The sequence below is a fragment of the Nerophis ophidion genome, linkage group LG03 (genome assembly GCF_033978795.1).
Source record: "Nerophis ophidion isolate RoL-2023_Sa linkage group LG03, RoL_Noph_v1.0, whole genome shotgun sequence".
NCBI classification, from domain to species: domain Eukaryota; kingdom Metazoa; phylum Chordata; class Actinopteri; order Syngnathiformes; family Syngnathidae; genus Nerophis; species Nerophis ophidion.
Window position 1 is genome coordinate 28,745,139 of NC_084613.1, and position 72,089 is coordinate 28,817,227.

At 39.7% G+C, this 72,089-nt stretch overlaps 3 protein-coding genes and 1 long non-coding RNA gene across 9 annotated transcripts in view; 1 reads left to right on the forward strand and 3 right to left on the reverse strand.

Moving 5' to 3' along the window:
• Positions 1-1,076: 1,076 nt before the first annotated feature.
• Positions 1,077-11,113, forward strand: fam174b (family with sequence similarity 174 member B). 2 transcript variants are annotated; one of them, XM_061894794.1, is made up of 3 exons: positions 1,088-1,679; positions 6,227-6,358; positions 9,122-11,113. In XM_061894794.1, the coding sequence occupies exons 1-3, from the start codon at positions 1,393-1,395 to the stop codon at positions 9,123-9,125; spliced, it is 423 nt and encodes a 140-aa protein (XP_061750778.1). In that variant the 5' UTR covers positions 1,088-1,392; the 3' UTR covers positions 9,126-11,113. The 2 variants fall into 2 exon arrangements, with proteins under 2 accessions (XP_061750777.1, XP_061750778.1); XM_061894793.1 differs by lacking the exon at positions 9,122-11,113 and having other exon boundaries at positions 1,077-1,679; positions 6,227-6,377.
• Positions 6,228-7,790, reverse strand: LOC133549411 (uncharacterized). The gene is made up of 2 exons (XR_009806080.1): positions 7,193-7,790; positions 6,228-7,074 (listed from the first exon to the last, which is right to left on the reverse strand). It is a non-coding gene; the product is annotated as an uncharacterized LOC133549411 (long non-coding RNA).
• On the reverse strand, positions 10,046-52,645 carry st8sia2 (ST8 alpha-N-acetyl-neuraminide alpha-2,8-sialyltransferase 2). 4 transcript variants are annotated; one of them, XM_061894792.1, is made up of 8 exons: positions 52,144-52,644; positions 48,514-48,567; positions 39,522-39,575; positions 36,539-36,673; positions 36,206-36,463; positions 26,707-27,000; positions 16,334-16,469; positions 10,046-11,083 (listed from the first exon to the last, which is right to left on the reverse strand). In XM_061894792.1, the coding sequence occupies exons 1-8, from the start codon at positions 52,239-52,241 to the stop codon at positions 11,069-11,071; spliced, it is 1,044 nt and encodes a 347-aa protein (XP_061750776.1). In that variant the 5' UTR covers positions 52,242-52,644; the 3' UTR covers positions 10,046-11,068. The 4 variants fall into 4 exon arrangements, with proteins under 4 accessions (XP_061750776.1, XP_061750773.1, XP_061750775.1 ...); XM_061894789.1 differs by having other exon boundaries at positions 10,046-16,469; XM_061894791.1 differs by lacking the exon at positions 39,522-39,575 and having other exon boundaries at positions 10,046-16,469; positions 52,144-52,645.
• A 10,861-nt stretch (positions 52,646-63,506) lies between these two features.
• Positions 63,507-72,089, reverse strand: part of slco3a1a (solute carrier organic anion transporter family member 3A1a) — a 94,830-nt gene continuing 86,247 nt past the window's right edge. The window contains exon 10 of one of the 2 annotated variants that reach the window (XM_061894795.1): positions 63,507-66,759. In XM_061894795.1, coding sequence (XP_061750779.1) covers positions 66,407-66,759 — 353 coding nt within the window. In that variant the 3' untranslated portion in view covers positions 63,507-66,406. Of the gene's footprint in view, positions 66,760-68,762; positions 69,313-72,089 lie in introns of those variants that run through there. The other variant, XM_061894796.1, reaches the window with a different exon arrangement.

Consider the following 72,089-nt stretch of genomic DNA (forward strand, 5'->3'; position numbering starts at 1 on the left):
AAACCTTGTTGAAAAATAAACAAGTGATTCAATTATAAATAAAGATTTCTACACATAAAAGTAATCATCAACTTAATGTGCCCTCTTTGGGGATCATAATAGAGATCCATCTGGATTAATCAATGTAGTTCTAAACATTTCTTCACAAAAAAAGAAATATTTAACATCAATATTTATAGAACATGTCCACAAAAAATCCAGCTGTCAACACTGAATATTGCATTGTTGCATTTCTTTTCACAGTTTATGAACTTACGTTCACATTTAGTTTAAGTATTATTCAATAAATATATTTATAAAGGATTCGCCTTCCGCCCGATTGTAGCTGAGATAGGCGCCAGTGCCCCCCGCGACCCCGAAAGGGAATAAGCGGTAGAAAATGGATGGATGGGTGGATTTTTGAATTGTTGCTATTTTTAGAATATTTTTAAAAAATCTCACGTACCCCTTGGCATACCTTAAAGCAGTGGTCCCCAACCTTTTTGTAGCTGCGGACCGGTCAACGCTTGATAATTTGTCCCGCGGCCCGGCGGGGGACCTTTTTTTTTTTTCTCTCTTTCCCCTTGTCATGAAAAAGGGAGGTTTTTGTCATAAAAAAATATAATTTTTTTTTGGGTGGGTGCACTAATTGTAAGTGTATCTTGTGTTTTTTTTTGTTGTTTAAATAAAAATTTAAAAACATGTTTTTTGTTTGTTTGTTTTTTTATTAAAAAATAATTAAAATTAATTAAAAATTCTTCTGTGGCCCGGTGCCAATCGAGCCATGGCCCAGGAACGGGCCGCGGCCCGGTGGTTGGGGACCACTGCCTTAAAGTACCCCCAGGGGTACTCGTACCCCCATTTGAAAACCACCGTGCTATGGCATATCGTTACATGTCTACCTTTTAAACTGTGAATAATTATCTTTGCAAACTGTTGGTGGCAGTTGTACTAATTGAATAAAAAAATGTTAGCAATGAATTTAACGCGGTCACACAACAACCATTATCTTTTCTCTCAGATGGTGACGTCAAACTGATGACAGCGGTGAGGAGATCGTGACAATTCCGAGGTTTCGTGGAGGCGCCAGTCACCAACCAGGAAAAGTGGGCGGTCCTAAGGCTGAGCTCTACCGGCGGAGGAGGCGTAGGTGGGTGTTGGATTATCCCAAATAATCACTCATGCAATCACGAAGGTACAACTTCAGCGAACCTCAAGAGGACAACATATTGGAATCCAACGGTATTTACAATCGGGACGTTAATTTTCATGTCGTACGAGTCCGGATGACTATGGTCGTGCAGTTTCTTTCAAGTTGAATAGGAAATTCCCTGTCTATAATGTGACAGCTGTCGTCGCGTTTGCGTTACTTCGCCGAAATAGTCGCCTCAATCACGTCGGCGAACACATGACATGGCGACTTTTTACTTTGCTTTAACTTTTATTCTGGTGGCGGCGTTTTGGAGTGTCGGCGGCGAACCCCGGACATTGTCTTCTCCCGCCACGCCGTTAAACGCAACATCATCAGCAGCCGTCATCCGCAAGGACGACCAGAGCGACAACGACAATGCCACCCACGCAGCCGTCGGAACCCGAATGTCGACACTCATGACGCATCTGCCCACTCTCAAAGTGGTCGTCATTCTCACCTGCGTGTTGACAGCTGCTCTCATCACCTGCCTGCTCGTCAAAGTGGTCAGGTAAGCTAGAACACATGGTCAATAATCGATGTCTCTTTTCTTCTCATTATTATTATTATTATTATTATGTTGTTCCTCCTTTCTCGTTTGTGTGAAGCCCCAGATTCATAGCAGATGAATCAATTACAAGCATGTGATAGTGTTGACTCCATGTGATCTTATTGGGGCGAAGATGAAATGTCAGGGTCTATTCATAATATGTCATCAAGCTTAATGAATCATAACATGACTTAGCATATTTCTGCTATTTTTATCTACCGCAGTGGTTCGCAACCTTTTTTCAGTGATGTACCCCCTGTGAACATTTTTATAATTCAAGTACCCCCTAATCAGAGCAAAGCATTTTTGGTTGAAAAAAAGAGATAATGTAAAATACAGCACTGTGTCATCAGTTTCTGATTTATTTAATTGTATAGCAGTGCAAAATATTACTCATTTGTAGTGGTCTTTCTTGAACTATTTTGAAAAAAAGATATGAAAATAACTAAAAACTTGTTGAAAAATAAACAAGTGATTCAATTATATATAAAGATTTCTACACATAGAAGTAATCAACTTAAAGTGCCCTCTTTGGGGATTGTAATAGGGATCCATCTGGATTCATGAACTTAATTCTAAACATTTTCACAAAAAAAGAAATGTTTAACATCAATATGTATGGAACATGTCCTCAAAAAAATCTAGCTGTCAACACTGAAAATTGCATTGTTGCATTTCTTTTCACAGTTTATGAACTTACGTTCATATTTTAAGTATTATTAAAAAAATATATTTATAAAGGATTTTTTTAATTGTTGCTATTTTTAGAATATTTTTTAAAAATCGCACGTACCTCTTGGCATACCTTCAAGTACCCCCAGGGGTACGCGTACCCCCATTTGAGAACCACTGGTCTACCGTATTTCCTTGAATTGCCGCTGGGGCGCTAATTCATTTAAAACCTCTTCTCACTCCTGCGCTTAACAAAGGCATGTGGTAAAAGTAAGCATGCGCTAATTATTTGAAAACCTCTTCTCACTCCGGCACTTACCAAAGGTATGCAGTAAAAATTAAAGTGTGATGTAAGCTTGGACCTTAAATCCTACTGAATAGCTCTTAATCGTCTTCCCTTTATGCGATTTCAAATTACCGGTATTGAAATCAGCCTCCTCCATTTTGAAAATGATGACAGGGGAAGTGTCACTCGTGACGTCACGAGTTTGACCATGCGGTAATACTAAGCAGGGTTTCCCACACATTCATTTATTTGTGGCGGCCCGCCACGAAAGAATTACGGCCGCCACAAATAAAAAAAATAGGAAAAAAAAATAAATATATATATATATATTTTTTTTTTTTTCCCCAGCTTTTGACTCGCTCGACCGCTCATAAAAGCAATGGGACTCTGTCTGTGAATGGAGCTTGTAGTTACATATTATATAAATATGTAAATATTATATAAATATGCACATAAAGTGTTGTAATTATATTCCAACTCCGCGTTCTTCTTGGTCATCGCCGCCGCCGCCTCCCCCCCAACCCCCCGCCCCCCGACTACACCACCACAAATCGATGCCTGACCTGTGGGAAACCCTGTACTAAGCATGCGCTAATTATTTTGGGAAGCGAGTTTGACCCGGCAGTAATTCAAGGCAGGTGCATACTATATGCCCTGCGGCAATTCAAGGCAATACGGTATGCATCTTTTTACTGAACATTGTAATCTTTTGCATGTAGTATTCAAAGCAGAACTGCCCTTTTTTTTGGAATGTTGCCTATCATTCACAATCTTTATGCACACATCTTTTTTAATGCATTCTAACTTATGAATAAATGCTAGCAAAAGTCAGCTAAAAAGGGAGCCAATGGGAGCCGCTCTGTTCCACCTATAAAGAGCTTTAAAAATGTCCAAAAAAGCCTCCATCCATGTTTTATATACAGTCAAGAAAATAAGTATTTGAACACCCTGCTATTTTGCAAGTTCTCCCACTTAGAAATCATGCAGGGGTCTGAAATTTTCACATTAGGTGCATGTCCACTGTATGAGAAATAACCTAAAAAGAAAAATCCAATAATCACAATCTATGATTTTTTTTAACAATTATTTTGTGTGATACAGCTGAAAATAAGTGTTTGAACACCAACATTAATATTTGGTAGAGTAGCCTTTGTTTGCAATTACAGAGGTCAAACGTTTCCTGTAGTTCTTCACCAGGTTTGCACAGACTGCAGGAGGGATTTTGGCCCACTCCTCCACACAGATCTTCTCTAGATCAGTCAGCTTTCTGGGCTGTCGCTTAGTAACAAAGACTTTCAGCTCCATCCAAAGATTTTCATTTGGATTTAGGTCTGGAGAGCGGCTAGGCCACTCCAGAACCTTGATATGGTTCTTACAAAGCCACTTCTCGGTTTTCCTGGCTGTGTGCTTTGGGTCATTGTCATGTTGGAAGATCCAGCCACGACTCATCTTCAATGATCTGTCTGAGGGAAGAAGGTTTTTGGCCAAAATCTCACAATACGTGGCTGCAGTCATCCTCTCCTTAATACAGTACAGTCGTCCTGTCCCATGAGCAGAAAAACACCCCCAAAGCATGATGCTACCACTCCCATGCTTCACAGTAGGATGGTGTTCTTGGGATGGTACACATCATTCTTCTTCCTCCAAACACGCATAGTGGAAAAAGGTCTATTTTGGTCTAATCTGTCCACAAAACTTTCTCCCATGACTCCTCTGGATCATCCAAATGATCATTGGCAAACTTAAGACGGGCCTTAACATGTGCTGGTTTAAGCAGGGGAACCTTCCGTGCCATGCATGATTTCAAACCATGACGTCTTAGTGTATTACCAACAGTGACCATGGAAACAGTCGTTCCAGCTCTTTTCAGGTCAATGACCAAGTCCTGCCGTGTAGTCCTGGGCTGATTCCTCACCTTTCTTAGCATCATTGAGACCCCACAAGGGGATATCTTGCATGGGGCTTCACTCCAATTGAGATTGACCGTCATGTTTAGCTACTTCCATTTTCTTATGATTGCTCCAACAGTGGACCTTTTTTCACTAAGCTGCTTGGAAATTTCTACGTAGCCCTTTCCATCCTCGTGGAGTTGTACAATTTTGTCTCTGGTGTCTTTGGACAGCTCTTTGCTCTTAGCCATGCTGAATGTTTGGGTCTAATTGTATGGGGTGGACAGGTGTCTTTATGCAGCTAACGACTTTACACAGGTGCATCTGATTCAGGATAATACAGTGGAGTGGAGAAGGACTTTTAAAGGCGGACTAACAGGTCATTGAGGGTCAGAATTCTAGCTGATAGACTGGTATTCAAATACTTATTTTCAGCTGTATCACACAAATTAATTGTTAAAAAATCCTTGATTGTGATTTCTGGATTTTTCTTTTGAGTTTATCTCATGGAGTAGATAGACATGCACCTACCGTGAAAATTTCAGACCCCTCCATGATTTCTAAGTGGAAGAACTTGCAAAATAGCAGGGTGTTCGAATACTTATCTTGACTGTATGTGCTGTAAGTATTTGTCGTAACAGGCACAGTCATGATAACGTGATATTTACGTATTTTGCTCATTTTAAGTGTGTGGCGATGTATTATTTCACGGACACATCACAGCATTTGCTTTTCTTTCAACAATAACATCTATTAATCATGACAAGACTTCATTAGAGACAAAATAGACTACTTTGGGACCAATGATGATCCAGAACCATATATTTTTTAGCCCGAATATAAGGATGATGATTCACATGTTTTAGAAGTTGTTTGCTAAACCGATCCAGCTTCAGTGAACCACTAGCAATGGTAATATCGCTAAGTGCTAAACAAGAAATACAAACTATGAACTTAATAAAACAATAACTTTCTGCACAATGTCTGCTCTCACCAGGATGCCGACTGATGGAATGTTCATAGCTTCCCATTTAGATGAAGACTTAATCATAATCCTCACGCCAAAAAAAAGTGCCGCAAACAAGTGTTTTTTTGTGTCTGTCTCGCAATCTCAGAGTCAAAGTAGAATGTCAAAATTGACCAACTGCTCTTTTTATGACAATAATGTACTATGCAAGTGAGAGGCATTATTTATATTCTAAAATTAACTTTCACCAACTCATAGGCGATGCAGCTGCTCACCAGCTCAATATGTCAACATAGCAGTATTAGCTAGTGAGTGCTCTGTGATTACGGCACCACTAAAAGTTGTTTGTCTGCGTTAGCACTTGTAATGATGATATTGCAAATACTTGGTTAATATTCAGGTCACGAGATGTAAATGGTGCATTAACAGTTTTTGGATGTTTTTTTAATTTAAGGTTTTATGGGTGTAATAGTGTACTCCCTCAGCTGCATTGTTAGCCTCCTTGTACTTGCAGTATATTACAAATTAGAATGCCTTAAAAAAAGGAAAGTGTGTTCTTGTCCTACTAAAAATTGTAAACGATAGGTAAAATTCCCCCCAAAAAGTACAATTCCGCTTTCTAGTAGTCATGAGGTAGTTTTTGTTCCGCGCAATCATTTGTAACTAACCCTGTTTGTTTGTTTTTTGTGGTGAGATCTGGGAGAAGAATCCGGAAAACCCGAAAGTATGACATTATCACGACACCAGCTGAGAGAGTAGAGATGGCCCCGCTCAACGACGAGAATGACGACGAAGACGATTCCACTCTATTTGATGTCAATTACAGGTTTGTTCTGAACAAATGAGCACATTATTTACATCAAATAATTAATCAGCAATGTAAAAATCCCCGAAACATACAATTAATTACAAGTGTTGTTGGCGTTGTTCGTTGGTATTGCTATACATACGTCCTTGTATAGATAATCTGTTTCAGTTGTCAAACATCGCTGGAAAAAAACACAATTAAATATTTTAAGAAATTGTGATTGCCACACAAGCATAAAACTAAGTTAAATTGCTGTGAAACCTAAAAACAACAACCATGGTTAAGGATGGTCCTACTGAAGGCGAAGCTAATCTGTACAGACTCTTTTCCGTATTGTCTGTTTCCTTATTTTCCCCCATACTGGTTTAAATGTAAAGCGCTTTGTGTCTTTAGAGAAAAGTGCTATATAAATATAATTCACTTTACAATTCATTTCTCTCTCTACCCTCTGCCTCATACACTGCCAGTCTGTTGTTTCCCTTGCCTCTGTAGCCAAAGCGCTTGCTCATCGTAGACCTTCTTGGTATGGGTAGTGCCTTGAGATATAGGACAGGATGGATTGTATTTATCCCACAATAGGAAAATATTTTGTTGCAGTGCAGAAACAAAAAGTCCACCAAAATTAATTAAAGAAAAAAAAAAAACACAGAGGAAAACAGAAAAGGACATACAATAAAAGAGCACAGACCTGATGCAACCAGCTACCACTTCAGCGACACCATTTCTACATTCAGCTACAAAAATAAAACAACAAAACAAAAAATTAGCAATAAATAACATGTTGCCTACACACGATTGCACCGTGCATAAACAACAAAACTAAAAACATAATTTCCACATCCACATACATACCGTGGCCTTTGCAGTGCTCCACACCATCGTCTGCTGGGGAAAGGAGCAGCACGGCTAGGGACCGCTACGGACTCAAAAAAGCGACCAAGAGAGCCGACTCAGTTCTAGGTTGCCCACTAGCTCTTGGCCAATGTCCAGGCCTCGCGAATGAGCGACAATTTGCCAAGGGATACCGAAGTGGAGACTGTCGTTGCCTCCGCATCTCTTCCGGTCTCTCCACATGCGCAGAGATCCAGCAGCTGGTCTCCGGTGCAAACAAGGCCATTGCCAAAAGGCTACCCCGGCAGATCCAAAACGTCACAAAAAAGCATCGCAGAAGTCACGTCATGCAACTGCCACCTTTTGTTGTGCAGTCCCAAAAGTCAAAAATCACATTAAAACTAGGGGGAAACCTCAAGAAGACAAAATGAGGATACACAAGAGCTCAGAGCTCTCCAACCAGCAGCCTTCATAGTGACGCCATCTTGGAAAAATAAATGCACTTGTATCCTCCGCTGTTGCAGAGGTGTAGTGTACAGTTTGAACATCTGTCACTAGGACCACAATAGCAGCACAAAACATAAACATAAAACAAAGATGATGGGGAGAAGACGCAGTCGAAGTGGGGGCGCGTAAATAAGACCGCCCACAAAATGCCGCATGCTGATGAGACTATCAGTAAGCAGTTTGAAGATGGTCTGTAAAACATAATCAATGCAAAATGTCAAACAAAGACTGCCATTTTGTTTTGTAAACCAAAAGGGCGTGTTTTAAATGTGGGGGGGAAAAAATCATAATATGACCCCCTTGAGCTACTGGTTAAACCAGGGGTGGGGACCCTTTGCTGATTGGGCCATACACAGTGCTGTACAGCAGTGGTTCTCAACCTTTTTTCAGTGATGTACCCCCTGTGAATATTTTTTTTATTCAAGTACCCCCTAATCAGAGCAACACATTTTTGGTTTAAAATCAAAGATAAAGAAGGAAAATAAAGCTCTATGTCATCAGTTTCTGATTTATTAAATTGTATAACAGTGTAAATTATTGCTCGTTTGTAGTGGTCTTTCTTGAACTATTTGGGGAAGAAAAGATATAAAAATAACTAAAAACTTGTTGAAAAATAAACAAGTGATTCAGTTATACATAAAGATTTCTACACATAGAAGTAATCATCAACTTAAAGTGCCCTCTTTGGGGATTGTAATAGAGATCCATCTGGATTCATGAACTTAATTATAAACATTTCTCCACAAAAAAGAAACCTTTATCATCAATATTTATGGAACATGTCCATAAAAATATCTAGCTGTCAACACTGAATATTGCATTGTTGTATTTTTTTGTTCACAGTTTATGAACTTACATTCATATTTTGTTAAAGCATTATTCAATAAATATATTTATAAAGGATTTTTGAATTGTTGCTATTTTTAGAATATATAAAAAAAATCTCACGTACCCCTTGGCATACCTTCAAGTACCCCCAGGGGTACACGTACCCCCAGTTGAGAAGCACTGCTGTACAGCATCCTATCTAGCCAGCCATACTATTAAAATGAACAAACAGAGAAAAACATTTTATTTTTGTACATTAAGTATGGCCCTTTTAATTTATTTACTATGGATTTCCTTCCTTCCAGGTTGCAAGAAGTTTTATTAACCTCAATTTGCTAAAGTGACGACTGACTTTGTTTTGACCGCGAGAGTGGACGCACTTAAGTGGATATTTTCAAACCCAGTAAATGTCTAGATAGACAATAGTACATGTTGTAAAGAAACAGCGATGTTGACACAAGGTTTCACCCTTCCGTCCTTTCAATTGTTCGCTTCCTTGAGGGGAGCTACGGCGTCCTGTTATTTACCTGCCATCCACTAAGCTACTGTAGCACTTGCATGCTTCTACCTTAAGGTATATAAATAAAGCCAGTAACAGCCGTTTTGTCTTTGCAGGTGAATCCACCATGGACCAATATTTGTCCACCTGGATCAACTAAATGGACGTCAGCTTATTTTATGTCCACCGAGTCTTCCAGGGACATTAACCAGCATCAACCACAGTAGTTTCCTAAGTAGCTTCCTCAAATGCCACTCGCCTGTCAGGCTAGTTGGGGATGAATCACAACAAAATGTTGAACTTCTTGTTGTCGACTTGTACTCGATGGGTGTTCTTTTTAATAGAGCCACTGCATGGCATCACATGCAAGAATTGTGCAAGCCCTTAATTTGAACTTTCATACCAAATGTCTATTAACAAGTATTTTGTGAATATATACTGTCTAAGGCTCTCTGTTACAACAGATGGGGTCGGCCTATATTTTTTTACTATGCGTTATATATTTCTAATTTTCTGTCACGTCGACTGCAGCTTACATGTGTAAAAAAAAAAAAAAAAAAGCTATAATCTGTTTGCTATGAACGTGATTTATCTTATTTAAGGAATGTTATGACAACTCAAAGACGTCATGTCTTGTTTGATTTTAAACACTGAACATTGTCACAACAGTTGGTCGTTTTAATGTAAGGGTGGTTCAAGTAAGGATAGGATAGGATACTTTATTTATTGCAGAGGGACAAGCGGTAGAAAATGGATGGACAGCGCAGATAAAAAAAGTCCACAAAAAAAAGAGGGAAACAAAAAAGGACATACAAGACATTAAAAGCCCAGAGCTGATGCAACCAGCAGCCTCTTCAGCGGCGCCCTTTATACATACAGCTACAAAAGTAAAACGCAAGGTTAAGTTATGTGCTTGTTTTGAGCATTAATGAGGCCCATTGTCTCAATCATAAAGCACACAACAGATGTGTTTCCCACAAAAACCAACCAAAACTAAGAGTTACGTTAAAAAAAAAAGGAGGGACAATAAACCAAAAGCGTAGGTTTTGCAAAGATCTTTTAATAATGAATATTTGTTTTCATTCAAACTATCACTCGCATTGTTCCTGTATACATCCAACTCCAAATGCATCATTTTATGTTTAGTTTTGAATATACATACAGGATAGAATGTGTAAGTTTGTGAATGGTGTTTAACATTCTTTGTTGGTATATGTTATGATGCATTTGATAACAGCGTACACAGTTCCTGTTTATTCCAGTATTGTATCATTGTGAAATGTATAATTTATTGTACATGCAGATAACCCTGTTCTGGTGAAACTGGAAAAAAACCCTGTTCATCTAGTGAAATCTATACTGTATTTCCATTTGAACAAAATCACCTGTATGCCTATGTTTAATTCCTCTAGTAAAATATTTTCCTTGTAATTATGTGAGTTATTTGAATAGCGCAGCCAATTTACTTAAGCCTCTTCATGATAAAATTATGGAAGTTAACTCGCAAAAGCTTTTTTGGACACTGATTTTATATAACTGAAAATATTTGCGTTTGAATTTTGCAATCTGAATTTTTTACATCAAATGACGCCGACAATTGCATTGAATAAAAAGCTAAGTAAAGTTTGTGTGTTTAGAAAATCTGTAAAATTTTGTGTGTAAAATAAAACAATTGCGCGCTAAAATTCAGTGCAACTCAAGACCCACCTCTGATAAATTAAGACAGAAGCGATCGATCTTGTCTTAGAGCCAGCCAATGAAACCTTAAGTTTGAAGTCACATGAAATGGGTCTCAATTTTTATACTAAATTTTAAAACATTGTATTTTGACAAATTGCATTTTTGAACACAAATTTGTATTTATTGAAACGGTCATCATAAATTGTCAAAAAAATTCACTCCACAAAATTCAAACGCAAAAAATTAAGTTACATGAAGCCAGTGTAAAAAAAAAAAAAAAGGCTTTTGTAAGGAAGACACAAACTAACCTCCATACAGAAGACTTTGAAATGTATTTCTGCTTGATTTCCAATTGTTTCCAGCGTGCAGCCACAAAGGTCTCTTCAGTTTCCATGTTTCTGAAAATAATAAAAAGCTTTTTGCTCCAAGACCTTGTTTTTTTGGCTCACAAAATACATTCATCTTGTCGTAACAGCACAATTTAAAAGTCAATTAACAAGATACATTCATTATCAAGCATTGTGTTTTAAGAAAAGCAAAGCATGCATAATGTTTTGCTGTAATTAGGACAAAGCGATAGAAGATGGATGGAATTAGGACAATATGGAGAGAAAAAAAGCAACAGTAAGTCACTAAGAGTACTGTAGTTTTCCACAAAGAGTCATTCATCAGCCTCAGACTGTTGACGTCCTTTGAACAAGGTTCATGTCTATTCCTAACTTAATAGGCGGCGCTTTGAGGCAATGTGGGACTCAACAGGCCCACCCTGTGACAACACTTCCATACTACGTACTCGTCACATGACAGGAGGTTCGCCAGAGGCTTCAGCATTAATTGAATATTTTACTAACATTTATGCACACATATTACCTTGCAAAATGAGCTAAGAAAGTGCTTTACTTGAAGAGAACCTACAAATGAAAGCTAACCCTAAGATAATAAAAAATCGATACAACTCAATTATATCCATCCATCATGGATGGATGGAACTTCATTATAATTAAGCTTAATTCTTACAGTGACAGCTACATACAAGAAGTTTATGTTCTTCCACGTCCTTTTTTGGACTGCAAGTTTCAAGTAAGAATCAGAAATACTAATTTCTAAACATATAAAAGCAGTGTTAGAACGACACTGAAAAGGGGAAATAAATGTCAGGAGTCGTAATTTTACGTCATAGTGTAGCAAAACAAATTTTAAAAATGTACTTTTGGGAATTTATTCTTGTAATATTGACTTATTGCTCACTAAAAAATACACATTTATTCTTGTCATATTTTGACTATATTGTAATATTAACACGTTTGTATTTAATTTAAAAAAGAAATCTCACAAACATTTTTCTTTAATATGATATTTTCAAAAATAGATGCGTATATTTTTAGGAGTTTGTTAGTCGGATTTGAGTTTTTAGGTTTCCTTTCATTTTGGAAAATCAAAACATTTTGCTTTTTTTTCTACTGTACCAAAAATAAAGCGTAATTGGGGCATACTATATAATATTCTGACTTATCTTCGATGAAAACAAATGTAAGATTAAAAAAAACATTTTTGCAAAATCACACCTTTATTACCATAATACTATGACTTTTTCCTCATAATATATTACATTATTTTAAAACAACTTTATTCTATTAAAACAAACTATTTTCCTCAAAGCTCATTCCTATTAGAGCTACACAATATGATATGAGGAATGATAACGCCATACATATATCGGCATTAAAAAATTGTACAAATTACTAAAGAGGTGAGATTATTTGTACTGTGCTATAAAGTGGGTCATGGTGAGCAAGTGAAGCGCTACTTTTTTTTACTATTTGCATTGCTGTAATCGGCCAGTCGTACACTCCCCCTGAGCTCATTGTAAACAAACATGGCGTCGATTGTGTGGGACATCTTCACTCTTTTTGAGAAAAACTCTCCGCGTGCTATTTGAATCAAATGTTCCGCAAACATTCCGCCACGAGGGAAAAAAACATTTAGCTTCAACACATCAAACCTTATCAGCCATCTGAAACACCAGTATCGCTTTTGAAAGCTGGCGTTTGAAAAGTGCAAAAAGTTTGAGACGACCCGCGGGCTCAAGAGATCTGTGAGAACGTTGGACAACCAGCCCTTTGCCATCGTTTGAGATACTAACTTTTGTCAGGACAAATCATAAGTCTTTCGCACCTTCAGGTGTGCACAAATTACACTTAAATCTGAATTAAAAGAAATTATAGATATAAATGAGTTATCGGTCTTAAGAAGTAGTAAGTATCAGTATCGGTGTGAAGAAAAAAACATGCATCCCTAAAAACTATGTTTTCATGTAATATTTCAAAAGTATTACTGTATGATTATTTACCCCAAAGAAATGCAAAAAAAAAGTATAAAAAAAAAAAAAATTCTAGTAATGATTTATTAATGTACAATATATTAGTATTTGTGTAAAATTGCTACTTTTTTCTTGCTCAATTATTGTATTCTTTTTTTAACCTTATCACTATGGTTCCCTTTATAGATTACTTGTATAAATATTGTATATTGCTTATAATAGCCACAATATCCACATACTTATTAGTTAAAGGAGCTGTTTGCAACTTGCTCAAAGTTACATTTTTCAAACCAACAAAATATAACAAGGACAACAGCAGCTAACTTATGTTACCATTAGTGGTTTAACGGAAGATATATAATTATGTGTCTATAATTTTCACAATTACTGTTATAGGTATGTAACAATATGAACATTTCATATCACGCTTATCATTATAGCGTATTGTTGAATTTGCTCAAACAGTACTTATGCACGCTGATATTTTTTGACCAATTTATTTTTTTCAATAACTATAATGGACAAACTTAGAAATAACCCTATTTTACATGTTTTGTGTTTCTTTCTACAAACCCCGTTTCCATATGAGTTGGGAAATTGTGTTAGATGTAAATATAAACGGAATACAATGATTTGCAAATTATTTTCAACCCATACTCAGTTGAATATACTACAAAGACAACATATTTGATGTTCAAACTGATAAACATTTTTTTTTTTTAGCAAATAATCATTAACTTAAGAATTTGATGCCAGCAAAACGTGACAAAGAAGTTGGGAAATGTGGCAATAAATACTGATAAAGTTGAGCAATGCTCATCAAACACTTATATGGAACATCCCACAGGTGTGCAGGCTAATTGGGAACAGGTGGGTGCCATGATTGGGTATAAAAGCAGCTTCCATGAAATGCCAAGTAATTCACAAACAAGGATGGGGCGAGGGTTACCACTTTGTAAGCAAATTTTCGAACAGTTTTAGAACAACATTTCTCAACAAGCTATTGCAAAGATTAGGGTTTTTACCATCTACGGTCCGTAAAATCATCAAAAAGTTCAGAGAATCTGGAGAAATCACTGCACGTAAGCGATTATATTACGGACTTTTGATCCCTCAGGCGGTACTGCATCAAAAACCGACATCAGTGTGTAAAAGATATCACCACATGTGCTCAGGAACACTTCATAAAACCCCTGTCAGTAACTACAGTTGGTTGCTACATCTGTAAGTGCAAGTTAAAACTCTACTATGCAAAGCCAAACCCATTTATCAACTATATCCTGAAACGCCGCCGGCTTGGCTGGTCCCGAGCTCACCTAAGATGGACTGTTGCAAAGTGGAAAGGTGTTCTGTGGTCTGACGAGTCCACATTTCAGATTATATTTGGAAACAGAGGACGTGGTGTCCTCCGGAACAAAGAGAAAAATAACCATTCGGATTGTTATAGGCGCAAAGTTCAAAAGCCAGCATGTGTGATGGTATGGGGGTGTATTAGTGCCCAAGGCATGGGTAACTTACAGATCTGTGAAGGCCCCATTATTGCTGAAAGGTCCATACAGGTTTTGGAACAACATATGTTGTCATCCAAGCAACGTTATCATAGACGCCCCTGCTTATTTCAGCAAGACAAGTGTTACAACAGCGTGGCTTCGTAGTAAAAGAGTGCAGGTACCTTCCTGGACTGCCTGCAGTCCAGACCTGTCTCCCATCGAAAATGCGTGGCGCATTATGAAGCATAAAATACGACAGTGTTGATCGACTGAAGCTCTACATAAAACAAGAGTGGGAAAGAATTCCACTTTCAGAGCTTCAACAATTAGTTTTTTCAGTTCCCAAATGTTTATTGAGTGTTATTAAAAGAAAAGGTGATGTAACGCAGTGGTGAACATGTCCTTTCCCAACTACTTTGGCACGTGTTGTAGCCATGAAATTCTAAGTTAATTATCATTTGCACACAAAAAAAATAAAGTTTATGAGTTTGAACATCAAATATCTTGTCTCTGTAGTGCATACAATTGAATATGGGTTGAAAAGGATTTGCAAATCATTGTATTCCGTTTATATTTACATCTAACACAATTTCCCAACTCATATGGAAACGGGGTTTGTAGGCTTTTATTGTTTTAAATATCGTTTTTGTGCTGCAGCACTTTAAGTTATATTTAAATTAAAAGTGCCTAACAAATAAAATCTAGTATTTACTATCTATGGTGAAAGTTGTGTCCTACTTTGTTCAGCGGTGTTTGAATGCACCATAAAACATCTCAGTCTTTTATTTTTCTGAGTATAAAACAATCACTCTGTTTTAAGAGGGATTATATGTATATAAGTTTCGATTGGGGTATGTCAAATAGGGAAAGACGTTAATGTCTCCTATTTTAATTTTTAGCATGTAAGCTAGCAAGTTTGGCACGAGTTAAACAAAATGCAGTTAACAATAATTCAAGAAAAACAGCTAACAATTTGCCGTCGTGTTTGTGTTACAATAGGCTATGCATTTAAAAATAGCCAAAGTTATAGGCTAAACTTTGTTAAATTGCTTTTAGCTGACACCAATCAAAGCTAATTTGTGTCCATATGTGTTCCGTAGGGCGTGTTCAAGTCAAAAGAGGAAGGGATATAATGAAAGTTAGCACCCTCTAGGCAAACATCCCCTTTAAGAGTGTTTAGGGGAATTTATTTAAAGCACATTTGAGGACAACATCTTTTTTTACATTTCTAAGAATATAGACATTTTACACATTTATAAGAAATGACATTCTAACCTCCAGTAGAGGATGAGCTGGTGTTCTTGACTAACTATTGGCAACGTCTGTGCAAACAAGCCTGTGTGAACAGCTGCTACACTCCCACATTGTGTCCACTTCACGTCTCATGGGGCTCAGTACAATACTACATTCTGCCTTTTTTTACACTTCACCTCTTAGGTAAAAAAGACATGATCACATAATTTAATAACCCTGTGAAAGTTGGAATACCAATTTCGGCTATTCGATGTGTAGCCCAAAAAATAGCCACAATGAACTCTCCTTGCGGGAGCTAATTGTGCTGGCAACTTTTTACAAGGCAGACATTGAAAAATGCCAGTGCCTTTAAAGAAAATGCATGACTCCAAGTTGTATAAAGGAATGCTGTCAGTGCGGTTAGACCAGGAAGTGTTTCCATAGAGATATTCCACTTAGCTATTTGCTTTGCAGCTCCCAGTGTGAAGCCGCAGCGCCCCCCGTCGGTGCAGAGCGCTCAGTGTCCTGAACTCCAGAGGCATGGTGTGGGGACTGGAGCTAGAGGTGTACTCATATTTTAAAGCGTCGTAGTAGTGGTACTTTACCGCTTGGCCCTGCGGGTCGTGGGGGAATGGCCAGAAGCCGTAAAGATGGATTTCCTGACAGAAACGGGTAGCCATGGTGTACATCAGGAGACCCGTGGTGGGGCGCTTGATGTGGACGTTATTGGTCAGCCAGTACCTAAAGAGACAAAGATGTGATATTTAAAAATGATTAAATATAAAGTGTTAAGGCCTTCTTGCCTAACCCTGGGGGTACTTGAAGGTATGCCAAGGGGTATGTGAGATGTTTTTTTTAAAATAGCAACAAGTCAAAAATCCTTTATAAATATATTTATTGAATAATACTTCAAGAAAATATGAATGTAAGTTCATAAACTGAAAAAAAATACAACAATGCAATATTCAGTGTTGACAGCTAGATTTTTTTGTGGACATGTTCCATAAATATTGATGTTATAGATTTCTTTTTTTGTGAAGAAATGTTTAGAATTAAGTTCATGAATGCAGATGGATCTCTATTAAAATCCCTAAAGAGGGCACTTTAAGTTGATGATTACTTCTATGTGTAGAAATCTTTATTTATAGTTGAATCACTTGTTAATTTTTCAACAAGTTTTTAGGTATTTTTATATATATTTTTCCAAATAGTTCAAGAAAGACCACTACAAATGAGCAATATTTTGCACTGTTATACAATTTAATAAATCAGAAACTGATGACATAGTGCTGTATTTTACTTCTTTATCTCTTTTTTTCAACCAAAAATGCTTTGCTCTGATTAGGGGGTACTTGAATTAAAAAAATGTTCACAGGGGGTACATCACCGAAAAAAGGTTGAGAACCACTGGCCTAATGCACTCATCCAACCAAGCAACAGGTAGTGCAATAGACTAAATCCGACAAAGTTTTTTTGTAATAATTCAAACATATTATAGTATAATTATGTCTTTATTCTTATAATATTTAAACTCAAATTTTAATCACAATCACGGCTCCCAAAATAAAAACAAAGGTGATCGTTGACGATATCGACAATTAAAAAGCAGGTTCGGCTGCATATCAAATCAAACACTCCCAAAACCGCAGCGGCAGAAAACAACCCTGCGAAGCGCACAATAACACCAAAACCCCGTAACCACTGACACATTTACATTAGTATTATTTACAGCCGATCGTATCGTTTTCACTCCATTTCACTCTCCTCACTGCTGTTAGATGGTGACAGGGTGAACAATATTGGAGTGGAATACTATTTGATTTTGCCATCATTTTGAAAGCTTAACACATCTTCGTGTGACTGGTGGCTCCTGCTGCATGCAGCAGGCGGCCTGTGAAACCAAGTGGGGGAAGGTTGCCACAACTTCTTTATAACGTCTTAACATTTTTTGTACTTATTTTATTGCAAACTTTGTCAGCGCTCCCGAAAACATAAACAACAACAAACATGTTTTTTCATCTAATTGAATTGAACGCAGGCTGTAAAGTGACAGTATGCCGAGTTGTCAGTGAGGCACAAAGATTGTGTACAGTGGTTCTCAAATGGGGGTACGTGTACCCCTGGGGGTACTTGAAGGTATGCCAAGGGGTACGTGAGATTTTTAAATAATATTCTAAAAATAGCAACAATTAAAAAAAATCCTTTATAAATGTATTCTTTGAATGATACTTCAACAAAATATTAATGTAACTTCATAAACTGTGAAAATAAAAGCAACAATGCAATATTAAGTGTTGACAGCTATATTTTTTTGTGGACATATTCCATAAATATTGATGTTAAAGATTAATTTTTTAATGAAAAAATGTTTAGAATTAAGTTAATGAATCCAGATGGATCTCTATTACAATCCCCAAAGAGGGCACTTTAAGTTGATGATTACTTCTATGTGTAGAAATCTGTATTTATAATTGAATCACTTGTTTATTTTTCCAAAAGTTTTAAGTTATTTTTATATCTTTTTTTCCAAATAGTTCAAGAAAGACCACTACAAATACAATATTTTGCACTGTTAGAAACTGATGACATAGTGCTGTATTTTACTTATTTATCTCTTTTTTTTCAACCCAAAATGCTTTGCTCTGATTAGGGGGTACTTTAATTAAAAAAATGTTCACAGGGGGTACATCAATGAAAAAAGGTTGAGAACGCTGAGAAGCGGAGGAAGCCTGGGGCGCCATCTGTTAGAGGGGGTGCTAAATTGCAGAATGTACAAACTTGTAATTAGAGATGTCCGATAATATCCGATATTATCGGCCGATAAATGCTTTAAAATTTAATATCGAAAATGACCAGTATCAGTTTCAAAAAGTAAAATTGATGACTTTTTAAAACGCCACTGTACGGAGCGGTACATATCCGGTAAAACACGGATGTAGACAGAAGTACAGAGAAGTTGCTTCTCCCAGTCAGCAGCCCCTCCCCTCTCCCCTCTACCACACAACACAAGAGTTGACGACTGCAGCATGAGAGGTTTACTGGCGACGCTTGATGACCTCATCTAGCATAACAACAACAAGAGTGTGTTGTTGCCGGTGCTGTAGCCTGGCTAAGAAGCGAGCTCGCTTGGTGACTAACAAACGACACCATGTCTATGGTTTGGGATTATTTTAAAGTGCGTGTGACGGATAAAAAACTGGCAATTTGCAATGACTGCAAAAAGTTGGTTATGTGAGGAGGAACCAAGACGTCTTCTTTTAATAAAATTTGATCTACCACCTCTTCAAGAATCATAAGGAGATACACGATGCATATAATCAAAAGTGGTACCACACAGCTGTCGCTTAAAGACAAAGAATAAACAAAAGTACAATAAAAAACACCCCAGGGCGAAAGCCCAAGTTGTGTTCAGGGACAACGCACGCAGTATGGCAAAAGCTACAGTGGAGTTTGGTGTGGCTAGTCTACCCTGCATGGCGCACACTTTGCAGCTTGCAGTGAACCGAGGTGCCCGGTCTCAACGCAGCATTTCATAAGCTCTGAGTGACTGCTAGGCCACTTCCAGCACTCACCAATAGCTTGCAGCACATTTTTGTTACTCATACAAATACGTTAGAGGAGGGCAAATTGAGCCCAGTTGATAATTTCTTGTTATACATTATACCAGGCAGTCTTGCACTAAAGGAAGACTATGTTATTGTTTACTATATTACTCTAGTATACTCTGGACTGAAGCTGTGTGCCTTCATTGTTTTGGTAGCTGTTGTTTTGAGGCATGTATAAAAAAAATAAAAAAAATAATGCACTTAGTGAAAGTTAAAGTATAGTATTTCCCATAATTGTCGTGGGTATCAGGATTATCTCAAGGAGAGCATGTCCCAAATTCCAAACTGCTGTTTTGAGGCATGTTTAAAAAAATAATGCACTTTGTGACTTGAATAATAAATATGGCAGTGCCTTGTTGGCACTTTTTTCCATAACTTGAGTTGAAGTTGTTCTCTTATTTTGGAAAACCTTGTTACATTGTTTAATGCATCTAGCGGGGCATCACAACAAAATTAGGTATAATAATGTGTTAATTCCACGACTGTATGTATATATATATATATATATATATATATATATATATATCGGTATCGGTTGATATCGGAATCGATAGTTAAGAGTTGGACAATATCAGGATATCAGGTATCGGCAAAAAAGCCATTATTGGACATCTCTTCTTGTAATAGATCCATAAATAAAAAGGGATGTGTAATTCAGTTAATGTATGGTTTATTACATTCCACCATAAAATAGACAAACAGCTCTAATACATTTCTATATTACTTAAAAGAAAACTGGTTTTGTTAAACAAAATGCTGCCCAAACATTTAATAAGATCAAATACAAAGAAGGCAACAAGTGACGTATTCAACACTTCTCTTATCTAATGTAAATATGTACAGCAGATATGGGCACAATATGATTTGCCTAAGTGGCTGGACAGGACAGATACAAATAAATGAATTGATTTTTTTGGATTTTTTTTTTTTAATCGATTAAGAATCGCTACAAATAAGAATTGTGTTTCAATATAAAATCAACTTTTTTTTTACACTGCTAGTAATTATAGTAAGATCAGCTATTGGCTCATTTGGCTGCAATGTCTGCAATTATAAGAATAATGGATGTTATTTGCGATGATCTAGATGCTATCAGAAAATATTTACAATCACATGGAAAAGCTGCAATAGAGGAGGTGGTGGCACTGTGTTCAGCTGAGCCTTGCCATGAAAAAAATGTAAAATGTTTCATTTTTAGAATCTGACTGCAGGACCATTTCTTCCAGTTTTTCTAACTGATATATATAAAGATCTATATCTATATATAGATAGATATATATCTATATAGATATATATAGATAGCTATAATATATAGATATCTATAGCGATATATATATATCAATATATATATATATATATATATACAGATATCTATAATATACAGATATCTATAATATATAGATATCTATATTATATAGATATCTATATATATCAATATATATATCTAGATATATATACAAACCCCGTTTCCATATGAGTTGGGAAACTGTGTTGGATTTAAATATAAACGGAATGCGATGAGGTGGCGACTTGTCCAGGGTGTACCCTGCCTTCCGCCCGATTGTAGCTGAGATAGGCGCCAGTGCCCCCCGCGACCCCGAAAGGGAATAAGCGGTAGGAAATGGATGGATGGATGGAATACAATGATTTGCAAATCCTTTTCAACCCATATTCAATTGAATGCTCTACAAAGACAAGATATTTGATGTTCAAACTCATAAACTTTATTTTTTTTTTTGCAAATAATAATTAACTTAGAATTTCATGGCTGCAACACGTGCCAAAGTAGTTGGGAAAGGGCATGTTCACCACTGTGTTACATCACCTTTTCTTTTAACAACACTCAATAAACATTTGGGAACTGAAGAAACTAATTGTTGAAGCTTTGAAAGTGGAATTATTTCCCATTCTTGTTTTATGTAGAGCTTCAGTCGTTCAACAGTCCAGGGTCTCCGCTGTCGTATTGTACGCTTCATAATGCGCCAAACATTTTGGATGGGAGACAGGTCTGGACTGCAGGCGGGCCAGGAAAGTACCCACACTCGTTTTTTACCAAGCCACGCTATTGTATCACGTCTGAAAGTGGCTTGGCATTGTCTTGCTGATATAAGCAGGAGCGTCCATGAAAAAGACGGCGCTTAGATGGCAGCATATGTTGTTCCAAAACCTGGATGTACCTTTCAGCTTTAATGGTGCCTTCTCAGATGTGTAAGTTACCCATGCTTTGGGCACTAATGCACACCCATACCATCACAGATGCTGGCTTTTGAATAGTCTTAATAGTTTGCTTCCCCTTTGGTCTGGATGACACGATGTGGAGTATTTCCAAAACAATTTGAAATGTGGACTCGTCAGACTACTGAACACTTTTCCACTTTGAATCAGTCCATCTTAGATGATCTCGGGCCCAGAGAACCCGGCGTTTCTGGATGTTGTTGATAAATGGCTTTCGCTTAGCATAGTAGAGCTTTAACTTGCACTTACAAATGTAGTGATGAACTGTATTTAGTGACAGTGGTTTGTTGAAGTGTTCCTGAGCCCATGGGGTGATGTCCTTTAGAGATTGATGTCGTTTTTTTATAAAGTGCCATCTGAGGGATCGAAGGTCCCGGTCATTCAATGTTGGTTTCCGCCCATGCCGCTTATGTGGAGTGATTTCTCCAGATTCTCTGAACCTTTTGATGATATTATGGACCGTAGATGTTGAAATCCCTAAATTTCTTGCAATTGCACTTTGAGAAACGTTGTTCTTAAACTGTTTGACTGTTTGCTCATGCAGTTGTGGACAAAGGGGTGTACCTCGCCCCATCCTTTCTTGTTAAAGACTGAGCATTTTTTGGGAAGCTGTTTTTATATCCAATCATGGCACCCACCTGTTCCCAATTAGCCGGCACACCTGGGATGTTCCAAATAAGTGTTTGATAAGCATTCCTCAACTTTATCAGTATTTATTGCCACCTTTTCCAACTTTTTGTCACTAAAGTAAATGATTATTTGCAAACAAAACATGTTTATCAGTTTGAACTTTAAATATGTTGTCTTTGTAGCATATTCAACTGAATATGGGTTGAAAATGATTTGCAAATCATTGTATTCTGTTTATATTTACATCTAACACAATTTCCAAACTCATATGGAAACGGGGTTTGTAGATAACATGCGGCAAGTTGAATTGCTTAGAGTCCAATATGTCTTTTCTTATTACCATTTAGCATCCACATCAAATAGCACAAGATGATAACTGCATAGATTATATACTGTACAGTATTTTGTCTTGATACTCGGTCACTGCACGCACGGACGCACGCAGAGAGAAAAAGAAAGAGACATGTGAAGCTAAATGCAGTCCTTGAGGACCAACTTTGCACGGCCAATTGATTGCTTTATCGCCCTTGCCAGTCCCAGTTCATTAGTGCACCTCCATGCTGCTTCTGTGTCCTCATGTCTTGCCTCTTTCCCAGCGGTTGGAGTAGGAATGTAATGTTGATGCAGAGCTTGTGTTATTTATAGAGGTTAATGTGCCATGAAGGACAAACATGCAGGTTTAAAAATCCAATAGCGCAGCAGGTAATTTGGCATTCTAACAAGCTGGGGGTGGGGGGTGGGGGTAAGGAAGGTCTGATTACCTGCACCAAGGAGGTTTCGCGTGTCCACATGTTTATGCAGGATTATGGTAATACTAGGAGATAGAATTTTACAGAACCTGTTGGCGGGTCAGAGCACGGATGTAGCTTTCCAATGTTGAATTAAAGAATAGTAGCGTTGCAGAGGAGCAGCTGAGTTTGTTTTGTAGTGGTATGGGTGCGACCCCAAAAGGGAGAAGCGGTAAAAAATGGATGGATGAATGTACACATTTATTTACTTTTTTATACAGTAACATTAGCACTTTGTCAAAATATGTTTTTATATATTTATTAGAGATGTGAATCTTTGGACACCTAACAATTTCATCCGATTCCAGGTATGACGCTTCCGTTCAAAAAGTTCTATTTTGGTTTCATCTGACCACATGACATTCTCCCAATCCTCTGCCGTATCATCCATGTATCCATTTTGGTATAAACTCAACTCGTCGTGTTTGGAGTAAGAAGAATACTGAGTTGCATCCCAAGAACCCCACACCTACTGTGAAGCATGGGGGTGGAAACATCATGCTTTGGGGCTGTTTTCCTGCTAAAGGGACTGGACGATTGATCCATGTTAAGGAAAGAATGGATGGGGCAATGTATCGTGAGATTTTGAGCCAAAACCTCCTTCCATCAGTGAGAGCTTTGAATGGTTGACCGAATACTTATTTTTCACCATAATTTACAAATAAATTCTTTAAAATTCCTACACTGTGAATTCCTGGATTTTTTGTCACATTCTGTCTCTCACAGTTGAAGTGTACCTATGATGAAAATTACAGACCTTTGTCATCATTTTAAGTGGGAGAACTTGCACAATCGGTGGCTGACTAAATACTTTTTTGCCCCACTGTATACTGTATATATTCATGAATACACAATATTGTAAAAAGTCAACTTTTTCCTATATGACTTTATATTATTCTGTTAAGAATGTGTTAATTAAAAAAATACACACATACATATATACATACATACATACATACAAATATATATATATATATATATATATATATATATGTATAAATATATCTATAAACACATATATATATATATACATATGTATAAATATATATATACACACATATGTTTTTCTGTATATATACTTACATTATATATTTTTATGTAAATATACATGTATATATGTATACAAACACACACACACACACACACACACACACACACACACACACACACTTTTTCCTTGCAATACTAAAACTATTATTATTACTATTATTAAAAATAGGAGTGTTTTTTTCATGCAATATTAAGACTTTTCAAAAGTTCATGTTCACTGTTGCAATATTTCAAAAGAAATATACAGTTATTTCCATGAAAAATTAATTGGACAAAGTTCCTACCACTTTTGTTATGAATTCAAGGCACTTGAAAATTATGTTAATGACCTGGCCTGTGTTGTTGTTTGCATATAATAAAAGGTGAGCTCTGCATTGTTGTCATAGTTACATCCTCTCCAAGTGCATATTGTTTTTGTTTCTAGAAGGACTTGGGCAGTTTGTTGTTCTCTTTCACATAAAAGCTGATACCGGCCTTCCGCCTCGCCGGGATGCCAGGAAAGCACTATTCACAGAGTAGCCGTGGAAAAAAACGAAGTCCTTCGCTTTCATTTGCAAGAGCATTTCAGGGGAGTAAAACTGCTGAGCACAAAGACAGCTAATGGCAGTAATTGTACTGCTTTGCAAAAAAAAAAATAATAATAATAACCCCACCCCCCAAAAAAACCTGAGCTGCATGGGCCATGCAAAATGGAACAGGTGTTTTTTTATGAGGGGACAGAAGAAGGATGCACAGCAGTGTGGTCTTAATGAGCGAGAGCCAGAAGAACAAAAGGCAGCAGGTTTTTATAACAGCCTGAAGGCAATGGCTGCTATATAAATGTCCTAAAAGAACAGTAATAAAGACAGCAAAAGACCCGACTGAGAAACTAGTGCTGATCATCGGGGTATTTAGAAAGACCACCAGGGTCAGTCTGTTAGAATCATTTAAAGGCATACACTCAAATTTTATTTTGACACGAGTCAAAGAAATGCTAACTGCAGATCAGTTAATAGAGGTCACAGAAATTGGACTCTAAAAAAGGGGTTAAAAGAATAGGCTTTGACTTATTTTGACTTAAGACTAAAACATGCACAGAAATACGAGATGAGAAGATGAGTGTTGTGCACGTTAAATCTACATCAAGAGTCTCAAATCGCTTACCTGGGGCCCGATGGAGGAAGAGAAGGACGTTAAACAACTATGTTAACCCTAAACATGCAGACAAGCTCTTAGATCTACTATCAGATAGTGACGACACAACGTCACACTCTCCTGACACTGATGATGAAGACTCTAAAGATGAAAAGACATGTCACGCTGACAAGATACGTTTGACATGTTCTCATTGTGACAAAACTTTTAAATATTCTAGTGATCTTAAAGCAGTGGTCCCCAACCTTTTTGTAGCTTCGGACCGGTCAACGCTTGATAATTTGTCCCGCGGCCCAGCGGGAGGGGGGATTCTTTTTTTTTTTCTTTTTTGTCATGAAAAACTGAGGTTTTTTGGGTTGGTGCACTAACTGTAAGTGTATCTTGTGTTTTTTATGTTGACTTAATAAAAAAAATAATAATAATAATAATCAAGCCGCGGCCCGGTGGTTGGGGACCACTGTCTTAAAGTACACATGAGAATACACACTGGAGTAACTTAAGCAACTTTTTACAACAAGGTTCTGAAAAAACATGCTGGGAAGCAGCATTACTTTGACTACTTAAGAGCGCTTTCAGTTTTCCAAGCATGAATTTGTTGTTTATTATTCCCCACAGTAGTAGTAGTTGGCCAAATGTGTTTTTATGCTGTTATTTTTGTTTTCGTTATTGTAGTTAGCGTTCTATGCACATTATATAATTAGCTATTAGCCGCCAAGGACGCAAAGTAAATGGGGTCGCCAAATACGGTCCTGTGAGTTTGCCAATGACAATATTAGGCGTTTTTCCACCAGAAGTTCAGGAAGTTTAAGTTAAGAGATGTTGGCGCACTTTTAGGTCATCATTTTTTGATTTAAGTGTAAATATGATAAATACACAAATGGGGTGTCAATGACTTCTTCTGTAAAAAAGTAAATACTTCATGTGATTATCCCTTCGTTCCACTCATCTTTTATTTCAAATTTATTTTCAAACTATATTTAGAAGAGTGTCTACTTCTCGTATCAAAATGAAGTTTGTAAACATTTTTTTAAATAAATAACATTAAATTGCGAACTAGTTTAAGACTCAGTAAAAACACTGCAAGATAGTTCCAATGGTTAGCGTTTTTCGGCGAACAGATACCTCACAAAAGTTCCTGCAAGTTGAACGTTCCATTTGTTCTTCGTTCTCTCCATTGTCAAGTATGTTAAAATAAAAAGACACAAGAAATAAGAAATCAAGTTGTCGCGCATTTTGTAATGGCGGTCGTTGTGTTCGAAAACAATGTTTTTTGGAACAGCCCAACTATGTTCAACCAATCAGCATTCGAAAGCACAGGCTCCTGCCCTTAAGGGTTATTGGGGAACATCCAAAAGTTCCACCTCGCTACTAGGAACCAAAAATAGTTCCTATAGAACTAAATCTACCCGGGTAGTTTAAGGTGGAAACACGGGGGGTGTACTTGATTTACCCCGGTAAATGGGAAGGTTCCTGCAGTGTAAACAAGTCTATTGTAGCAATCTGTGGACAACTTGAAGAAACAGAATAGCATCATACCCTCTGACGGCGTGGAGCAAGCGCATTGAGGGGAAAGCGGTGCGTACGTCCACGGTGTGCTGCCGGATGAGGCGCAGGGCCCACTCCACGCGCTCCTCTCCCCCCTTGGCCATGAAGGCCGGGATCCACAGCACGCTGCCGCTAAGGCTCTGAAGTCGCCGCAGGAAGCGCTGCCTCCACTCGTCGTCCACGAGGTCCTGGAAGGCCCGCTGCACCACTGAAGGGTTCATGGTCACCAAGTTGGTCCTACGACCTACGTCGTCTGAGTATTCCTCCACTGGTGCCAGGTTGCACCTATAAACAAGGAGATAGATGACACTGGTAGTGTAGTGGTTCACGCACCTAACTTTGGTAGATTCTGCCTTTGGACATAAGTCAGATGGGATAGGTTCCAGCACCATGGTCCTCCTATAGCCCACTAACACAATACCTTGACACTCATTTGTGATACAACGCAATTTTTCCAACGTTGCGGCTCATTTTTTCAAGTCTTTCTGGATCTTTGCATTATACAAGATGGTTGTTACCATTAATAACTAGCGGTATGGACGACAACCTTGACTATAACACTTTTTTGTGCTGTGTGTCTGTGCCTGTGCATGAGCAAGCATAGTGTTAAGTTTAGACTTGGTGGATTATTTTGGAACTTTTCAGTTTATATCCAATAAGGAAAGCGGCAGTTATCATTAATAACTGGCAGGAGGACCGATCATATTGATTCTTTGGGATTTCTATTCACCGTGCTTGTGCAGGAGTGAGCAAACTGTGGGTTTCGATTTTACTAATTATTTCATGATTTCGAGTTATATCCAATAAGGAAAGCGGCAGTTATCATTAACAAGTGGCAGTATGATCACATGGATTCTGTCTATCCTGGGCGGTTGTGCTTGTTCATGAGTGAGCCTATATCGTGGACTCTGACATTGTGGAATACTTAGTCTTTGAGATTATTTATATTCAAGAAAATGCTCGATATTGTGATTAACCTGTTTTAACGATCTCATCAAGGACTACACTAGAATGTAACAATAAACAGTAATATGATGAACTGTTACTAGGTTAGTGTTACCGTTTTAAATACTTTGATTTACTGGAGATGCAAGCTACCACTCGCTAGCTTAAATGCTAACATGAAAGCAAAAGGCATTAACCTCTTTCCCCATTAAAAACAACATTCATTAGTGAGCTACTACGACATTCAATTGTGCACACCAAACATCCAGGCTATGTCTCAGAGCGTTCAATGCATACTCCAAGGAATATGACAACAGGAAGTGAATTTGCGTGACGTCACAAAAACAGGACGTGACGCACACAGCACATCTTTATGAACTTGAAATCTTTTACAAACTAAAACTGAAAAAAATACTCATATCCAAACACTAAAATGAAAGTAATATGGCTCTTAAAGGCGCTGTTTGCAACATTTACGCGGATATCTTGGGGGCGGCAACTTTTCAATATATCTTACACAGTACATCCTGCCGTCTTACAGCTTCTCGTACGTTATGACGTAATTAAGTAAGTACGTAGCAAATCCCCGCACATTAGCTTTACATGTTTTTTTTTAGCTGATAATAGAAATTTAGATAGCTAGCTTTAGCTGTCATTGAATGTATCTTCTATCATAACAACAACATGACAGCAAATTGTTTGTGACTTTTCTTGGACTGCTCCCTGGGCGTACCTGTTGACAAGACCGGGTGAGTGACCATTTTATCCGGATCGGTAAAATGCTTTATCGCATAAACCTTGTAATTGTGAAAAATACAGTGGGGCAAAAAAGTATTTAGTCAGCCACCGATTGTGCAAGTTCTCCCACTTAAAATGATCACAGAGGTCTGTAATTTTCATCATAGGTACACTTCAACTGTGAGAGACAGAATGTGAAAAAAAAATCCAGGAATTCACATTGTAGGAATTTTAAATAATTTATTTGTAAATAAGGTGGAAAATAAGTATTTGGTCAACCATTCAAAGCTCTCACTGATGGAAGGAGGTTTTGGCTCAAAATCTCACAATGCATGGCCCCATTCATTCTTTCCTTAACACGGATCAATCGTCCTGTCCCCTTAGCAGAACAACAGCCCCAAAGCATTATGTTTCCATCCCCATGCTTCACAGTAGGTATGGTGTTCTTGGGATGCAACTCAGTATTCTTATTCCTCCAAACACGACAAGTTGAGTTTATACCAAAAAATTATATTTTGGTTTCATCTGACCACATGACATTCTCCCAATCCTCTGCTGTATCATCCATGTATCCATTTTGGTATAAACTCAACTCGTCGTGTTTGGAGGAAGAAGAATACTGAGTTGCATCCCAAGAACACCATACCTACTGTGAAGCATTGAGGTGGAAACATCATGCTTTGGGGCTGTTTTTCTGCTAAGGGGACAGGACGATTGATCCGTGTTAAGGAAAGAATGAATGGGGCCATGTATCGTAAGATTTTGAGCCAAAACCTCCTTCCATCAGTAAGAGCTTTGAATAGTTGACCAAATACCTATTTTCCACCATAATTTACAAATAAATTCTTTAAAATTCCTAAGAAGGGGATTCCTAGAATTTTTTTCATATTCTGTCTCTCACAGTTGAAGACTACCTATGATGAAAATTACAGACCGCTGTCATTTTAAGTAGGAGAACTTGCACAATCGGTGGCTGACTAAATACTTTTTTGCCCCACTGTATAGACAATGGTCAAACAAATCTTTTGTGTTCAACCACATTGTTAAATTTTTTGTTTTGGAAAATGTAACTATGAGGAAGTTGCAAACAGCACCTTTAAGTATGCTGTGTGGTTATTTAACTATTGTACTTAATTTAAAAAATTAAACTTGGTTATGAGTGTGTATAGGAGTGCTTTTCGAGCGCATTTGACAATATTGCAATAACATTTGACAATATTGATGTAACATTTGACAATATTGCAATAACATCGGTGATATTTTTGATGAAAATAACCGTGATAGGAAATTTCCATACCGTTTAATTCCTCGACTACACACAGTCTCTTCTATGTCTTTAATTTCATACAACAAGGACCCCAAACACTGTCAGGCAACATTATCACGCCGTCCAACATATGAATAGAAGAGTACGGAGTACATTATTCGGCTTATTAAAAAAATCTGCCTTCCCTTTGTTTGCCCTCAGTCAACCGTTATGGTCAATCCCGAACCGTCATTATCATGCCGAACGAGTTGACAGCGCCGTGACCTCTGCTCATTGGCATTCAAAGGAAGACAAGAGAAAAGATAGCATGGATTGATCAATGGAGAAAGAAAAGAAAACTGAATAAAAAGGCTGCGGCCTTTTTACAGCAAGCAATCAATCAGCTGGTTGGGAAGTAGTGACACGGACATCTTTATACCAGATGTTTCATTTGCTGTTAGTTTGAGTCCAGATGCTCACTGAATACCAACCAGGACAATTCATTTTGCATGTGCCGCCACAAACAGATTTATAGTTCTTCCATTGACAGGTATAAATAATGATGAATAGGCTCAAGCTGCCATTCCTGTGCTTATCGCCAAAGCTTAATCAGAGGTTGCTGACAGTTTCACACACAAAAACTCAAGGAAATGAGAACAGGACCCCTGAGAGTCCTGGGATTGTCTTTGTATATGTGTTGCGTATGGGGAAAATGTGCTTTTGATTACTTTAATTTTCAAACGTATTACTCCTACCAGCAACTTTAGAGCCCTTTTCACCTAAATCAGCAACAACTCTGAAGAGCCATTAAGTATCATCATTTCAATGCCGTGCTGAGGAACGGGAAATAAACCCAAAATTAATTTGCTATTCCTTTACAATTAACAAACGTGTTGTTTCACGAAGTAGAAAATTCGAAATTCCGATTTAGTGCTTTTATGCGATATGTCACACGTGTCAAACTCAAGGCCCGGTGGCCACTTCTGGCCTGCCACTCTTACAGTGGGGCAAAAAGTATTTAGTCAGCCACCGATTGTGCAAGTTCTCCGACTTCTTCTTCCTCCAAACACGACAAGTTGAGTTTATACCAAAAAGTTCTATTTTGGTTTCATCTGACCACATGACATTCTCCCAATCCTCTGCTGTATCATCCATGTATCCATTTTGGTATAAACTCAACTCGTTGTGTTTGGAGGAAGAACAATACTGAGTTGCATCCCATGAACACCATACCTACTGTGAAGCATGGGGGTGGAAAGATCATGCTTTGGGGCTGTTTTTCTGCTAAGGGGACAGGGCGATTGATCCGTGTTAAGGAAAGAATGAATGGGGCCATGTATCGTGAGATTTTGAGCCAAAACCTCCTTCCATCAGTGAGAGCTTTGAATGGTTGACCAAATACTTATTTCCCACCCTAATTTACAAATAAATTCTTTAAAATTCCTACAATGTAAATTCCTAGATTTTTTTTCACATTCTGTCTCTCACAGTTGAAATGTACCTATGATGAAAATTACAGACCTCTGTCATCATTTTAAGTAGGAGAACTTGCACAATCGGTGGCTGACTAAACACTTTTTTGCCCTGGAAATGTATGTCAATAGGAGGCAAACATTTCAACAGATGAAAATAATTGCATCATATGCAACTGCAGTTCTTAAAAGAGACCTATTATGCAGTACCAACTTTTCTGACATATTGGTACTTGGTTTTGTGTATTTTGGATCTGCATTAAGTCCTTGAAATGTGGAATCAAAGCATGAAGATATTGTGGAGATATTTATAAAACAAACTTGCCTACGTTTATACTTCGTCCAAACAAAGAGTTTGGAATTTGCCCAAATTGTGACGTTTTTCCCATTGGAGACGTCAGCGGAATGTCCATATATGGTAGAGATGTCCCCATTGTAGTCCGCACATGCATTCTCCACTGTTCCAAATTTTTAATACAAAGCAGCGTATACCGTACATTTCGGACCATTAGGCGCACTAAAAGTCCTTTCTTTTTCTCAAAAATCGACAATGTGCCTTATAACCGTGTGTGCCTAATGTACACATTCAGTCTGGTTGTGCTTACCGACCTCTAAGCAATGGTATGAGGTGTAATGATAAGTGTGACCAGTTAAAGGCAGTCACACAAAAGATTTGTGTGGACTGCAGGTTGAAGCATGTTTAATAAATGACGTTAGCAAGTACCCGTGAGAAAGCAAAACCAAAATGTTGATGCTTCAATGAGAATATAGAACATTACTCACAGCGTTAAAAATCTGTCAAAAGGTTTTAGTATGACTTTGGTAAGCTATGAAGCCGCACAGCTTGAAAGAACGCGATACATTACGGCTGAACTTATTAGTATTATGGTCTGTGTGTATAAGAACACCAAAATGGCACCTTTTAGAAAACATTATCTGGCGCTTTGCAATATTATGCAAAACCAACTTTTCTTAGCTACTGATTTATGCTAATGTGTATTTGAGATCTGCATAACGGTAAGTCCTGAAAATGTGTGCACGTCAGCCATTGTAGCCTGCGCCTTAGTCAATGACCTTCTCTTTCTATCTTCTTGTTGTGGGGCGTTCAACCTCCGCTGTTGCCATTTGTAATATGAAGTAGCAAACAGTTTTACCTTATTTCTGTCACTGGACTCGCTATGGAAGCAATAAAAACTACCGGAAGAACAAAGATGATGGGGAGAAGACACCATAAAAGTGGAGCCATGAAAATAAGACCGCACAGAAAAAGCTTACAGACTGTAAATCATGTATGTAAAACATAAGCTATGCAAAATGGTATCCAAAGAATCACCATGGCATGTTATGTAAACCACAAAAAAGTGTTTTAAATGTGGAAAAAAATCATATTTTTGACCCCTCTAACTCAATACTATTTGATTGCAAATAGCAATTCTTAGCATTTTTTGTCATTAAAATCATTTTTTAAATAAACAGCTGAACTTTAATACTTGCTCATCACCTTGGCTTCTAAATGCAATACGTTGGATAGCATACAATATGATAATAATCCAGAGAAGGTCAATTGTGTAATAGTATCATGAGGGAATAGTACTGTACATTTATATGGTCTTGATGTTAATGGCGGCTTCTTGAGGTCATACTTAACTGCAATGTGGACCACAATGAAAATGAGTTTAAATGTGTCTGGGGCCACCAGCTATTTACGTGCATATCTAAGTGACTGTGTTTACATCCTACTGGACACTTGAAATCAAAATTATAATAGAAAATACAAATATTCAATGCAATATTTTAGGATGGACCTATTATGCAAAACCATTTTTTTCTTACCTATTGGTACCTGTTTTTGTTTATTTGGGCTCTGCATAAGTTTGACAATTTGAAACTAAACCATGGAGGCATGGTGGAGATATTTATAAAAAAATCTTGCCTTTCTTCATGCTTCCTTTAAAAGAGCAGTTTGGAATTTGCTCGTCCTGTGACGTTTTTCACACTAATGACGTCACTGCATTATCCATCTATGGTAAAGAATTACCCAAAGGGCTTTACAGCTGTAGTCAATAAGATCCTTCCTTTTCACCATCTTGTTGTGGGGCAGACTGGCTCGTACATGCACATGCGTTCTACGCTGTTGCCATTTTTTACACAAAGTAGCGTATGGTTCAAATATATCTGTCAGTAGACTCGCTATGGAAGCGCTAAAAACTACAACAAAAATGGTGGGGAGAAGACGCTGTCAAAGTGGAGGCCACAAAGCTCAAAACAAAGCTTGAAAATGTTCTTTAAAACAATCTACGCAACATAGTGACCAAAGAACCACAAGGAAGTGTAGAAAAAAAAAAATGAATGGGACCTCTTTAAAGGTGTCTTACATATTTTTTTTCAGAATTTTGCCTAAAGTTCACAATCATTATGAGAGACGAGAACACAAGTTGTTTTTTTTGTTTTGGATTTTAAAGATTATAAAAAACGCTTGAAAGATGCGGCTGGTGGGAGTCACCGTTGTAGCGTTCAAAGCCCTCAAAAACAACTACAAAACCCTCCATCAACATTTTATATACACACTGCAAGTATATATACAGTAACAGACACCTTCATAACAATATGTACAATATTTTGATCATTCTAATCACTGATTTCTTCAGCGCATTTATTTCTGTTTCCATAGCAGCGCACATCCTATTTTTGGCAACAAATGTGTGTTCCTACTTCTGGGAAGAAACGCAAGTGTGTTAAGACTTGTGGCAGACTTGGTAAAAGAAGAAGGCTGGGGTGGATCTACTACAGAAGACTACTATTTTTGGAAAAATGATGATTCACAACCTTATCTACAGATACGGAGGATGAACTACTGCTTATAGAAGCGAACACAAAAGAAGAGTGAGGTGACAGTGACTTGATGCTATAAATGGGGAACTTGGAGCCCTGCTAATTTGACATAAATGGAGTGCTTCTTAAAGAAAAGCGCTTTACTTGGGTTTATGACGTGAAAACTACAGGACAAGACATGAAATACAATGCTTTAGACATAGTCCAGTCACAGGCAAATAAAGTGCTAAACAAAATGGCTACCTCGTGGCCGCCTGCCACTTCCGGGGTTCTTGGGCACCAAATATATTCAGTCTTGTGCATACTAAATGACCGTACAATAATTAAACCAACGTACTTTACAGATATACAGAATAATTTGACACAATATGACAAAATACCTTGTGTAGCTGGCTAAATGTTCTTACTCTTTTGGGTGGCTCGCTCAGGTTGTTTTGCATATCGGCGCGAATGCAGGTCTCGCAGCCTCTTGTACTAAACCAAAACCTCGCGAGAATAGCGGTGTAACAAAAGGAAATAAATAGCCCTTTTATAACAAAACAAAATTTGTGTTATTTATAAAAAAATGTAACATAAATTCAGAACCATAATAATTTTCAACAATAAATATTAACCCTTAAAACAAAAATATTAAGTAAGTTTCAACGACACTTAGTGCTCACCCAAATAAACCTGAAAAAAAGGCACTGGCCCTATGGACCAAACGCACAACTGTCCATCGAGCAAGCCACTTTACTGTAATATTAATCATGATATCCGTGTTATTATAACTACAGTACACACGCTGTCGAGCTAGCTGTGAACAAACAAAACATGAAATGTGGGCTAATACTTTACAGATACATTGATATGTTTGTTCATGTTTTTCAGTCAGTACAAATTGGTGTACTATTGCATTCTGTTGTGCATTACTAACTAAAACGTGTTTTGTCTTGACGAAGAAGCCATCTTATATCTTTCTGTAGCTAGCTTTTAAGGCTAATAGCGAAGCATGCCGATGTGTTAGTAAGCTAGATAAAGAGTTTCTCAGTGTTCACTCTTACAATAACAATATTACTACACCTTGGATATTATACAGGTTGAGCAACATAAATTAAGTATTGGTGACGGTTTTTGAATGCATTTCTAAAGTGATTTAGAGGTAGAAATTATTTCCCTCATTAGCTGCTTTGCGAGCCACCAAGAACAAGCCAATTTTTACATGTTAGAATGCAAAAAAACCTCAAAACCTTTTGTCTGCTTGTCTCCCATAAGGATTGTGAACGATAGGCAAAATTCCCCAAAAAAAGTGCTGTTCCCTTTAAGGCTAAAATATGCAATCGCAGAGGTTGTGTGACAGACGCCATCCTCCTCTTTAGAAGCCGAAGGCAGGCCTTACCATGCACATCCAAAAAAATCTAGCTTCGCGGCAGCGGTGATGCGGACTGCAGAGCTGTGATTTATCAGCTTATTTAGTACATTATTTCCAGGTTCAGCATCAGGGGTCGCACATTCCACATTCGCAAACTTCAGTATAGATATTAAAAGTGACAATTGCTTGGAAATGATTAGTTTCAGCTCTGATAACTATGCACTGTTTACAACTACAACACAAAAGAAGCTAATAGCTATTTTGTAAGATTTGTGGTTGCCCACTCTGGAAAACACTGCCCTCTGGTGTTTTAGATGAGCTCACAGAAGAGCTACGTACAAACATATCAACACGCTGTCAAAAGGTAAATGATAAATGATAAATGGGTTGTACTTGTATAGCGCTTTTCTACCTTCAAGGTACTCAAAGCGCTTTGACACTACTTCCACATTTACCCATTCACACACACATTCACAAACTGATGGAGGGAGCTGCCATGCAAGGCGCCAACCAGCACCCATCAGGAGCAAGGGTGAAGTGTTTTGCTCAGGACACTACGGACGTGACGAGGTTGGTACTAGGTGGGATTTGAACCAGGGCCCCTCGGGTTGCGCACGGCCACTCTCCCACTGCGCCACGCCGTCACAAGCTTATTATTGGTATAGATATTTGGTGATCTATCGTTTTGTGGGTGTCTTTTAGTTCACTACGTGTGGGTTATTTTGGTGGTCGCACGTATTTGTATATACCTTATTTGGATAACATCAGGCTCAAATCGACATGACAAATCTTTGTTTTGACACTGCAGTCGCATCGGTTAATGTCTTTTCTTCTCTTGAAGCGACCGTGACTGATGCCAATTGGGCAACGCGCAAGCAAATAAATCGTAATTGTAAGTCGATTTACCTGATGACAAAATCATGAGAGTCGATCTGCGGGCCACAGCTGCTGTTGAGCAGGATGCCCGAGTTTCCTACGATGGCGCACAGCCGGTGGTGCTGGTTTTTCATTGGCGACACCGTTGGCAAAAGACGGTAGAGATTCTCTGAGATGTTTGTGGTGCTGTGGCGGTCAAACACATAGTGGACGACATCGCCAGGTTTCAGAGAGCCCTTAAGGATCGAGATGTCTCGCTCTGCGTCGAGGAATCGTAGAATGTTCTTCCTGTTCAAAGACAAACGATGCTTGTAAAAAAAACAGGACTGAAGGAGACAAGCAGACTGAAGTGGCATAGATTACCTGATGAGGTTAGAGAGGGTCTTGTTGAAGATCCAGATGGATGAGGGGAGCTTGGCACTGTTGTAGCTCTGATGCGCAGGATTTATTATACTAAGTCTTGGCAGTGAAGTGCTTTCAATGCGTACCGTTGTTTTTCTAAATGTGAACAAAAGAGTGATTGCAAAACACAGCATACTATTAAAAGGGATCATTGAGTTGGAGACTAATCCTAGTCTGGTGTAGTGTTTTAGTAGTTTACTATAAAAATACATGTTTCTATAAAACTAAGTGGGTGTAATTAGAAAATTTGTACAATTGCCCTATATCCTCATATGGTGGCCTCTATTCAAAGTCAAGCCCCAGAAAAAAAAACACTACGTCCCAAATACTTTCAATTTTTATGTATTGTGCCATTTATTAAAAAAAAAACAAGAGTACATTCATTTGACACTTCCTTTTCCCCCACATTTTCAACGTGGCAAAGATTAACTTTACAATGGCTTCCAAAAGCTACAGTTAGTATGGGTTAGTTTTTGCCTCATCCCTCACTTAAAGCGTGAGTGACGATTGTGCGAAGAATGCACTACCGACCTGTTAAGTCAGAAAGAGAAAGAGATGATACAGTATCATATGCAGACAGATGCGGTGGTTGTTGAGCAAACTGCAAATATTCCAGCATAGTCCCACTCCTTCATACTTCTGTCACATGCAGAATTCTCACAGGAATGAGGCAAAAATACAACCTTACCAAATGTAAGACATGACGACAGATGTATTTTATAATGCATCCTGAATATTAAATAATTGCGATCAAAAGTCCGCTTAGAATGGAGCCTATGAGAGCTGCTCTATTCTGCCTATAAAGCCCTTGAAATACATGCAATAACTTCCATTAGGGTTTTATAAATTTGATGTAAGTATATATGTAATGTAGTAACAGGCACATTTTAATAACATTTAACATTTACGTATTTTGCTAATTTCAAGCATGCGCAGCACATTCAAATAAAAAACGCATCATGTTTGCTTTTTTTTTTTTCACTGTAGACTTAATGAAAGCAGAAATGCATAATCAAACATCACTTACTGTATAGGTCTGCTGTCATTATGATGCCAACTCCTAGGATGCTCATATATTACACTTTAGATAAACAATGTCCCGTAATCCTCGTGAAAAAAAGGGGGGTGGAGTCAAATATATTTTCGTTGTTCTCGCCATTACTGGGTCTAAGTTGTCTGTCATAGTGTATCAACTTGTCAGAATACATCCTCAGCCTTCTTCTGTCTAGGTCAGTGGCATGATTTACGATCTAGAATAAACTTCCGGAGAGCAGGGAAGCGAGGAAGAAGCTTACCACTTGATCATGTCAACATTGGCACACGAGCTGGTAAAACGGCGCCACTATAAACAGTTTGTCTGCATTAGTGCTTATAAAAACAATATCACTAATATTTGAACAATATTCAAGTCACAAAAGGTAATTGGAGTATTGTTGGCGCCTTTTCGATGTCTTCTTATTGGATCTTATGGGTGGAATAGAAGAGCTCCCATTGGCTCCACTGTAAGCGTACTTATTTTCGTTTATTTACGAGTTAGAATGCATTAAAAAAATACACCTGTCAACATGTCTTTCATAATGATTGTGAACTAGGGGTGTAACGTTACACAATAATTTCGGTTCGGTACGTACCTCGGTTTAGAGGTCACGGTTCGGTTTATTTTTGGTACAGTAAGAAAACAACAAAATATAAATTTTTTGGTTATTTATTTACCAAATTTTCTAAATCTTTCACCAAAAATATTTTTCTTAGTGGAATATTTGATGTGAAGTAATGGGAACCTTGGATAGGTCAATAATTCATAATAACATTGATTTTGATTCAATATTATGATTTGAGCAATGACAGTTTGGAAGAAAAAAAAACAGCTTTGTTTTATTAGTCAACATTGGAACTTTTTTAAAATTACATTTAGCCTTTAAGCTTTTTTATTTCACTTTTGTTATGTTTTTGTTTATTTTGATAGTATTTTTAGAATGTGCCATTGGCCTTTAAAACATTAGCTGTGGGACGCAAATGGCCTCCGGGGCACACTTTTGACACGCCTGCTATGGATAATAAAAAATAAAATCTGATAAATCTATGGATTAAAAAGCAGAGCCTGGCGACGCATGCGCGTTTATCATAACTCTCTCGCTCTCTCTGTCTCAGCCCCTCCCTCACGAATGCAGCTGAGTGCACAATTTGTTTTGTTTTTAACCCCTTCTTAACCCTGAACGTACATTGAAAATACACCCAACCCTACCTTAAAATGCCGGACATTTGAGGCATTTAAGAAACTCCAGCCGGACAGCTCCGCAAAAGAGGACATGTCCGGTGAAAAGAGGAAGTATGGTCAGTCTATCGTAGCCCGGTAGCTGCTAGCATGCCATGTGTTGTGCCTCGGTGTGCATCGTTTACACAACGTGCGCTGCGCTACTTAATGTGTCTGTGTGGAAATTCATTCGGTACACCTACGAACCGAACCGAAAACCCTATATCGAAACGGTTCAATACAATTACACGTACCGTTACACCCTTATTGTGAACGATAGCAAAAATCCCTCAAAAAGCACAGTTTGCCTTTAAATGTTAATTACATGATTCCTTTTAATGACTGGCCATTTGAGGGAATATTACAAATAAGGCTCCCTTCCAATTAATTGCCTTGCAGTAAAGCAAATAACGGCCCACAGAGACAATGAGAGGTAATGCTGTATTCGACCATTATAGATTCTAGTCAATGCAGAGGTCCTCTAGGACGTTTGGACGCTGCCGTCTTGGAGGGCTTAGCAGTTGGCTCCTCCAAATACATTGTAATTAAATACTCATCGAGAATGACCCGCTGGCTTTTTTCAAGACTGAAAATGACTTGAAAGTGCCGACGACATTCCCCCATCAGTGGAGTGCGCATATAAATAGCATCTGGTATTAAATAGGCAGGTGAAATAATTGGATTTCAGACCTTTGGGGTTTGGGGATGAGCCGGTGCAGGTTCATCTTGGATCGTCCAGTCTTTCTACAAGAAACAATACACATCCAGTTATGACTCTGATGCTCTGTAATGCCACGCTGCTATAAATACTTCCTCTAGCCGATTGCAATGAGGAATCCTCTGCGTTACTCAGCCATGCTGTAGGCCTTTCCTTAAGGACGAATGAAGGTGAAAGGCAAACATTAAGCAGGTATTTTTAGACCAATACTCTCGGGGCCCCATTTGCTGGTGTAACGAGGAGAAATGTAACCCTAATGCAGCCCCAGTATATTGACAGGGGGTGTTTTCTTTAACTGGAAAATAAAGCCTGCTACATATGCTACATGATATGGACTGTTTCTGATTGGTCTGTGGGAAATAAGCAGGAAGTCATAGCAATTGTAATAGCAATACATGTAATAGCAATTGTGTACATTCTGGTCGGAGCCTCAGTAGCATGTGGAAGAACCCCGCCATCTCCTGGTCACACACTGCTGTGGGAAAGCATTTTACTCTTCTATTGGGGGTATTTTCAAGTGTTGTGGTTGTGTTAGTCATTCTAGCACGAAGCAACATGTGAAAGCGGATCATGTACGTCAGGCCTATTCAACTGCACAACCCGAGGGTCCCTGTTTCAATCCCCACCTAGAACCAACCTCGTCACGTCCGTTGTGTCCTGAGCAAGACACTTCACCTTTGCTCCTGATGGGTGCTGGTTAGCGCCTTGCATGGCAGCTCCCTCAATCAGTGTGTGAATGTGTGTGTGAATGGGTAAATGTGGAAGTAGTGTCAAAGCGCTTTGAGTATCTTGAAGGTAGAAAAGCGCTATACAAGTACAACCCATTTATCATTTATATGGCCCGCCAAACATCACCCAAATAGGCTTGATGAAACCATTTAAACTAGGGTTGCTCTTGAATGCAATACTCCCGCCACCTCGCAGTGGGTAACAGCAAGGAATGTGTCACAATGAAGCAAAAGTGGGGTGAAAATCTAAATTAATCGCGAAAATTGGACTTTTAACGATTGAATAACAAAGTATGAATGTTCCGACCCTAGCAAATGCTTAGGGATGATACTCGAAACCGGTTTTCCCGGTTGTTCGATAAGAAAAGAACCGAGTCCTCGGACTCGAACCCCTTTTTGATAACCGGTACCCGTTATCAAGACCACTATAGTAAAGAAAAAGAGTTGGTTCTTTATTCGAATCCGTCCCGACCAGAAATGCTCTGTGAGACATCACAAGAAACAACGTCACGTAGCTCAGTCATTAGGCACAGATAGCGAAAGTAGGAAAACAACGGACGGGAAAATGCGCTCCAAGGTGTAATAAAGTTCAAAACAAAAGACATAATCCAATGAATAACTTTACTGAGAGATTTGAGCAGGGTACAAACACAAGACCAACACTTTTACGACCAACCGGAAACATAGCAACTTGGTTAGCAACGCACCTCCTTTACGGCAGCTGTCGCAACGTTCTTAAAGCAACCGCAGCACATGCATATATTATATATGCTTGTCACTCCCGTTGCATGCTGGGTAGTGTAGTTGTTATATTCCCTAGCTCATAAAAGAAAAAATGTTAACTCAATAAAGTGTATTTCTTTTTTTAGCTTTAACTTTTCATATTTTAGCATTGTAACCACATTTGCAAACAACTTTTCTCTTCATAGAATTTTCTTTCAATAAAGAAATAAAGTGCAAAAATGTCAAAGCATCATAACAAACAGTTATGTCAAATAGTAGCAGAAGTGCACTTTTTGGAGAGCTGTATTTTATCCCTCCTATTTTATTTTTTAGGGGGGTAACAGTCAATATTTATTAGATTTTATTTTTTTCTTATATAATAAAAGTGAGCTTTTGTTAAACAAAATATTTTATTTTTTTTCCATGTACAACAACCTATCTGGACTTGATAAGAGAATCGATAAGGAATTTGTTGGATAAAAGGATTCGATAATGGGCTCAAACTCGATCATTTCTTATCAAACATCATCCCTACAAATGCTTAAATCATTGTTTCTTGTCGGACCTTTTACACGGCAGATGCAGTGTTCTAGACAAGCAGCAACAACAATAGAAATCCACACGTCTAAGCTTCATCCCGAAACTTAGTCAGATCTATGTTAGTAGATTTTCTGCATGAAGATATGTTTGTTTTGTATTGAAATTGCTGGCTTTGTGATGTCTTTTGTATTTGTGGTCATGTTGTTCTTTGTTAAAAAGTAAGTTGCTTGTTTTATTCATGTAGCACATAGGTGTCAAACTCTGGCCCGCGGGCCAAATTTGGCCCGCCGTGTACTTTCATTTGGCCCTTGAGGCAATATCAAATTAACATTAGAGCTGGCCCGCCGCATTAACGCCACATTCACCGCTAATACTCATACTCGTCAACCCTCCCGATTTTCCCGGGAGACTCCCGAAGTTCAGTGCCCCACCCGAATTTCTCCCGATTTCACCCCGGACAACAATGTTGGGGGTGGGCCCTAAAAACACTGCCTTTGGCGTTCTGTACAATCTGTCTCCACGTCCCCTTCACAAACAGGGTGCTGGCCCAGTCACATAATATATGCAACTTATACACACAAACAAGTGAATGCAAGGCATACTCTGTCAACAGCCATACAGGTCACACTGAGGGTGGCCGTATAAACAACTTTAACACTGTTACAAATATGCGCAACACTGTGAACCCACACCAAACAAGAATGACAAACAATTTGGGAGAACATCCCCACCGTAACACAACAGAACAAATACCCAGAACCATTTGCGGCACTAACTCTTCCGAGACGCTACAATATACACCCCCGTTACCACCAAACCCTGCCGCCGAAAAGAGGCATTCAATTTTTATTTTATTTGATATGCCATTGATATTTTTTAATTATTGTTAATTGAAACTTGGTTTTGCATGTCACTATAAAGTTATATAAGCCTTGCTTGTTCAATATTCAATACAAAACTTGTTTGGGTCCCTATTAAAAGGTTAATTTGTTCAATCTTGGCCCACGGCTTTGTTCGGTTTTAAAACTTTGGCCCACTCTGTATTTGAGTTCGACAACCCTGATGTACAACTTAATTTGGATTGTGATGAGTCACATACCAGTACATTGTGTGCAATGTTTGATGTACTGAGGATGTCTGATTTCTGTATGCGTAAACATATGTAGTTGTGTGAATGTATTAACACTAAACCTTCTATATTTTTTATGTAACAGACAATGGACACTATACTTTTGTAATGTTTATTTCATGTTTCTATTTTCCGTCTTACGATCCAAATGATGAAATAACTGTAAAGAAATAAAACTATGGAAGGAAAATAATTAAAAAGAAGGGAAATCCATTCTCAACAACTTATGGAACTTCTGTTTTTTCATGCAGTTAAATATCTGCATACACTGGAATTGAGTAGCGGGGGCAGAATAATGAATTTATTGACTGTGCAGTGTGAAAGCCAATGTGTTTGTTTTGTAATTAAGTAAACTAAGTTTCAAAACAATATACCCTGAGGAAACATCCACATTTCGATGTCAGACCCCCAAGCCCTTGGACTCTTTACAGTATAAGCTGCAGCCCTATTCATTGTGTCATTGAATAGCCTTGATGTCGGTCTTTAATTATCTGAAGATCTTGACTTCTACACCCAAATTCTCATTAGAAAGGTGATTAAAGCAGTCCAGCTCCAACTGGGTTCTATTAACGCAAATACGAATGTATGTACGACAGATATTGCCCTCCAAAATAATCTCTCTCTTTTTGGAAAAAATAACATTAGAGGAAGTCTTGTAAACGGGACAAAACAAACATGTTTACTTGACCCACTTTCTGGGAAACTCATCAAGGAGCCATTTGTAATATTAGGACCATCAGTGCTAACTATTATTAACTTATCACATGTTTACTTGACCCACTTTCTGGGAAACTCATCAAGGAGCTGTTTGTAATTTTAGGACAATCAGTGTTAACAATTATTAACTTATAACTTTCCTCTGGCACCGTACCCGTCGCATTCAAAAATGTGATTATTCACCCTCTACTTAAAAGGACCTAACCTTGATCGTGACCTCATGGTAAACTACTGGCTGGTGTCCCATCCATCTATCCATTTTCTACCGCTTATTCCCTTTTGGGGTCGCGGGGGGCGCTGGCGCCTATCTCAGCTACAATCGGGCGGAAGGCGGGGTACACCCTGGACAAGTCGCCACCTCATCGCAGGGCCAACACAGATAGACGGACAACATTCACACTCACATTCACACACTAGGGCCAATTTAGTGTCGCCAATCAACCTATCCCCAGGTGCATGTCTTTGGAAGTGGGAGGAAGCCGGAGTACCCGGAGGGAACCCACGCATTCACGGGGAGAACATGCAAACTCCACACAGAAAGATCCCGAGCCTGGATTTGAACCCAGGACTGCAGGACCTTCGTATTGTGAGGCAGACGCACTAACCCCTCTGCCACTGTGAAGCCCTGGCTGGTGTCCCACCTTCCCTTTATCTCGAAAATCCTCTAAAAAAATTGTTGCACAGCAGTTAAATGAACACATACTCCTAACAATCTCTGTGACCCCTATCAGTCCAGTTTCTGAGCAAATTACTCTACTGGGACAGCCCTCGCCAAAATGACTAATAATCTAATACCAATTATGGATGCTGATGCGTCATCCATGTTGCTGCTACTTGATATTAGCGCTGCTTTCACTACCGTCGATCATAACATTTTATTAGAACGTATAAACACACGTATTTGACTTTGACTTTCTCGGTTTAACTCCTATCTTACTGACAGGATGCAGTGCGTCTCTTATAACAATATATGTTATGAAAATGTGCGGAGTTCCACAGTGTTCAGTTCTTGGCCCCACACTCTTCAGCATCTACATGCTGTCAATAGGTGACATCATACACAAATACGGTGTTAGCTTTTACCGTTATGCTGATGACACTCAACTTCACATGCCCCTAAAGCTGACCAACACACAGATTGTAGTCACCTAGAGGTGTGTCTAAATGAAATTTAACAATGGATGTCCAGCAACTTTTTACATCTTAACGCTAAGAAAATGGGAATGTTGTATAAGTTGGTGACGTCTCGGCGCTGCTAACTTGTCTCCATTCAAGATGATCCCCTGTTGGTCTCCCAGTGGACTGAACTTTCACATGAAGTCAGGACCCGGTGTGACCACTCTTTATGCATCAGTCGGTGAGCTCTCTGCGCCCCGATTTGTCTACAAGCAAGAGGATCCCCTGCTGGCCTCACTATTGACTGGACTCTCACATTATTAACTCTCCCGGTCAAAGGCAAAACCCAGTAACTCAATTTTGGTCAAAACTGAGCTGATAATAATTTTGGAGTTCCTAGGTGATATGCGATATTGTAATTTGTTCCGTGATTAAGCTGTTACGCGCATGGCAGGACCTAGCAACTACCACATAACCGCGTAGATCCATCCATCCATTTTCTACCGCTTATTCCCTTTCGGGGTCGCGGGGGGCGCTGGCGCCTATCTCAGCTACATACAACAGAAAAATCTAGTATCACAAGGGACCAATCGAAGCTTCTTTGTCAGTCGCCTTATTGTCTTTAATGAGACATTTGCACGAATGGGGGCCGACGGTCAACCTGATTATGTGATATTATGGCACGAGGGGATATTTGGAAGATTGGCCCAGGACGTTGCAAGCACCTTCATTAAATGTATTGTTCTTGATTCTTCCCCTTGCATGTTGTGGGAATCTGCTTCACGGTGGCAGAGGGGTTAGTGCATCTGCCTCACAATACAAAGGTCCTGCAGTCCTGGGTTCAAATCCAGGCTCGGGATCTTTCTCTGTGGAGTTTGCATGTTCTCCCCGTGAATGCGTGGGTTCCCTCCGGGTACTCCGGCTTCCTCCCACTTCCAAAGACATGCACCTGGGGATAGGTTGATTGGCAACACTAAATTGGCCCTAGTGTGTGAATGTGAGTGTGAATGATGTCTGTCTATCTGTGTTGGCCCTGCGATGAGGTGGCGACTTGTCCAGGGTGTACCCCGCCTTCCGCCCGATTGTAGCTGAGATAGGCGCCAGCGCCCCCCGCGACCCCGAAAGGGAATAAGCGGTAGAAAATGGATGGATGGATCTTCCCCTTGCATACTCTTTTGGGCAGATAACTGTGGAGGTCAAAATAAAAACTGGACGCTGTACACGGCTCTTGCCCAATGTGCAAACGCAGAATGGGGCCCACCCGAGATTGTGATAAAATATCTGGAGAAAGGGCACACGTTCATGAGAGCAGATTCAATCCATGGCTCAATTGGCAAGAAAATGAAAGCTCAAGAAAACATCTATACGTTTGATGACTTTGTAGATCTTTGTAAGACAGCATCAAGATAGATTGGTTTTCCTTTGTTTTCTCAAAATCAGCTAGAAGTGAGTTACTAGGTTTTGCCTTTGGGCGGGAGAACTGTATCCACTCGGCATGCATTGCACTGGTCACCCAGGGGGGAATCTGCAGTCCCTTCCAAGGTTTCTCTTAGATCCCATTGGGTTGAGTTATTTTTTTCTTTCCCTGATGTGAGATCTGAGCAGAGGATGTCGTTCTGGCTTGTCTAGCCCTTTGAGACATTTGTGATTAAGGGTGTTATAAGTTCATTTTAATTGATTGGTTGATTTATTGATTGATTGGATTGTAGTCCCTGCTAAATACCCCTCTGTCGGTGCGGTTGTTGTTGCTGTCGTCTTGGAGGGTGGAATTAACTCCCAGACAGAAAAGATACTGTATTGCCACAGGCAACAGAATAAAATATTGAAATATCTTCACATTGAAATTTTCTTCAATGATGAAGTGTTTCGTTATAGCAAACGTTACACCATTCTATGTCCATTAGGGTTTTATAAATTTGATGTAAGTATATATGTAATGTAGTAACAGGCACATTTTAATAACATTTAACATTTACGTATTTTGCTAATTTCAAGCATGCGCAGCACATTCAATTAAAAAACGCATCATGTTTGCTTTTTTTTTTTCACTGTAAGACTTAATGAAAGCAGAAATGCATAATCAAACATCACTTACTGTATAGGTCTGCTGTCATTATGATGCCAACTCCTAGGATGCTCATATATTACACTTTAGATAAACAATGTCCCGTAATCCTTGTGAAAAAAAGGGGGGTGGAGTCAAATATATTTTCGTTGTTCTCGCCATTACTGGGTCTAAGTTGTCTGTCATAGTGTATCAACTTGTCAGAATACATCCTCAGCCTTCTTCTGTCTAGGTCAGTGGCATGATTTACGATCTAGAATAAACTTCCGGAGAGCAGGGAAGCGAGGAAGAAGCTTACCACTTGATCATGTCAACATTGGCACACGAGCTGGTAAAACGGCGCCACTATAAACAGTTTGTCTGCATTAGTGCTTATAAAAACAATATCACTAATATTTGAACAATATTCAAGTCACAAAAGGTAATTGGAGTATTGTTGGCGCTTTTTTGATGTCTTCTTATTGGATCTTATGGGTGGAATAGAAGAGCTCCCATTGGCTCCACTGTAAGCGTACTTATTTTCGTTTATTTACGAGTTAGAATGCATTAAAAAAATACACCTGTCAACATGTCTTTCATAATGATTGTGAACTAGGGGTGTAACGTTACACAATAATTTCGGTTCGGTACGTACCTCGGTTTAGAGGTCACGGTTCGGTTTATTTTTGGTACAGTAAGAAAACAACAAAATATAAATTTTTTGGTTATTTATTTACCAAATTTTCTAAATCTTTCACCAAAAATATTTTTCTTAGTGGAATATTTGATGTGAAGTAATGGGAACCTTGGATAGGTCAATAATTCATAATAACATTGATTTTGATTCAATATTATGATTTGAGCAATGACAGTTTGGAAGAAAAAAAACAGCTTTGTTTTATTAGTCAACATTGGAACTTTTTTTAAATTACATTTAGCCTTTAAGCTTTTTTATTTCACTTTTGTTATGTTTTTGTTTATTTTGATAGTATTTTTAGAATGTGCCATTGGCCTTTAAAACATTAGCTGTGGGACGCAAATGGCCTCCGGGGCACACTTTTGACACGCCTGCTATGGATAATAAAAAATAAAATCTGATAGATCTATGGATTAAAAAGCAGAGCCTGGCGACGCATGCGCGTTTATCATAACTCTCTCGATCTCTCTGTCTCAGCCCCTCCCTCACGAATGCAGCTGAGTGCACAATTTGTTTTGTTTTTAACCCCTTCTTAACCCTGAACGTACATTGAAAATACACCCAACCCTACCTTAAAATGCCGGACATTTGAGGCATTTAAGAAACTCCAGCCGGACAGCTCCGCAAAAGAGGACATGTCCGGTGAAAAGAGGAAGTATGGTCAGTCTATCGTAGCCCGGTAGCTGCTAGCATGCCATGTGTTGTGCCTCGGTGTGCATCGTTTACACAACGTGCGCTGCGCTACTTAATGTGTCTGTGTGGAAATTCATTCGGTACACCTACGAACCGAACCGAAAACCCTATATCGAAACGGTTCAATACAATTACACGTACCGTTACACCCTTATTGTGAACGATAGCAAAAATCCCTCAAAAAGCACAGTTTGCCTTTAAATGTTAATTACATGATTCCTTTTAATGACTGGCCATTTGAGGGAATATTACAAATAAGGCTCCCTTCCAATTAATTGCCTTGCAGTAAAGCAAATAACGGCCCACAGAGACAATGAGAGGTAATGCTGTATTCGACCATTATAGATTCTAGTCAATGCAGAGGTCCTCTAGGACGTTTGGACGCTGCCGTCTTGGAGGGCTTAGCAGTTGGCTCCTCCAAATACATTGTAATTAAATACTCATCGAGAATGACCCGCTGGCTTTTTTCAAGACTGAAAATGACTTGAAAGTGCCGACGACATTCCCCCATCAGTGGAGTGCGCATATAAATAGCATCTGGTATTAAATAGGCAGGTGAAATAATTGGATTTCAGACCTTTGGGGTTTGGGGATGAGCCGGTGCAGGTTCATCTTGGATCGTCCAGTCTTTCTACAAGAAACAATACACATCCAGTTATGACTCTGATGCTCTGTAATGCCACGCTGCTATAAATACTTCCTCTAGCCGATTGCAATGAGGAATCCTCTGCGTTACTCAGCCATGCTGTAGGCCTTTCCTTAAGGACGAATGAAGGTGAAAGGCAAACATTAAGCAGGTATTTTTAGACCAATACTCTCGGGGCCCCATTTGCTGGTGTAACGAGGAGAAATGTAACCCTAATGCAGCCCCAGTATATTAATTGCCAAAGGTGTCACGCTACAGTACTAGGCAGGCAATCGGCAGTGTCACAGTATTCCTGTTTTCTCCACACAAAATGCCCCTAGTATCTGGCTTTTATAGACATAATCTGGATTTGCTGATTTGCTTTTGTTCTCAGGCAGGCACCTGACAACGCTCGTCCCCACAGTGTTGTGTTTCTTAAAAGAAAGGATAGAGTAGAACCTGCTGACAGTGCTGACCTCAACTTAACTAAACACAACTGGCATTGTTTGTGGGACAGTGGGGCTCAGTTAGTAGAGCGGCCTTCCAAAACTGAGTGTTCCTAGTACTAATCCAATTTTCGCCATACTAGTCATAAACTCTGTTTCCATTGCCCCAGCCGACCGATTGGACGCGAGACAAGAAGACCCGTCTGTCCTAGTTGTCCTGCATTGACACCCCGCTGGTTTGGCGGGAAGGTGACCAAATGCGAAAAACTTCCAATATCAAAAAAACTCGGAAAACCCCCTTATGGGAGCGCAAAAAGCGATATTTGAAAGGTATTTCGAAATATGACTGTTTCCATTACCAATTTCTTATTGCAATATTTAGGTTTTGCACATTTCTAGTGGTAATGGCACGCAGCTATTACCATTGTGTTATTGGGAAATAAACTTCACCTGCCTTGCTCCCAGTGCCACCCAAACATATGTAAGGGACTACAAATGGAAATAATCTGGCTCATATACAGTCTGTATAACAGATTGTTCATTCATAAAATAAAATAGAAAATAAAAACACCTGGTAGAAGGGCAATAAAACAATATCTATTTATAGTGTGATAGACACATATTCGATATCAATAAAAAATGCGTACGATAAAACCTTTGATATTTTCTTTTCTTCTATGTCTGAAGAAACTGGAAGATGCAAAGCAAGGTTGGTTGCGTTGACAAAGGTACTGCTCCCTGGTAACCGAGCAACGCAGGAAGTAATCACTGATCAGCGGGAGTGACAAGCTCAAAGCCAATCAGTTAACAGTATCAACTATCAGTTTGGTGGTGCCATCTTGTTGTCTCACGGTTGATTCTTTGAAGGAGTTCTGCAGAGAGCGAAGAAATTGTCGACAAAACAGGAAAAGTCACCTGAACAGTATGGCGTTTTTTAAAACAGGCTATAGTCAGCCCAATGTGGACATTAAGTGTTTTTCCATGGTTGTGTTGACATTTCCTTTCTTTTCTGCCTTGATAGCTGAGGGGACTACAATCAGAGGAAGGTTACATTCTAAATTGAAATGTTCATAACTATTATATTTTGGTGGTAATTTTCGATAAGTTATAAAAAATATTAAAAATTAACGATAACGAGCAATATAAAACACTTATATCAGGATGCAGTATTCAGCTATATCCTGGTAGAGGAGCCATCCCACAGCGCTGTGTGACCACGCTGTTGTGGCCGCTGCTTTTGTGTTACTGATACTCCTGGTTGTTGAAATAGTAATAAGTAACATTGCTTACTGATAAATAGAATAGCAGACTATGCAGTGACGGTCTGGCACACCAGATTAATGCATGTTCCTTATGACTGTAGTTCCAGTTCTTGTATAGGATCTCCAGTTCTTGTATAGGATATAACAATAAGCTTGTGCATTGAGATAACCTGCTTTCACGTGTGGATTCCCTTAACACCATGATGGTAAACTGATACCCCCACCCGCCCCGCTCCCTTTTTTTTTCTACAGCCACTATTGTTGTATTAATTGTATTAAGCTGCATTCAGGCTACGGAGAAAGTGTTTCCGTTTGTTCTCCCATGACAAATCCCAACCCAATAATTGCACATTGAAAACAAAACCCTGGAAGGGGGAAATGTGAGCTTGTCTAATGAGAGCGAGAAGGATGTGGCACAGGCTTTTGCTAAATTAAGAATTGTTGCAAATGCAAAATGTAAGTGGGGCACATGTGTCTGCGTGCTTGTGACTTTAAAATTCCATTTCTGGGGGGGGGAAATTGAAAGTCTGTTGCGCCCCTTTCCTTTCTCTATTTAAGAGTGGAAATGTAGTCCATCCCACATGCAAGCTGCTGCAAGACAAATAGCCTAACCCTTGGAGACCACCTGGGCTACACTGCTCCTGGATTAGCTGCTGCATTGCAAAGGCAGAAACAAGCCACAAACATTTAAAGGCCTACTTAAATGTGATTTTCTTATTCAAACGGGGATAGCAGGTCCATTCTATGTGTCATACTTGATCATTTTGCAATATTGCCATATTTTTGCTGAAAGGATTTAGTAGAGAACATCCACGATAAAGATTGCAACTTTCGGTCCTAAGAGAAAAGCCCTGCCTCTACCGGAAGTCGCAGACGATGACGTCACCCGTGTGATGGTTCCTCACATATTCACATTGTTTTTAATGGGAGCCTCCAATAAAAAGTGCTATTCTGGCAGAGAAAATGACAATTTCCCCATTAATTTGAGCGAGGATGAAAGATTTGTGTTTGAGGATATCTAGAAAAAAAACAAAAAGACGCAATTGCATTCGGACGGATTCCGATGTTTTTAGACACATTTACTAGGTTAATTCTGGGAAATCCCTTATCTTTCTATTGTGTTGCTAGTGTTTTAGTGAGTTAAATAGTACCTGATAGTCGGAATGGTGTCTCCACGGGTGTCTTGACGCGCAGTGTCTCAGGGGAGTCGACGGCAGCTATGGACGGCACAAGCTCAGCTTTTCTCCGAACTGACTTTTTAACCACAATTTTCTCACCGAAACCTGCTGGTTGACATTTGGTAGGGATCCATGTTGGCTTGACCGCTCTCTGATCCATAGTAAAGTTTCGCTTCCAGGAATTTTAAACAAGGAATCACCGTGTGTTTGTGTGGCTAAAGGCTAAAGCTTCCCAACTCCATCGTTCTACTGTGACTTCTCCAATATTAATTGAACACATTGCAAAAGATTCAGCAACACAGATGTCCAAAATACTGTATAATTATGCCGTTAAAGCAGATGACTTTTAGCTGTGTGTGTGTGCAGCGCTCATACTTCCTAAAAACCCGTGACGTCTTGCGCACACGTCATCATTACACAACTTTTCGAAGACGAAACTCCCGGGAAATTTAGAATTGTAATTTAGTAAACTAAAAAGGCCGTATTGGCATGTGTTGCAATGTTAATATTTCATCATTGATATATAAACTATCAGACTGCGTGGTGGGTAGTAGTGGGTTTTAGTAGGCCTTTAACTTGGTAGGGGGGAGAAAAGGGCAGTTTCAGCAACTGTTTTATCGATTGTGAACAACCTGCTGGACACAATAGACACACACAGCAGTGCAATGGCTGGACAAATGACTGCAGGCTACTTACGCAGCTTCTTCTTCCACTTGTGAGATATCATCCAGGATAAGGAGCAGCACCAGCAGAGTCACAAAGAGGAAGAGCAGCGTCCGGGGTGCAGGCAGCATGGTCGGCCGGGGAAAGTGGGGACCAGCACAAGCTGCACCATCACCTTCCTCTCTTGCCCATTCCTACAGCCGTCCACCCATCATGTGTCCCTTTGTTGTGATCGGCAGACCCCTCCCACGCAAAACTGCCTCCCAATCTCTTCCAAACCCCCACGTCTTTCCCCGCCTCGTGTTGCCCGGCGGTGGTCCCCCAGTGTTAGCGCTAATTCCCCGGTCTAACTTTCAAAGCGTGTACCTCCAGATGCAGCGGGGGCGACATGATGTGGATTACTGCCGTCTTAAAGGCGCAGGAGCCGAATAAAAAGTAGCTTTGGTAGAAAAGAGGCGGAGAGAAGCGACTCGTGGCTCCAACCTGAGTGACTTAGAGATGTGACGTTCGCGAACGAGTCGAATGATTTCAACGGTTCTTTTTAGGTGAACGATGAGAACCGATTTACAGTTGTGAAGCGTTGGTTTGGGAGCCATTGCTGCTAAAACTCCACGAATACACACATGTTTTTAGTCACGCTCAGTCATGCGCGTTTGAAAAAATAAACACATTTCTGCAAGTAAAAAAAAACGATTTGAAAGTTAATAAAAAAGGTGTTTAATATAAAAACAAAAAGCAAGTAAAAAACAATTTGCAAGTAAAAACAAAACATTTGTTTTCAAGTAAAAAAATTAGTTCAAGTACCTAGGAGTCTTGTTCACGAGTGGGGGAAGAGTGGATCGTGAGATCGACAGGCGGATTGGTGCGGCGTCTTCAGTAATGCGGATGTTGTATCGATCCGTTGTGGTGAAGAAGGAGCTGAGCCGAAGGCAAAGCTCTCAATTTACCGGTCGATCTACGTTCCCATCCTCACCTATGGTCATGAGCTTTGGGTCATGACCGAAAGTACAAGATCACGGGTAAAAGCGGCCGAAATGGGTTTCCTCCACCGTGTGGCGGGGCTCTCCCTTAGAGATAGGGTGAGAAGCTCTGTCATCCGAGAGGAGCTCAAAATAAAGCCGCTGCTCCTCCACATCGAGAGGAGCCAGATGAGGTGGTTCGGGCATCTGGTCAGGATGCCACTCGAACGCCTCCCTAGGGAGGTGTTTAGGGCACGTCCAACTGGTAGGAGGCCACGGGGAAGACCCAGGACACGTTGGGAAGACTATGTCTCCCGGCTGGCCTGGAATGCCTCGTGATCCCCCGGGAAGAGCTGGACAAAGTGGCTGGGGAGAGGGAAGTCTGGGCTTCCCTGCTTAGGCTGCTGCCCCCGCGACCCGACCTCGGATAAGCGGAAGAAGATGGATGGATGGATGGATTGTTCTTCAATTAAAAAATGATTTGCAAAAATGTTTTTTTTTAATTATTAGATTGAAAAACGATTCACAAGTATGATTATGTTTCATTAAAATGATTTGCAAGTAAAACAATGATAAAACCAACTCATGGATAAAAAATAGTTTCTTAAAAGTAAAAAGAAAAACAATAAGCAAGTCTAAAAACTATTTTCTGCAAGTATTAAAACGATTTGCAAAGGGAAAAAAGTGATTCGCAAAAATCAAGTAAAAAAAACGATTCGCGAGTAAAAAACAATATTTTTTTCAAGTAAAAAAATGATTCACAGAGCAAAAAAAACATTGTTCGTCAATTAAAAAATTATTTGTAAAAAAAAGTTTTTCAATTGAAAAACGATTCACGAGTATTTAAAAAAACGATTTGCAAGCAATGATAACAATTCTGTAATATAAAAATAATTTTCTTAAAAGTAAAAATAATGCACTAGTATAACAATTGTCTTAAAATTAAAAAAGAAATTGTAAGTATAGTAACAATTTTCTGAAATAAAAAAAAATATTTGCAAGTAAAAAGAAAGCAATTTCTGCAAGTAAAAAAATGATTCACAAGTCTATGAGTAAAAACTTTTGGCAGTATAATTTCACCCTGCACGATTCACGCACTTTCCCCCGTAATTTGAACTCTAAAACGAGGTAGTGCTGCTAAGTAAATTTAAGGCTGTCAGAGCGACTGGTATTTGCACATGGTGGCATCCACCAAAAATAACAAAGAAGAAGAGGCAGGATGGGCAGTGAAATGGCGGACAGAAGAGAGGGGAAACAGGCTCAACCAATAAGTTAGAGGGTGGAATATTACTACGTCCAAATAATATATATATATATATATATATATATATATATATATATATATATATATATATATATATATATTTACAGTCGTGGTCAAAAGTTATCTGCATCTCTAGATCAGCGACAAACTTTTAAAATTCACTGATAAAGTCCGAACAGGGCCCAGGAGGTTGATAGATAACTGCGAGATAAAGAGGTAGCGGTGTTACAGACCTCAGAGTAAGTACCTTAAATTATTTATATTAATGACTTAGATTAGGGCTAAAGTTAAGGTTTTTATTGTATATTAGTGCGACCCCGCCATGCCTTTTAAGGGGATGGGCAATATGTGCAGTCCTATAGTTAGAAGGAGATGCATCGTTAGGTGGAGAATGTTCGTCTGGTTTTGGCCAAGTGTCACTGAGACCAATGACGTTAAGATTGTTGTCTCTAATAACCTAATCAAGAGACAATGATCTGATGTTTAAAAAGACCATATTATAGGTAGTGGACTGTTTTGAGGCATTTTTGTTAATGGTATCCACAGTACTGATATTTATAACGTTAAGTCTATTTCGCGTAGCGCACCTTAAATCATTTTGATAACATCTGGGAATTGAAATGATGGGGATCTTGAAATTATTTGCTTGGTGCTGCGATAGTTTTAATGCATCATCATTTGCCACCTCAGTAGAATACATGTTCACCTCTGGCACAGTCACTACAGAAAAAACATGATGTGAGTTGTGTATTATTCTCTGGGAAATGCTATGTGTGCAGGAATTTTCCAGCGAGGCGCTGGTTTAATTCTATCTTAACTGACTCTTCACCCGGACTAACAGACACGGTAATTGCCTGTGTCCGAGCTTGCTCTAGTCTAGTTAGTCAAGTGTGGCTCAACCAGTAATCTGTGTTTCTAGATGAAGTAATGGTGCCTTTCCGATTAGGGTGAAGGCCGTCCCTCCTCAGCAAGCCTGGTTTGCCCTAGAAAAAGGGCATTTTATCAATAAACTTTAGTCCCCGTTCTCTAGTGAGCCACTGGTTAAGAGAGACTCATCTGCTATACCTCTCATCATTGCCTCTCGCAGGCAGGGGGCCTGAGACAAGTAATCGATGCCGAGACATCTTTCTAGCGAGATTACAAGTCCTGGCTACGTTCCCCTTTGTAATGGCTGACTTTCTCATTCTAGTGTCATTGGAGCCAACGTGTACAACTATGTTCATGTAACTAGTGGTGTGATTAGCCTGTCGTACGTGTTTACTAGGCCTGTTGCGAATCAGCTCCCTAAGATTCGCTTCAATGTCAGGAGCTTCAGCCCCAGGAATACACTTAATTATGGCTGGTTTACTAAGCTGTATGTTCCAGGTGATGGAGTCCCGTATTACTAAGGTGCGGTAGACTGGGATGTAGGACTAGCTGAATGGCTAAATCTGTTATGCATCTAAACCGGCTCTCCGTGGCTTGTCGGACACTTAGGTTTACTACAAACTGAGCTAGTCAGCTTACTACAGCTAACGCTACCACAAGGTCCTCTAGAACGACCAACCTATCCATGAGAACAGTGCGCGTAGAGCAAGGAGCTAAATTCATGTTGTTTCTTTCACCGAGTCAAGTTATTGCTGCCTTTGGAGGACCATAGCTTCAAACCGGGACTAGCTTAGCAACTAGCCAGCTGAAAGTGAGGCGGTGAGACAGAAAGTGAGTGTCATGTAAGTTTGATAAGACTACTAAATATGTTGGAGAAGGAATAGCAAAAGCTGTAAAACAATTAAAAGCACACAGATAGAAAGATAGCACTTAGCTTTTAAGCGCCGAAACAGCCGCTTAACAGAGAGAGATGGATAGCCCGGTCCTCTGCAAAATTCTTTTAATCAAATGTGGCCCCTGAGTCAAAAGGTTTGGGGACCCCTGCTCTATACAGTAAGTAAATAATAAAAAACATCGTGATTTTTTATTTATGAATCAGATTTTGTATCCAGATGACTACTGGAAGTACACACTCGGCATACTAACAATGTGATACAAGTCCTTATGTAACACTCGTCTGTTCCAAAGCAGCCATGAGGCTAGCTTCTGCCTCTTGATTAAAAGATGAAAACACTTCTTTCAAGCAGCTTTTATTCTGCAGGTTGCCAGCCTCGTGTGTGTTTTTACTTTCAACAAGGAGACTTCCTCATGCACTTGTGCCGTCTTTGATGTGTGCCCAAGTCGCAGTGATGCAATACACTGCTTTTGTGTCCCGACACCAGGAAAAGTATTTACATTAATACACACACACACTAATACACGCACACACACACACACACACACACACACACACACACACATATATATATATACACACACACACATATATATATACATATACACATATATATATATACATACATACACACACATACACACATGAGGCCTTTAATCCCAGGAACACCATGCAGGGTGGTGGTAGTATTATATATATATATATATATATATATATATATATATATATATATATATATATATATATATATATATATATATATATATATATATATATATATATATATATATATATATATATATATATAATGTCTATATATAAGGTCCCACCCTTGACAATGCATTGTGCAGCCTAAACCAACAATAAGGTTGAAGGAATTAACTGTACAAATGAAGCACAAATCTGGAGAAATAGCCAAAAAGACTTGAGGCTGTAATTGCTTCCAAAGGAGAAACAATCAAGTATTTCGCAAAGGCTGTGAATACTTATATAAGTACATGTGATTTGTTCCTTTTTCAGATTTAATACATTTGCAAAAAAATCTATAAAAAACTTTTACACATTGTGATTATGGGGTATTGTGTGTAAAATTTTGAATATAAAAATTCATTTATTCCATTTTTGAATAATGCTGTAACATTAAATGTGGGAAAAGTGAGGTGCTGTCAATACTTTCCGGATGCACTCTGTCCAATTTGTTGTTTCGAAAGATCATAAAAAAAATATAAACTAAACAGGAGATGGCACAATGGTGCAAATCTGGCCACAACTGTCATTTAGGCACTATTTTACTTGTGCTGTCAAATGGTTATTTAAAAAAAACAATCAGATTATTTACACTTTTGAATATGGATTAATAACAGTAGCTACAAAAGCATTGCTTTACTTATATTTGTTCGCGGATCTACTGCGCCAGCGCCATTTGTCTTCCACTGCTTGACAGCGTTCTTGCTACCAGCTACCTGAAAAATGTATTTTGCTTTTAGATGCCATTTTAATTTTTGTTGTGCTTCAACATGAGAATTGACAGTGCAATATATGTAAATTACCTTGTTTTGTTGATTTTGTAGTGAAATCAGCCACCGGTTCATCTTTGCACTCGCGTATGTACTGACCTGATCACTGACCACAGAACAACCTTGTTCAGCCTTTCAGTATGGAAGTAGAATTTTCTCACATTAACTTATATATATCAATATGCTATTAATACATATGCATATATTAATATATATATATACACAAATACAAACCCCATTTCCATATGAGTTGGGAAATTGTGTTAGATGTAAATATAAACGGAATACAATGATTTGCAAATCCTTTTCAACCCATATTCAATTGAATGCTCTACAAAGACAAGATATTTGATGTTCAAACTCATACATTTTTTATTTTTTTTTGCAAATAATAATTAACTTAGAATTTCGTGGCTGCAACATGTGCCAAAGTAGTTGGGAAAGTGTATGTTTACCACTGTGTTACATCACCTTTTCTTTTAACAACACTGGGAACTGAGGAAACTAATTGTTCAAGCTTTGAAAGTGGAATTCTTTCTCATTCTTATTTTATGTAGAGCTTTAGTCGTTCAACGGTCTGGGGTCTCCGCTGTCGTATTTTACGCTTCATAATGCGCCACACATTTTTGATGGGAGACAGGTCCGGACTGCAGGCGGGCCAGGAAAGTACCCGCACTCTTTTACCACGAAACCACGCTGTTGTAACACGTGGGTTGGCATTGTCTTGCTGAAATAAGCAGGGGTGTCCATGATAACGTTGCTTAGATGACAACCTATGTTGCTCCAAAACCTGTATGGACCATTCATTATTAATGGTGCCTTCACAGATGTGTAAGTTACCCATGTCTTGGGCACTAATACACCCCCATACCATCACAGATGCTGGCTTTTGAACTTTGCGCCTATAACAATCCGGAAGGTTATTTTCCTCTTTGTTCCGGAGGACACCAGGTCCACAGTTTCCAAATATAATTTGAAATGTGGACCCGTCAGACCACAGAACACGTTTCCACTTTGCATCAGTCCATCTTAGATGAACTCAGGCCCAGCGAAGCCAGCAGCGTTCCTTGGTGTTGTTGATAAATGGGTTTTGCTTTGCATAGCAGAGTTTTAATTTGCACTTACAGATGTAGCGACAAACTGTAGTTACTGACTGGTTTTATGAAGTGTTCCTGAGCCCATGTGGTGATATCTTTTACACACTGATGTCGGTTTTTGATGCAGTACCACCTGATGAATCAAAGGTCCGTAATATCATCGCTTACGTGCAGTGATTTCTCCAGATTCTCTTAACCTTTTGATAATTTTATGGACCGTGGATGTTGAAATCCCTAAATTACTTTCAATAGCTCATTGAGAAATGTTGTTCTAAAACTGTTCGACAATTTGCTTACAAATTGGTGACCCTCGCCCCATCCTTGTTTGTGAACTACTTAGCATTTCATGGAAGCTGTTTTATACCCAATCATGGCACCCACCTGTTCCCAATTAGCCTGCACACCTGTGGGATGTTCTAAATAAGTGTTTGATGAGCATTTCTGAACTTTATCAGTATTTATTTCCACCTTTCCCAACTGCTTTGTCACGTGATGCTGGCATCAAATTCGAAAGTTAATGATTATTTGCAAAAAAAAAAAGTTTATCAGTTTGAACATCAAATATGTTGTCTTTGTAGCATATTCAACTGAATATGGGTTGAAAATGATTTGCAAATCATTGTATTCCGTTTATATTTACATCTAACACAATTTCCCAACTCATATGGAAACGGGGTTTGTACAAATGTGATATAGAAATAAATAATTTGTATTAATTAACCCGTATTTGTATATTTTTGAGATTTTAACATATATACAAAAAAAGTATAAATATAAAAATGTGACATACAAATAAATCAAGAACTTGTATAAATAAATGCGTATTTGTAAATATATTTTTGAGATTTGAATATAAATATGCTTGACTTTGTGTTTGTATTGAATTTGCAGGGAATAAGTGGTAAAAAATGGATGGATGGATGGATTGAATTTGCATATCTGGATCGCTGTTTTGCTTATGTGTCAATGAGACATTAGTCCCACAAACCAGATGCACAAATAAATGTGACCTACACACTCCCCTGAACAACCAGCAGAGGGCACGGCAGCCAGAGCCGTCTGAGCTAGTGCGCAGGTGGAGAAGTTCCGGCTAGATATAGTCGGACGCTCTTCGACGCACAGCAAGGGCTCTGGAACCAGTTCTCTCGAGAGGGGCTGGACTCTCTCCCACTCTGGTGTTGCCAGCAGTGAAAGGAGACGGGCTGGGGTGAAAATCCGCCAAGGCTGCCTTTTGTCATCAATTCTGTTCATAACTTTTATGGACAGAATTTTCAAGGCGCTGTCAGGGCGTTGAGGGTATCTGGTTTGGTGGCTGTAGAATAAGGTCTCTGCTTTTTGATGATATGGACCATATGGCTTCTTCTGGCCAAGACCTTCAGCTCTCACTGGATCGGTTTGCAGCCGAATGTGAAGCGACTGGGATGAGAATCAGCACCTCCAAGTCCGAGTCCATGGGTCTCCCTCGGAAAAGGGTGGAGTGCCATCTCCGAGTTGGGGGAGGAGATCTTGCCCCAAGTGGAGGAGTTCAAGTACCTCTGAGTCTTGTTCACGAGTGAGGGAAGAGTGGATCGTGAGGTTGACAGGCAGATCGGTGCGGCGTCTTCAGTAATACGGACGCTGTATCGATCCGTTGTGGTGAAGAAGGAGCTGAGCCAGAAGGCAAAGCTCTCAATTTACCGGTCGATCTACGTTCCCATTCTCACCTATGGTCATGAGCTTTGGGTTATGACCAAAAGGACAAGATCACGTGTACAAGCGGCCCAAATGAGCTTCCTTTGCTGGAAAAAGGAGGAGAAGCTCTGTCATCCGTGAGGAGCTCTAAGTAAAGACACTGCTCCTCCACATCGAGAGGAGCCAGATGAGGTTATTCGGGCATCTTCTCAGGATGCCACCCGATCGCCTCCCTCGGTAGGTGTTTTGGGCACGTCCGACCGGTAGGCCACAGAAAGAGCCAGGACACGTTCACGCCTGGGAACGCTCCGGGAGCCCCCGGCAGGAGCTTTGGCAGTGGCTGGGGAGAGGGATGTCTGGGCTTCCCTGCTTAGGCTGCTGCCCCGTGACCCGACCTCGGATAAGCGGAAGAGGATGGATAAGTGGATGGATGGAAGTTGATGTGAGACAATTGTACTTCCATATTTCAGGTAACCATTCGCAGATAAAGGGAAAAAAGCAGGTGTGGTTGAAATGAATCTGTCTTTATACACCATCAATGCAATAGTTCATGTGATCAATCACATTGTTCATTTTGCCATTTTGCTAAGTGGCTGTATGGAGCATTTTCAAAACTGGAAAAAGATCGGGGGGAAATATTTTTTTTTGTTTTAATATGGTTTCCCTTTGGGGGACACACATGACACACACCTTTAATATGTTTGTGTTTATGCTACACTAAGGACAGTATTTTGTCCTACTAAATTGGGCGGTCTTTGAACTCACCATAGTAGTGTAGACTGTGACTCAGCAGTTTGTTTACATGTTTATGACTTTCTCCTACGCCTCTACACAAAGACATATATTATGCCCCTCCTTCCTTGTCTATTTTGTCCACTTAACTTTTTGGTGGACAAAAGGCACAAAGGTGAGCTTTGTTGATGTTATTGACTTGTTTGGAGTGCTATATAGGCTTAATTGGTCAGTGCATGACTGGACGCTAATCGATGCTAACATGCTACTTAGGTTGGTATATCTAACATAGACACTTACATCTACCCACCACGCAGTCTGATAGTTTATATATCAATGATGAAATATTAACATTGCAACACATGCCAACACGGCCTTTTTAGTTTACTAAATTACAATTCTAAATTTCCCGGGAGTTTCTTGTTGAAAACGTTGTATAATGATGACGTGTACGCAGGACGTCACGGGTTCTTAGGAAGTATGAGCGCTGCACACACACGCAGCTAAAAGTCGTCTACTTTAACGGCATAATTATACAGTATTTTGGACATCTGTGTTGCGGAATCTTTTGCAATTTGTTCAATTAATATTAGAGAAGTCACAGTAGAAAGATGGAGTTGGGAAGCTTTAGCCTTTAGCCACACAAACACACAGTGAGTCCTTGTTTAAAATTACTGGAGGTGAAACGTTACTATAGATCAGAGTGCGGTCAAGCCAACATGGATCCCTACCGAATGTCAACCAGCAGGTTTCGGTGAGAAAATTGTGGTTAAAAAGTCAGTTCTTACCGGAGAAAAGCTGAGCTTGTGCCGTCCATAGCTGCCGTCGACTCCCCTGAGACATTGGCGTCAAGACACCCGGGGCGACACCCTTCCGACTACCAGGTACTATTTAACTCACTAAAACACTAGCAACACAACAGAAAGATAAGGGATTTCCCAGAATTAACCTTGTGAATGTGTCTAAAAACATCGGAATCTGTCCCAATGCAATCGTGTTTTTTTTTATTTAACTTTTTTTTTTTCTTCCTAGTCCGTCGCTATCAATATCCTCAAACACGAATCTTTCATGCCCGCTCAAATTAATGGGGAAATTGTGTTTTTTTCGGTCCGAAAAGCACTTTTTGTTGGAGGCTCCCATTAAAATCAATGTGAATATGTGAGGAGCCATCAAACATGTGACGTCATCGTGTGCAACTTCCGGTAGAGGCAGGGCTTTTTCTCCAAGCACCGAAAGTTGCGAACTCTATCGTTGATGTTCTCTACTAAATCCTTTCAGCAAAAATATGGCAATATCGCGAAATGATCAAGTATGACACATAGAATGGACCTGCTATCCCCATTTAAATAAAATCTCATTTCAGTAGGCCTTTAAAGTCATTTTGATAGGCTAATATAACAATATAGACACTTAATGTGTTGGATTCATTATAACACTTACAGTATATAAGACTTTTAAAGTCATTTGGATAGCAGGCTAATATAGCGAATATAAACACATAATGTGTTGCTTTCATTATAACACTTATATAAGTAAGGCTTTTCATTTTTTGCGGCTCCAGTTTTTTTGTCTTTTTGGCTTCCAATATGACTCTTTCAACATTTTGGTCTGCTGACCCCTGGTGTGACTGCATCACTTTCGTGTTTCAAAAATTCTGCCTGTATGAAAAAATTAATCTTCAGTCACACGTTTAACGTTTTTTTATTATTGCGGTTGCATTTTTCCAAATTAATTTATTAGTATTATTAGTGTTCTTTTTATTAACTAACTTTACTTGTGTTTTTATTTTCCATCCATTTTCTACCGCTTTTCCCTCTCGGAAAGACCCCGACCCCAGGGCTCAAACCCAGGCCCTTTGTATTGTGAGGCACATGCATTAAACCCTTACCACTGTGGTGCCTGTATTTTATTTTGAGAGCTCCCAATATTTTAGACCAGTGGTGTCTAAACTCCTTCCCCCGAGGGCCGCACACTGAAAAATAAGTGGGGACATTTTGATAAATTTTTTTATTTAAAAAATGCTACAAACAGATGTTATATATATATGTAAAGACAACACTTTCGTCAGCTTTGTGTTTTGGTGACTACATTATTATTATTAGTTTAAAATGTCAGCTTTTTCTCATTACATTATGAGTTTTTGCTCTTTTTGTCTCACATTTTTACCTTTTTTTTTTTTTTGAAAATATGTTGCAGATATCCCCTGTTCTACGCCACCAAGCAGGAAGTAAAATCGTGCATTTGTCAAACATTTTACATTCCTGTCCTTTTCCCGTAGTTTGCATCGTTAGGCTTGTTTATTTGGATTCACAGAGTGAGTTGATTGTCGCCATCAACTGCCCCTCTGGTATCAGAGCGCTCGCTCCAGACTGTAGAAAGGGCCAATCGCCGCAATGTTATTGAAAAAGTATTTATTTCCAGAGTAAAATAAATGCCATCCATACAAAAAGAGTAAGAAAAGAGGACAAGGTCAAAACTAGAACTGCAGAGAGATCAGTAGCATCGTAACAAGTCGCCTTAAAATGGAAATTGTCCACACACACACGCCAGGAAGAAACGCGTGTGTAGTGTCTGCAGCTACCACAGAACTAGTCTGAAGACACACTTTGTGTTTCTATTACGTTCACTGCAAATCTTCTCATGTGACATCATAGAGTAAGTATAGAATATAGGCATTGACATCAATATAATGGGGCGTTCAGGGCCTCCAATACAAATATATTACTCCTAATCTCCTAATTAGGAGTCCAAAGAAAATACACATCTTATTTGTAGAATCCCTTCTTAAGACAAATTAGGCTGATGTGCTGTGACGCAAAGACAAAAGGAGTGTGATGTAACACATGTCCAAGCAGCGCGGACGACACAAGCGACACCAAACACCGTCAGTTTGCTTTCATCCCGATCTAAATGGCAACTAGAGAAGTAAATAAAGTCAGGGTGATTCCACTTACCGATGAAATGACTGTAAACACTTGGCAACGTATGTGCTAACGTACAACCACCCCGTCAATACAGTAAAAACCTGGCTGATACATACAGTACGGATAGCAGAACCAAGGAGGACCAGGGCCACACATACGGAAAGAAATAAAAATACAAGAAAAATGTTATAAATAAGAAAAAAAAAAGAGAGAATACAATTGCTATATTACCAGAGAAAGGTTGAGAGAATAAAATATACATTATTCATATTTTATATTGTATCTTTGCAGAAATGTTTCAGGAATAAAGTGACAAGACATGAGTTGCATTTTTCGAAGAATGTTTCTAACATTCCAAATCAGAGGGTCTTCAATGTTTTCCCGGCAAATGATTCCCAAACTGATGGAGAGATAGAACGAGGACCCTATTAATGTATAAAATTTAGAGATTTAAAAAAAAAACGTCTTTAAGGTATGCAATACTATTCCTGCGATCCATTAACCTCGAAAGTTGGAAGTCAGAGCCGAGTTGTGAGCATTCCAGTTATGAGGTTCGAAAATCTAGATGGCCACACCCACTAAAACAATTCTTTCGCTTGCTTTGTCTGAATATTAACAACTTTTGGGAAATATGCACTGTTTCTGCAAGCTTCAAACACAGATAAAGATGAAATGCTATTGCTGGCAATGCAGAACGTAAATACCACATGAAAACAAAATGGAATTGTTACTACCATATTTTACGGGCTATTGAGTATAAGCTGCACCCACCAAAATTGAGAATAAATAAATATTTGTACATATATTAGCCGCACCAGCCTATAAGCCATAAATATATACCAGTTTTACAGATTTTTGTAAATGTTTATTTACATACCTTAATTGTTTGCAAACGGTGCCTGTCACACAGCAGTAAAATGGCTGATCGAACAAAACTGAAGTCATTGTCATGGACTCACTTGCTGCGGAAGCTAGCTCTCCAATCAGCCAAACAGACTCAATAACTCTACAGTGACGTGTTTGTGAATTTTAGAAAATAAAACAATACAAAACAAATGTCATTGTAAGTTAATAATGCTGACACAGACACTTGTAAACGTGTTAGCATATTTGCTAATGCCAATTACAATTATGTTACGAAAGCGCGTACAAATATGCATGAAAACACTCCTACAGACATGTTTTAGTAAGTTGTTTGGAGTGATGAATAAAGTATCATTTCGGACAGAAATGCTATAGACGGTCATACTTCCAGTTCAAGGCACGAAACAGGAAGTACATTTTCAAACTGCAGCACCGGCATTGAGCGAACTTGTCGAAAAGATGGCGCCATAGTACAAACAATAACACACATTTTCAGTGTCCGCCTGTGTTTTATGAAAACTATTTGTTGAATACAAAACGTGACCATTAGCAACAAAAAAAAAATTACATAAATTAGCTGCACCTTTTTATAAGCCGCAGGGTTCAAAGCATAGGGAAAAGTAGTGGCTTGGAGTCTCAAGAATAGGGTATATATAAACAGCCAACAATACATAGTATATGGCTGATTTAGTGCGACAAAACTGACCAGAAGTGCTTATAACGGATATTATAGAAGCTTGTATTGTTTACAATCAAAATGCTCCGGCTTTCCGAGAAGGAAATCTGACCTTGAAGGGCATTCCAGTTGAAACTTCCGACTATGAACTCTGAAATTCTGATTCCCAAGAACAAACGGAATGCCCCATTCGATATTCAGAGAATACAGTATAGCGAGGCTAATATTTAGCTAGCCTAATTCTGAGGATTGTTATAATAATGCAGTATAATTTTCATGTTTGGTTTCAAACCTGCTAGGGACAGTGAGTAGTGTGGCCATGTCACTGCCATCTAAACAACAATGTTAAGGTGTATTTAAAGACATTACATTTGTGGGTAAATTGCAGGTGGAATATAAAACAAATACAAATGTCATGGGCCCCCTGCAGTACCTTTGTGGACCCCTATTGCCGACCTCTGTTTGAACTGTAAAATAGTAACTTTATTCTCATAAAAATTATTTTGGGGGTAAAATTTGAAAAATTCTCATTATATTCCAAAGTTTTTTTCCTAATCATTTTCCGTTACGCGTGGTCCTGGTACTCCTCGGTAAGTGCGATGGTCATGTTCTCCCACACATTCCTGCGGCCATGACAAGAGCTAAAAGAATATGTCAGCCAGTAGTTGTAACGCCACTGCAGTCGATCAGCTAAGCTTACGTGTCTTGTCTTTGTCTACCTAGCAACAACACAAAGAAGCTCCTCGAGTCTACCACGCAGCTAAAAATGGACCCTTGTATTGAGGACATTACAGCATGAAAAGTCCACGCCGTCCTTGTGGCTTCACGGCCTACAAAACAGACTCCATGTTTTCACAACGCTCGTTATCTTCTAGGTTGTAGATGAATTTTGTCCTGTCCGATAGTTTGGGCCCATCCGAGAGCGACGGGTAGAACTCGCTGGGCGACATTTGAGCCTCGTGACTTTTGATGTAGGTGTTGTAGTTGCGGCGCAGGCAGTACCACGTGGTGGCGTACAGGAGGAAGGCCACGGCTTTCAGGATGATGGCCAGGCTGACGTACAGACGCCTGTAGGCCAGGTTGTCGTACAACAAGCAGGCGCCTCTGTCGCCGCAGTCCGAACTCCAGAAAAGGCAGGTGGAGTCGATCCCCGCGCCGAAGATGAGCGGAGGCGGTATGAACCCTGTGGAATGACACATTTAGCATATCGTATTTAGTACGAATGTCCCAATACAGTATTGGTATCAGTCTGATATCACTATTAAAGTAGAAACCCTGTTTCCATATGAGTTGGGAAAATGTGTTAGATGTAAATATAAACGGAATACAATGATTTGCAAATCCTTTTCAACCCATATTCAGTTGAATGCACTACAAAGACAAGATATTTGATGTGACCAACTGTAGTTACTGACAGTGGTTTTATGAAGTGTTCCTGAGCCCATGCAGTGATATCCTTTACACACTGATGTCGGTTTTTGATGCCGTACCGCCTGAGGGATCAAAAGTCCATAATGTCAACACTTAGGTGCAGTGATTTCTCCAGATTCTCTGAATTTCTTGATGATTTTACAGACCGTAGATGGTAAAATCCCTAAATTCCTTGGAATAGCTCGTTGAGAAATGTTTTAAAACTGTTCGACAGTTTGCTTACAAAGTGGTGACCCTCACCCCCATCTTTGTTTGTGAATTACTTAGCATTTCATGGAAGCTGCTTTTATACCCAATCATGACACCCACCTTTTCCCAATTAGCCTGCACACCTGTGGGATGTTCCAAATAGGTGTTTGATGAGCATTTCTCAACTTTATCAGTATTTATTGCCACCTTTCCCAACTTCTTTGTCACGTGTTGCTGGCATCAAATTCTAAAGTTAGTTATTTGCAAAAAAAAAGTATCAGTTTGAACATCAAATATCTTGTCTTTGTAGCTTAGTCAACTGAATATGGGTTGAAAATGATTTGCAAATCATTGTATTCCGTTTATATTTACATCTAACACAATTTCCCTACTCATATGGAAACAGGGTTTGTATCAGTATATCAGCATGTCTATCGGTTGGCCCTGCAATAAGGTGGGGACTTGTCCAGGGTGTACCCCGGCTTCCGCCTGAATGTAGCTGAGATAGGCTCCAGGACCCCCCGCGACCCCAAAAGGGACAAGTGGTAGAAAATGGATGGTTGGATGGAGTATATCAGCAAATTTCCGATACAAACGGTCCTGCTTTTATCTTAAAATGTCCTCCAATAAAACACACATTTAGTCAAGTCATTTACATAAGGTAAATCCATCCATCCATGTTCTTCCGCTTATCTGAGGTCGGGTAGCGGGGGGAGCAGCCTAAGCAGGGAAGATCAGACTTCCCTCTCCCCAGCCACTTCGTACAGCTCCCCCCGGGGGATCCCGAGGTGTTCCCAGGCCAGCCGGGAAAGATGGTCTTTCCCGTGGCTTCCTACCGATCGGACATGCCCAAAACACCTCCATAGGGAGGCGTTCGGGTGGCATCCTGACCAGATACCTGAATCACCTCATCTGGCTCCTCTCGATGTGGAGGAGCAGCGGCTTTACTTTGAGTTCCTCCCGGATGACAGAGCTTCTCACCCTATCTCTAAGGGAGAGCCCCGCCACCCAGCGGAAGAAACTCATTTCGGCCGCTTGTACCCGTGATCTTATCCTTTCGGTCATAACCCAAAGCTCATGATCATAGGTGAGGATGGGAACGTAGATCGACCGGTAAATTGAGAGCTTTGCCTTCCGGCTCAGCTCCTTCTTCACCACAATGGATCGATACAGCGTCTGCATTACTGAAAACGCCGCGCCGATCCGCCTGTCGACCTCACAATCCACTCTTCCCTCACTCATGAACAAGACTCCAAGGTACTTGAACTCTTCCACTTGGGGCAAGATCTCCTTCCCAACCCGGAGATGGGACTCCACCCTTTTCCGGGCGAGATCCATGTGTAGGCAACTAGGAAGTAGCAGCTACACAACAGCTAAGCAGAAAATAGCACACAAACTAGACATACGTAAACATTGTCGGTCATTGAACAATATTGCAGTCTCAAACATTTGTCAATATGAGGAAGTTGTCAATATGAGGAAGTATCAAAAATTATAGGTGGGGTTAGGGGGTTGTCACAACCACTGGCTTGTTAATAGCTGTAACATTAAGGGAGACCACACCGATTTGTACATTTTAGCCAACAGATCTTTTATTTACAACATGTATCAGTGATCAGTAATGTGAATTAACCAAGGAATGTATCAGTAAATGAGTGTTGTCCCAAAAGGGTGCAAGTGTGGTGCTAATCCCGGCCGTCGTTGCCGTGACCATACGGTCACCAAACGAATGTGCCTGTGGGACGAGAGAGAGCGCGAGCATGCTGATGGGAGGCCTTTTATAGGCCGCCCAATCAGCAGCCCTCTGAGATGTTGCACGTCTTCACAGACCAGCTCCACCTGCGGGTCGGAGGACCAAAGTGCCCCAAACACTAACCGGCAGAGCCGGGCATGACATCCCCCCCCCTTAAAAACAGAGACCCGTGTTAACTGGGTCTCTGAAGCACCATCAAAAAATAGAAAACAAAAAACTACAGTAGCCCCAGTAGCTATATTCTAGTCCCACTGACGCACCTCCCCTCCACCCCAGACCAACCAGAACCCAAACCATCCCAAACACCCTCCTTCCCCTCCGACCTTCCCTGCACCCAGCAAATCCTGGTACCCGGACAGCGACCTTTAAGGGAAACAGAGAAAAACCGCAGGTTAGGAGTGAGTGGAGATGATTAGAACTCCTGGTCCAGAGCCCGAGAGAGCGCATCAGCCATTACATTTTCCACCCCGCGAATATGGCGGATCAACAGGTGGAATGGCTGCAGAAACAGTGCCCAGCGCAACAGGCGCTGGTTGGTGGACCCTTTGAAAGACTGCAGAAAAGTGAGAGGGTTGTGATCTGAGTAGACCACAATTGGATGGAGACCCCCTCCCACATAGACTTCAAAGTGTTGCAATGCCCAAATCAATGCTAATGCTTCCTTTTCAATCACTGAATAATTAAATTGGTATTTGTTGAATTTTTTTGAAAAATAGCAAACCGGTCTGGCTACTCCATCATCATCAGCCTGCAGGAGGACCGCACCTGCTCCCACCTGGCTTGCATCCACCTGCAGCTGGAATGGCAGATCCAGTTTGGGTGCAGCCAGGACCGGAGCTGATGTTAACAAAAGCTTTGCATTCTGGAAAGCCTGCTGACACTCCTCCGACCAAATGAATTTGGCGCCACCCTTCAACAAATTGGTCAGAGGAGATACAACAGTTGAAAAATTGCAGCAAAAATTGCGGTAGTACCCGATCATACCCAAAAAGCGCATAAGTTCTTTCTTCGTCGCCGGCACAGGGAAATTATCAATAGCTGCCACCTTTGCGTTAACGGGCCGCACCATCCCCTGGCCGACTACTTTACCCAAATAGACGACTGTGGCACGCGCAAACTCGCATTTCGCTAAATTTACTGTGAGGTTTGCTGCCACCAACCTCTGGAAAAGCGCTCGAATGCGAGCCAAATGTTCGTCCCAACTGTCTGAATGACAAACGGCGTCGTCCAAATAAACCGCGCACCCCTGCAGCCCCCCAACGACCCTATTCATGAGCCGTTGGAAGGTTGCAGGAGCATTCCGCAAACCGAAGTTCATTCGAGTATACGAATACAAACCGGAAGAGGTAATGAATGCAGATATCTCCTGCGCTCTCTGCGTCAAAGGCACTTGATAGTAACCTTTCAATAAATCAAATTTGCTGACATAACGAGCACCCCCAACCTGATCCACACAGTCCTCGATACGTGGCAATGGAAAAGAATCTGGTCTAGTCACAGCATTTACTTTCCTATAATCCGTACAGAATCTATAGGTGTTATCTGACTTTTCCACCAGTAGACATGGCGATGCCCAACTGGAGTAAGATGGCTTGGCGAGACCATGATCAAGCAGATACTGCACACTGTCCTCCATACTCTTCTGTTTATCGGGAGCCACTCGATAAAATCTTTGTCGTATTGGGCGGGCACCCTTTGTGTCAATGTCATGTTCAATTAGTGTGGTACAGGTTGGAGTGTCGGAAAACAAAGGCAAAAACTCAAAAATCAAATCCGACAACTGTTTACGCTGTACCTCACTTAAATGACCGAGGAGACTATCTAGCTCCTTTAACTGCTGAGTATTATCCAAGCGCCCGTGTAACACTGAATCATCAGGTGCGCGCACTTCATCCCAAGCTGCCACCTCCGGCCAGTTGAGCGGTTCCCCAACCCCAACGGCTAGACCCACTGGACTCGCAGCAATCCCACCCGCCTTGTCGGAACCTGCAGAGTGGTAAGGCTTGAGTAAATTCACATGACACAGTTGCTGTGATCGTTTACGATCAGGAGTTGACAGTAAATAATTGAGATCTGACACTTGGCTCATAACCGTAAATGGACCAGAGTATTTTGCTGTAAATGGTGACCCCGGAATGGGCAGCAAAGCTAAAACGTGATCACCTGAATTGAAAACTCTGATCTTCGCTTTACGGTCATAACGCAGCTTCATTTTCACCTGAGCTTTAGTCAAATGCTCGGTTGCCTCTTTCCATGCAAGCAACAGCCTACGACGAAAACCATCTACATACTCAGTGAAACTGACGGGAGTGTTCTGCAGATCCAGATTGGCATTTAAAACAGACAGTGAGGTCCGGACTTTGTGGCCAAAGACTAGGTCATTTGGACTAAAACCAGTGCTTTCTTGAACTACACCACGCGCAGACAACAAGAGCCATGGCAACGCCTCCTCCCAATCTCTCCGCATCTCAACACAGTAAACGCGCAAGAGAGACTTCAACGTGGCATGCCAACGCTCCAATGCCCCCTGACTCTGTGCGTGATACGCGCTGCTCAAATTGTGCTTCACCTGCATCGACTTCAACGCTGCAGCAAATGTTCTGGAGGTAAAGTTAGACCCTCTGTCGCTCTGAATTACCTTTGGAATGCCAAAGACAGAAATGAATTTAGACAAACATTTCAATATTGACCTTGTGGTAATTGTTCTCAAGGCATACGCTGCTGGATACCGAGTGGCCTGGCACATGATGGTAAAGAGGTACACACAACCAGATTTCGAAGGGGGTAGTGGACCTACACAATCAATAATGAGATGCTCAAATGGTGTGCCAACAGACGGAATAGGTTGAAGTGGTGCAGGTTTAATGGGAGTACTCTGTTTCGCAACCTGGCAAACATGACATGCTTTGACAAATCTAGATACATGGCGTTTCATCCGTGGCCAGTAAAAATGTTCCAAAAGACGTCGGTAGGTTTTCTTAACTCCAAAATGCCCAGACTCTGCTCCATGGGCTGTTCTCAAAATCAAATCACGGTATTTGTCAGGTACCATCACTTGAATCACCTGACCTGCCACTTCAGGATCAACACCTGGCAACCACGTATGCAGCAAAACGCCATTCTGAATGAAGTAACCCATC

Bases quoted from the DNA above. Each gene is read 5' to 3' on its own strand.
- fam174b (XM_061894793.1), top strand. From the start codon at position 1,393: ATGGCGACTTTTTACTTTGCTTTAACTTTTATTCTGGTGGCGGCGTTT. The intron at 1,680-6,226 runs GTAAGCTAGAAC...TTTTGTGGTGAG, and splicing joins CTGCTCGTCAAAGTGGTCAG to ATCTGGGAGAAGAATCCGGA.
- st8sia2 (XM_061894789.1), bottom strand. From the start codon at position 52,241: ATGCTGCCTGCACCCCGGACGCTGCTCTTCCTCTTTGTGACTCTGCTG. The intron at 39,576-48,513 runs GTCTGAAATCCA...TGTTTCTTGTAG, and splicing joins CTCATCCCCAAACCCCAAAG to AAAGACTGGACGATCCAAGA. The intron at 16,470-26,706 runs GTATGATGCTAT...TTGTCTCTTTAG, and splicing joins TTGCTCCACGCCGTCAGAGG to GTACTGGCTGACCAATAACG.